Consider the following 72,089-nt stretch of genomic DNA (forward strand, 5'->3'; position numbering starts at 1 on the left):
GACACGAAGGAGATAGCGTATAACTCAATCTGGCCACATGCAACCAACACATGTGAGCAAGGAGGTGCAACAACTGCGGTTTGTTGCATGTACACTCACAAGTGCTTTTTTGCTTGTGAGTGTACATGCAACAAACCGCAGTGTGCTTTTTTGCTTTCTTTATCTTCTGAGCCATGTACTCCATGACACGGCTACAATAAGGTGTGTTCTGATTAGCTGCAATATGCTTCTTTGCTAACTCGTGCCTTTCTCTGAAATATCTCAAAGTCCCATGGAATACACCCTCCATAATAGCTGTCAGTGGCAATGCTCTATTCCCTCTGAGTACAAAGTTATAGACCTGTGCAAGATTGGTTGTCATGTGGCCATACCTGGTTCCATGGGTGTCATGCAGCAAAGACCAATTCACTGGAGGCTCTTTCTCTATCCACTTAGAAAAAATCTTTATTGCCCTGCCCTTATTTCTCTTCGTATTAGGAGGTTCAACTGCTGGCAAGTCGCAAAGACCTACTGGCTCCTCTAGCTCCATGTTGAGTGCTGTTAATTTAACCTGGTATTTTTCCATTTTCTTCCTAGAAAGGACCTTCTTCTTAGTAAACTCATCTAGTTTTGACCAAATAAATTCGTATTTGCGTTGCTGGTTCTGCTTGCATAACTTTTTGAACAAGTTCATCAACCGTTTGTTCTTGAACTGTGAGAAAACTTTTGCACCCAAATGGCGCATGCACCACCGGCTTTGCAAGTCCTTCCAAGGTGTTGGCTCGTCAGCTCTTAGATTACTTAGTGTCTTCGCGGCCTTTAATACACCAAGATGTCTATCATGAATGACACACATGTTTGGTCGGTCCTTCACGATCGCAATTTTAACTTACCGGAAGAACCATACCCAGCTCAGAAAGTTCTCACCCTCCACAAATGCCATGGCTAGTGGGATGATTTGGTTGTTCCCGTCCACACCAATAGCAGTCGGGATTTGCCCTTTGTACTGATCAGTCAGGAATGTACCATCCACAAACATCACAGGAGGACAATGCCGGAAAGCTTCGATGCACAAACCGAAAGAGAAGAATACTCGTTTCAACACCTTGTAATCTGGTAAAATCTCCAACCTCGTGTGTTGTATGTTAATATAAGTGCCGGGATTCCTCTTCTTTAGTATGTCAAGGAGACTGACAACATTATCATATGAGTCAAAGAACGTCCCAAACCTTTCCTCCATAGCCTTCTGCTTAGCCCTCCAAGCCTTCCCATATGGAATATCATAATTCCATCTGACCTTCACTGCTTTCTGGATATGTTTTCTTCCATACCTTTCCTCTCAACTATCTTAGTATACATGAGTTGTGCTATGAGAATTGAAGTCATGTTTGGATGATGAACCAACATGTCTTTCCTCACACAATTATGTGGGACCACATTGGTGACAACCCAGTGGATGATATACTTCGGCATGTGCCCGTGCACCTTCGCAGGACAACCTGTTTCAACACACTTCACGGTATATTTTGTTGGACTCGATATGTGTGTCCAGAAAACCCTCTGCATAGACATAGCCCACTTTATCACCGCATACTTCAATTTTTTCTTTGTGTCATACATAGCCCCGATCTGAACTTGGTTCGGATTATATTGCCATGGAGTCTCATGGCCATCGTTGACAGTAATGCCGGCGGCTATGTCCTGATCCCATGCAGAAGGAATCGGTACCTCCACTTCATCCTTGGAATTTTCAGAATCGAGATCCTCCGCAAACCCACCCTCGTTCTCTTCCTCCATCACCCTCTGCATTTCATCGCCTTCCTCATCCCCATCAGCAACACCAGAGCCAACTAATAGTATCGACTGAATACTTTGCCGAGTCTCATGACCACTACTAACATTGTGTGGCACATAATATGACTCTTTCTCGGCTTGGCTAGCATCCACATCCGGTGGCTGTGACCCGGATACATAAATCTCGTTAGCCACTTGACTACCCTGTCCTGGTTCATACCCCACGTTGACTTGTACGAAATTCTCCTCCTTCGCCACTAGTTGCACTAGGGCATATGGGTGGATTCTTTGGTCTCTGGAACGACTTAACAGGGAAAACCAATGCCGGCTCCTATCTATCGACATCAACTCCCACTTGACATTTTTACAGGATTTGGTCCATAATGCATGAATACCGACGGAACAGACTTCAGGATCCAGCCCAAAACTAGTAGTCAACCAGTGGTTCAACTGCCTAATGTCCAGTCTGTCCGGGTCTGAAAGTGTCATGACGCCTTTTTTAAACTCGCTAAGATCAACCCCTAACTCATTATATCGAACATTACGAGGGTCGTAATAAACAGTCAAATTTACGAATTCAGACATTTTCACCTGTCAGACATTGCTAGCTTGTCATTCTTCGCAACGAACAAATTTATACAAAAATAAACCTACGTACACTAAATAAACCAACACTAAAAAGAATCTATAGTAAAAAATCGGTATACCTTCGACGCGTGTGTCCCCTTTTACTTCCTCTCCACCACACCACCTCCTCACCATCCACACCTTCACCACCCCACCATGGCTCCTCCAAACAAACAAAAAACTACCCAATGACACAAAATGAGACCGTAGGTAGGCCGATGGAGATGGGTATGATCTATTGTTTCAGCGGATTGAATAGGAAAATGGGTGGAGGATGGAGGAGATCGGAGGGGGAGGGCAAAATGAGGGAAGAAAAATGAGAGAGTGAAGAGGAGTGAGCGACTGAGGAGGAAGAAGGGCTCGGTTGGCCTTATCAGGGGCTCTTCGGCCTCCTCGAGGCCGATGGGTCCTCTTCGGCCAGCCGTGGGCTGACAGCAGGCTCTTCGGCCACCCGCGGGCCGACGGGCCTCTTCGGCCTCCCGCCAACCGACAGGACCCCCTTCGGCCCACCAGAGGCCGATGGGGTGCTATTTTTGATTTTTTTCAATTTAGACATATGCTTTTCGAATTTGGTAGAAAATAGGTAGTACTTTAATTTTTTTTGCCAAGCCTTATAGTAATGTTTTTATACCGAATGTTTGCACACACTTAAAAATTTTGTCACAAGAACTTATTTTTTATTATTTTACTATTCACCGAGCTCATTTAAGCTCAAAAAGGAGAAAGACGCTTTCGTTTAAAAGTGGACTTCTTTCTCTTTTGGATAAAAGGCACAGAAGGCATCCGACTTTAGATTAATAAAGCCAAACAAAGATCAATCCTACAAGAGAGCATATAAATCCTTAGTTTAACCATTAGAGGATGATTACAAAATAAGATAGTGAAACAAACAGCTAGCTAGGAATGAAAGTTCAATTTGCTACACTTCTATTCATTGTGTGGACTTATTTGATCTCCTGGAGCATTAATTTAGAGCATCTACAACCAAACCCTTTATATCTGTCTTAAACGTTCGATCAGGTCATCGAGTCATGAAGTTTTGATCCAGCTGTGCGCCTCAAATGGTTCTTAAATGACTGGCTGACCGACACCATTCATATCCAGCCTAAATATTGGGCGGACATGGGGCACCTGAGTGCGCCCTGGCACGCCACGTTGAACCTGACAGCCCGACCCCGCCACAAATTGCATCAAATTCATCCCACAAAATTGCCGGATTCATTTGTTCTTTCCTCTCTTCTTCCTCCTCTACGTCGTTTGTCCCGAATCTCCACCGTCGTGCGCCCTCCGCAACCATTCTTAACCTCTGCCCCGCCAACTCCGGCACATCAGTCCTCTATCTCGTTCTCGCCGTGGGGGACCTCGTCGCCGGCCCGGAAGCCATCGATGTACATGTTGGGTAACGTAGCATAAATTCAAAAATTTTCCTACGCATATTCAGATATTCCTATGGAGAGACCAGCAACGAGAGAGGGGTGAGTGCATCTTCATACCTTTGAAGATCGCTAAGAGGAAGCGTTACTAGAACACGGTTGATGGAGTCGTACTCGCGGCGATTCAGATTGCGGTGTGATTCCGATCTAGTGCCGAACTACGGCACCTCCGCGTTCAACACACGTGCAACCCGGTGACGTCTCCCGCACCTTGATCCAGCAAGGAGGAGGGAGAGGTTGGGGAAGATCTCCAGCAGCATGACGGCGTGGTGTCGATGGAAAGACGGGGTCTCCCGGCAGGGCTTCGCCAAGCACCGACAAAGAGGAGGAGAAAGAAGAGCAAGGCTGCGCCGAGGGAGAGGGAAAACCGTGTCCCCAAAAGCCCAAAAGTGCCCACTATATATAGGGGGAGGGAGGGGCTGCGCCCCCTTGAGGGTTTCCCTCTCCTGGGAGGGGCGGCTGCCCTAGATGGGGGGAGGTGCGGCGGCCAGGGGGGAGGAGGGGTGGTGCACCCTTCTGGTGGGCCTTAGGCCCACCTGCGCTAGGGTTCCCCCCTCTCCCTTCTTCTTGCGCCATGGGCTGAGTGGGGGGGGGGGGGCGCACTAGCCCACCTAGGGGCTGGTTCCCTCGCGCACTTGGCCCATCTAGCCTCCCGGGGTCGTTGCCCCCTTCCGGTGGACCCCCGGGGCCACCTCCGGTGGTCCCGGTATGTTACCGGTGACGCGCGAAACACTTCCGGTGTCCGAAACCATCCGTCCTATATATCAATCTTTACCTCCGGACCATTCCGGTGCTCCTCGTGACGTCCGAGATCTCATCCAGGACTCTGAACAACTTTCGATAACCTCGTATAACAATTCCCTATAACCCTAGCGTCATCGAACCTTAAGTGTGTAGACCCTACGGGTTCGGGAGACAGGTAGACATGTCTGAGACACCTCTCCGGCCAATAACCATCAGCGGGGTCTGGATACCCATGGTGGCTCCCACTTGCTCCACGATGATCTCATCGGATGAACCACGATGTCAAGGATTCAATCAATCCCGTATACAATTCCCTTTGTGTGTCGGTATAGAACTTGCCTGAGATTCGATTGTCGGTGTACCTATACCTTGTTCAATCTCGTTACTGGTAAGTCTCTTTACTCATTCCGTAGCACGTCATCGTGTGACTAAGTCCTTAGTCACATTGAGCTCATGATGATGTTCTACCGAGTGGGCCGAGAGATACCTCTCCATCACGCGGAGTGACAAAGCCCAATCTCGATTCGTACCAACCCAACAGACACTTTCAGAGGTACCCGTAGTGCACCTTTATAGTCACCCAGTTACGTTGTGACCTTTGATACTCCCAAAGCACGCCTACGGTATCTGGGAGTTGCACAATCTCACGGTCGAAGGAAAAGACACTTGACATTAGAAAAGCTTTAGCATACGAACAATACGATCTAGTGCTACGCTTAGGATTGGGTCTTGTCCATCACATCATTCTCCCAATGATGTGATCCCGTTATCAATGACATCTAATGCCCCATGACCAGGAAACCATGATCATCTATTGACTAACGAGCTAGCCAACTAGAGGCTTGCTAGGGACGCATTGTGATCTATTTATTCACACATGTATTACTGTTTCCTGTTAATACAATTATAGCATGAACAATAAACGATTATCATGAACAAGGAAATATGATAATAACCATTTTATTATTGCCTCTAGGGCATATTTCCAACAGTCTCCCACTTGCACTAGAGTCAATAATCTAGTTACATTGTGATGTATCAAACACCCATAACATTATGGTGTTGATCATGTTTTGCTCGTGGAAGAGGTTTAGTCAACGGGTCTGCAACATTCAGATCCATATATACTTTACAAATCTCTATTACTCCACTCTGGACATGGTCCTGGATGGAGTTGTAGCGGCGTTTAATGTGCTTCGTCTTCCGGTGAAACCTGGGCTCCTTGGCTATGGCAATGGCCCCATTGTTATCATAGAAGAGTGTCATTGGACCCGACGCGCTTGGAACCACTCCAAGGTCGGTGATGAGCTCCTTCATCCAAATTCCTTCATGAGCCGCTTCTGAAGCAGCTATGTACTCCGCTTCACATGTAGATGCTGCCACGACTTCTTGCTTGCTGCTGCACCAGCTCACTACCCCACCATTCAAAACATATACGTATCCGGTCTGTGACTTAGAGTCATCCGGATCTGTTTCGAAGCTAGCGTCGACGTAACCCTTTACGATGAGCTCTTCGTCACCTCCATAAACGAGAAACATTTCCTTAGTCCTTTTCAGGTACTTAAGGATTTTCTTGACCGCTGTCCAGTGTTCCATACCGGGATCACTTTGGTACCTCCCTACCAAACTTATGGCAAGGTTTATATCAGGTCTGGTACACAGCATGGCATACATAAGAGAGCCTACGGCTGAAGCGTAGGGGACATAACTCATCTTCTCTCTATCTGCTGCCATGGTCGGCGACTAAGTCTTACTCAATCTCATACCTTGCAAAACTGGCAAGAACCCTTTCTTTGAGTTTTCCATATTGAACTTCTTCAATATCTTGTTAAGGTATGTACTTTGCGAAAGACCTATGAGGCGTCTCGATCTATCTCTATAGATCTTGATGCCTAATATGTATGCAGCTTCTCCAAGGTCCTTCATTGAAAAACTCTTGTTCAAATAGGCCTTTATGCTCTCCAACATCTCTATGTTATTCCCCATCAATAATATGTCATCCACATACAATATGAGGAAAGCTACAGAGCTCCCACTCACTTTCTTGTACAGACAGGCTTCTCCGTAAACCTATATGAACCCAAACGCTTTAATCACCTCATTAAAGCGAATGTTCCAACTCCGAGATGCTTGCACCAGCCCATAGATGGAGCGCTGGAGCTTGCACACTTTGTTAGCACCCTTAGGGTCGACAAAACCTTTTGGTTGCATCATATACAACTCTTCCTTAAGGTTCCCGTTAAGGAACGCTGTTTTGACGTCCATTTGCCAAATATCATAATCATAAAAGGCGGCAATTGGTAACATGATTCAGACTAATTTCAGCTTCGCTACGGGAGAGAAAGTCTCTTCATAGTCAATTCCTTGAATTTGTCGAAAACCCTTTGCGACAAGTCGAGCTTTATAAACGGTTACATTACCGTTTGCATCAGTCTTCTTCTTGAAGATCCATTTATTTTCTATGGCTCGCCGGTCATCGGGCAAGTCCACCAAAGTCCATACTTTGTTCTCATACATGGATCCTATCTCAGATTTCATAGCTTCAAGCCATTTGTTGGAATCCGGGCCCGCCATAGCTTCTTCATAGTTGGAAGGTTCACCGTTGTCTAACAACATGATTTCCGTCACAGGGTTGCCGTACCACTCTGGTGCGGAGCGTGCCCTTGTGGACCTTCGCGGTTCAGTAGTAACTTGATCCGAACCTTCATGATCATTATCATTAACTTCCTCTTCAGTTGGTGTAGGTGCCACAGGAACAACTTCCCGTGTTGCGCTACTATCCTGTTCGAGAGGGGGTGTAATTACCTCATCAAGTTCTACCTTCCTCCCACTTACTTCTTTCGAGAGAAACTCTTTCTCTAGAAAGGATCCGTTCTTGGCAACAAAGGTCTTACCTTCGGATCTAAGATAGAAGGTATACCCAATAGTTCCTTAGGGTATCCTATGAATACGCATTTCTCCGCTTTGGGTTCGAGATTTTCTGGTTGAAGTTTCTTCACATAAGCATCGCAACCCCAAACTTTAAGAAATGACAACTTAGGTTTCTTGCCAAACCATAGTTCATACGGTGTCGTCTCAAAGGATTTAGACGGTGCCCAATTTAAAGTGAATGCTGCACTTTCTAATTCGTATCCCCAAAATGATAGCGGTAAGTCGGTAAGAGACATCATAGATCATACCATATCTAATAAAGTGCGATTACGACGTTCAGACACTCCATTGCGTTGCGGTGTGCCAGGCGGTGTCAGTTGGGAAACGATTCCACACTTCCTTAGGTGTGTGCCAAACTCGTGACTCCAATATTCTCCTCCACGATCAGATCGTAGACACTTAATTTTTCTGTCACGTTGATTCTCGACCTCACTCTGAAATTCCTTGAACTTTTCAAATGTCTCAGATTTGTGCTTCATCAAGTAGATATACCCATACATACTCAAATCATCGGTGAGAGTGAGAACATAACGATAGCCACCGCGAGCTTCAACGTTCATTGGACCACACACATCAGTATGTATTATTTCCAATAAGTCGGTCGCTCTCTCCATTATTCCTGAGAATGGAGTCTTAGTCATCTTGCCATGAGGCACGGTTCGCACGTGTCAAATGATTCAAAGTCAAGAGACTCTAATAGTCCATCGGTATGGAGCTTCTTCATGCGCTTAACACCGATATGACCAAGGCGGCAGTGCCACAAGTATGTGGGACTATCATTATCAACTTTACATCTTTTGGTACTCACACTATGAATATGCATAACATCACGATCGAGATTCATCAAGAATAAACCATTCACTAGCGGAGCATGACCATAAAAAATATCACTCATATAAATAGAACAACCATTATTCTCTGACTTAAATGAGTAGCCGTCTCGCATTAAGCAAGACCTTGATACAATATTCATTCTCAAAGCTGGTACTAAATAACAATTATTGAGGTTTAAAACTAATCCCGACGGTAGATGTAGAGGTAGCGTGCCGACGGCGATCACATCGACCTTGGAGCCATTCCCGACGCGCATCGTCACCTCGTCCTTGGCGAGTCTCCGCTTATTCCGTAGTTCCTGCTTTGAGTTGCAAATGTGAGCAACAACACCGGTATCAAATACCCAGGAGCTACTACGAGCGCTGGTAAGGTACACATCAATAACATGTATATCACATATACCTTTAACATTGCCGGCCTTCTTGTCCGCTAAGTATTTGGGGCAGTTCAGCTTCCAGTGACCCTTTCCCTTGCAATAGAAGGACTCAATCTCAGGCTTGGGTCCATTCTTTTTCTTCTTCCCGGCATCTGGCTTACCGGGCGCGGCAACGGCTTTGCCGTATTTCTTGAAGTTCTTCTTACCCTTGCCCTTCTTGAAACTAGTGGTCTTGTTGACCATCAACACTTGATGCTCTTTCTTGATTTCTACTTCTGCAGACTTGAGCATCAAGTACAACTCGAGAATGGTCTTCTCCATCCCTTGCATGTTGTAGTTCAGCACAAAACCTTTGTAGCTTGGTGGGAGAGACTGGAGGATTCTGTCAATTATAGCATCATCCGGAAGTTTGACTCCAAGTGAAGTCAGACGATCGTGTAACCCAGACATTTTGAGTATGTGCTCACTGACAGAACTGTTCTCCTCCATCTTACAGCTAAAGAACTTGTCGGAGACTTCTTATCTCTCGACACGGGCATGAGCTTGAAAAACTAGCTTTAGCTCTTGGAACATCTCATATGCACCGTGTTGCTCAAAACGCCTTTGGAGCCCCATTTCTAAACTGTATAACATGCCGCACCTAACCAGAGAGTAGTCATCACTCTGCGTTTGCCACACGTTTAGAATGTCCTGGGCTACTGCGGGAGCGGGAGGGTCACCTAGCGGCGCATCAAGGACATAAGCCTTTTTAGCTGCTTCAAGGATGAGCTTCAAGTTGCGATCCCAATCCGCATAGTTGCTACCATTATCTTTCAGCTTGTTTTTCTCTAGGAATGCGTCAAAATTGAGGTTGACGTTGGCCATCTACAATATTTATGAAGACAACTTTTAGACTAAGTTCATGACAATTAAGTTCATTTAATCAAATTAAGTATGAACTCCCACTTAAATCGACATCCCTCTAGTCATCTAAGTGATACATGATCCATGTTGACTAACCCGTGTCCGATCATCACGTGAGACAGACTAGTCACCATGGTGAGCAACTTCATGCTGATCGTATTCAACCATATGACTCATGTTCGACCTTTCGGTCTCTTGTATTCGAGGTCATGTCTGTACATGGTAATCTCGTCGAGTCAACCTAGGTGTTTTGCGTGTGTAAATCTAGCTTACACCCGTTGTATGCGAACGTTAGAATCTATCACACCCGATCATCACGTGGTGCTTCGAGACAACGATCCTTCACAACGGTGCACACTTAGGGGAATACGTTCTCGAAATTTTAAGAGGGATCATCTTATTATGCTACCGTCATACTAAGCAATAAGATGAAAAACATGATAAACATCATAATGCAATCATATAGTGACATGATATGGCCATTATCATCTTTGCTCTTTCGATCTCCATCTTTAGGCATCGCATGATCATCATCGTCACCGGCGTGACACCATGATCTCCATCATCATGATCTCCATCATCATGTCTCCGTGAAGTCGTCACGCTAACTACTACTATAGCTAACCGTTAGCAATGAAGTAAAAGTAGTAAGCACATGGCGTTGCATCTCATACAATAAATTAAGACAACTCCTATGGCTCTTGCCGGTTGTCATACTCATCGACATGCAAGTCGTGAAACCTATTAAGATAACATGATCATCTCATACATCATACATGCAACATCACAACTTTGGCCATATCACATCACATGTCAAACCCTGCAAAAACAAGTTAGACGTCCTCTAATTGTTGTTGCAAGTTTTACGTGGCTGATTTGGGTTTCTAGCAAGAACGCCTTCTTACCTACGTGACAACCACAACAATCATATGCCAAAGCTATTTACCCTTTGTAAGGACCCTTTTCATCAAATCCAATCCGACTAGAGTGGGAGAGACAGACACCCGCTAGCCACCTTTATGCACGGTGTGCATGTCTGTCGGTGGAACCAGTCTCATGTAAGTGTACGTGTAAGGTCGGTCCGGGCCGCTTCATCCCACAATACCGCCGAAAAAGAATAAGACTAGTAGCGGCAAGCAATTGACAAATCACCGCCCACAACCTTTTGTGTTCTACTCGTGCATAGAATCTACACATGGAAAACCTGGCTCGGATGCCACTGTTGGGTAACGACGCATAAATTAAAAAAATTTCCTACGCATATTCAGATCTTCCTATGGAGAGACCAGCAACGAGAGAGGGGAGAGTGCATCTTCATATCTTTGAAGATCGCTAAGCGGAAGCATTACTAGAACGCGGTTTATGGAGTCGTACTCGCGGCGATTCAGATCACGGTGTGATTCCGATCTAGTGCCGAACTACGACACCTCCGCGTTCAACACACGTGCAACCCGCTGACGTCTCCCGCACCTTGATCCATCAAGGAGGAGGGAGAGGTTGGGGAAGATCTCCAGCAGCACGACGGCGTGGTGTCGATGGAGAGACGAGGTCTCCCGGTAGGGCTTCGCCAAGCACCGGCAGAGAGGAGGAGAAAGAAGAGCAGGGCTGCGCCGAGGGGGAGGGAAAACCGTGTCCCCAAAAGCCCCAAAGTGCCCACTATATATAGGGGGAGGGAGCGGTTGCGTCCCCTTGAGGGTTTCCCTCTCCTGGGAGCGGCGGCAGCCCTAGATGGGGGGAGGTGCGGCGGCCAAGGGGGGGGAGGAGGGGTGGCGCACCCTTCTGGTGGGCCTTAGGCCCACCTGCGCTAGGGTTCCCCCCCTCTCCCTTCTTCCTGCGCCATGGGCTGAGTGGGGGGGCTGGCGCACTAGCCCACCTAGGGGCTGGTTCCCTCGCACACTTGGCCCACCTAGCCTCCCGGGGTCATTGCCCCCTTCCGGTGGACCCCCGGGGCCACCTCCGGTGGTCCCGGTGGTCCTCGTACGTTACCGGTGACGCCCGAAACACTTCCGGTGTCCGAAACCATCCGTCCTATATATCAATCTTTACCTCCGGACCATTCTGGAGCTCTTCGTGACATCCGAGATCTCATCTGGTACTCCGCACAATTTTTGATAACCTCGTATAACAATTCCCTATAACCCTATCGTCATCGAACCTTAAGTGTGTATACCCTACGGGTTCGGGAGACAGGTAGACATGACCGAGACACCTCTCCGGCCAATAACCATCAGCGGGGTCTGGATACCCATGGTGGCTCCCACTTGCTCCACGATGATCTCATCGGATGAACCACGATGTCAAGGATTCAATCAATCCCGTATACAATTCCCTTTGTGTGTCGGTATAGAACTTGCCCGAGATTCGATCGTCGGTATACCTATACCTTGTTCAATCTCGTTACTGGTAAGTCTCTTTACTCGTTTCGTAGCACGTCATCGTGTGACTAACTCCTTAGTCACATTGAGCTCATGAGGATGTTCTACCGAGTGGGCCCAGAGATACCTCTCCGTCACCCGGAGTGACAAATCCCGATCTCGATTCGTACCAACCCAACAACCACTTTTAGAGGTACCCGTAGTGCACCTTTATAGCCACCCAGTTATGTTGTGATGTTTGATGCACCCAAAGCACTCCTACAGTATCCGGGAGTTGCACAATCTCACGGTCGAAGGAAAAGACACTTGACATTAGAAAAGCTTTAGCATACGAACAATACGAACTAGTGCTACGTTAGGATTGGGTCTTGTCCATCACATCATTCTCCCAATGATGTGATCCCGTTATCAATGACATCTAATGCCCCATGACCAGGAAACCATGATCATCTAACGAGCTAGCAAACAGAGGCTTGCTAGGGACACATTATGATCTATTTATTCACACATGTATTACTGTTTCCTGTTAATACAATTATAGCATGAACAATAGACGATTATCATGAACAAGGAAATATGATAATAACCATTTTATTATTGACTCTAGGGCATATTTCCAACAGTACATAAGACAACTCTCTAGCTCCGTCTTGCACTAGATGTGTTCGACACATTGTTTGACCGGATTTTTTGTGTTTTTAGAGAAAACGGTGGATTCCAATGCTTCGTCCGACAAGGAGTATGGACCGATGGAGCTTGATCAAATGATTTAAGACCAGTTCTTTGATTTGTCGGATTCAGATAAAAAAAGTGGACATGAGATTTGGATTCGTTGGATTCAGATTCGGACAAAGGAGTGTGATTGACGTACATAATTTTGCATGGATATTTGAATCCGGATATGAAATATGTGTATGCGGGGAGCAAAATATAAAAGGCCATCAAGATGCGTCCGTGGACGTGGTTAGACATGTCTATAAATGTATAGGGGGCATATTTGTCCAACCCAAATGTAGATGCTATTATCAGCATTTGAATCAAGCCCTCTTCCCAAAAGAGCTCCACTGCTGCAAGAAGACGAACTATTCGAAAGCATAGTCCATAGGGTGTTTTGGTATTTACTTTTCTAATGTAAGTTTGTTGCGGCTGGTCCACAATGTCCATACCATGGCCGCAAAAACTCAACACACAAGACGGTGTTGTTGTCCTTTCGTTGAGGATAGTTGTAAAAAAAGTCTTCACACGAGTGCGGGTCTTAACTACAAGCCCGTTTGATTTATGACTAATTTTATCACAACTAAGCTTAGATAAAGTATGGCTGCCATAAAAAGTATGGTTATGGCTGGTTGTAATGGGGAGTATCTTATATTAATACAATTCCTATGATACTAATATATGATACTACATCCATAATGCATAATATTATATGTTGGTATTATAAGATAGTTCATTTATTGTCATGCATGACACATTGTAGCACATCATTTAATATGATACAATATCATGATATGATACTCAATCATTTCTTTCTTCATTTAATTCTATGCCGCCTCATTAAAATTGACTAGTTGGCATGCATGATACTATTTATGACACTCTCATTACAAACAGTCTAACAAAATAACCATCACAAGTATGATAAGATTTGACAAAAAATTGAATCTATGACATGTGGATCATGTAACTGGAAAAGTGTGGCAAGAAACAAGTGTGACAATGAATCAAACACTTGCCTAAAATATTGTGGCACGACTAAGCTTAGATGTGGCAACCTTAGGCTACAAATCAGACATGCCCTACATCCAAAACTTTGACGAACACAACTCCAAAGAAGAACCACTGAAGACTTCTTTGTTAAACGAGAGAAACCCATATGACAAACTTAAAGTACCATCAAAGTTTAAAACATAACCTTGAACTACGAAGCCGTTTAATTTTCAATTCTCTACTTTCAAAACCGGACAAAAAATAACCCTGGGGGTGGTTTTTGACAAACCAACACTCTGGTGAATGCCAACTCATCTGCGACGTCATCTCTCTGACCGGTTTTGGGTCAAATTTTGGCTAAGAAAAGTTTCCTTTTTTTAAAAAACTAAAATTTTCACACAACACTTATATTCATCAATCTCGGAAAGTTTCAACAAGTTTTGCCAAGTAGAAAAAATAGAGCAAACATTCAAATTCACACCCATTTTGGTTCAAATTTTAGCGAAAAACAAAAGTTTCTAGAAATTTATGGGGAAAAATCATAATAACCTACACAACCTTTATATTCAATCTGGGAATGTTTCAAAAAGTTTTGAAACTATAAATAAAATTAGAGCAAAAACAAATTTAGAGCCCCATTGAAAGGACGTGGATGTCGCCTACAAGGAGGATGAATAGGCGCTTTAAAATAATTACGGTTTAGGCTTGAACAAATGCAGAATAAAATTAATGTTTAATTAGTCAAGCACAAAATATAAACAACTAGGATCACCTAAGTGCACCAAAAACTTATGCTAATCAAGATAAACAACTAAGTGATAGCAAGATATATGACATGGAACAATACGGCTATCACAAAGTACAATGCATAAGTAAAGGGATCGTGTAAGAGATAATCGAGGCTGCGGATGCTAATCTTCGTTTGGAGCGGTGTGGAGGCACAATGCTCCCCAAGAAGCCACTAGGGCCACCGTAATCTCCTCATGCCCTCGCACAATGCAAGATGTCGTGATTCCACTAAGGAACCCTTGAGGGCGGTCACCGAACCCGTATAAATAAGGCTGGGGCAATCTCCACAACTTATTTGGAGGCCCCCAACAACACCAGAAGCTTCACCATAATGGATTGTGGCTCTGAGGTGACCTCAGTTGCTCGGGGCAATCTCCATAACCTAATTGGAGACCTCGACGATTGCTCGGAGCTTTACAACACAATGATTGAGCTCCGAGGCACCATAAATCGTCTAGGGTGCCAAAGCACCCAAGAGGCACACGCTCTAGGGTGCCCAAACACCCAAGAGTAATAAGCTTCACAAAGTTCACTTCCACGTATCACCGTGGAGAACTCAAACCTATGCACAAAATGCAATGGAAAGGGCACACAGAGTGCCCAAGTCCTTCTCTCTCAAATCCCACCACAACAACTAATGTTATGGAGGAAAATGAGAGGAAGAACAAAGAAGAACACGAAGAACTCCAAGATATCGATCCAAGGGGTTCCCCTCACAAAGAGGAGAAAGTGATTGGTGAAAATGTGGATCTAGACCTTCTCTCTCTTCCCTCAAGAACTAGCAAGAATCATTGGAGGAATTGATAGTTAGTAAGCTTGAAGAAGGTTACCAATGAGGGGGGGGGGACGAGCTCAAAGGATTGGGGACCAATAGGGATGAAGACCCTCTTTTATAGGTCCCCACGAATCTGCCTATTATGTGCAGAATAACACATGAGCGGTACAACCGCTAAGTGAACCGGTACAACCGGAAAACACGGGTACCCTACACAAAATGTACTGAGCGGTACAACCAGTGGCGCGGGCGGCAATATCGGTTGAAATGAGTAACCCGAACAACCGCACCACCACCGCTCAAAAACCGCACCAAAACAAAGACGTGCCCCGAGGTAGGGCGATATAGGGCCGGTACAACCGCCTGAAGGTACTCTCCATGGTTGGCCTGATCATAAGCGGTACAACCACCTGGAGCCAACGGTACAACCGTTGGCATCAACCAAAGAGCAACAACTCCAGGGAATCACCCTTGGGGTGGTAGTTACACCGGACGTACTAGCCAAGCGATACAACCGCATCAAGAAAACAGGTAAGACCAGAACTGCCATAACTTCTACAAATGAGCTCCACATTGAGCAAACTCAAGCTTGTTGGATTCGGGATGGCAAGAGATATCCAATAGGTAAGACAAGAGCTGCCATAACTTATACAAATGAGCTCCGAATTGAGCAAACTCAAGTTTGTTGGATTCATGATGACAAGAGTTATCTTAAGAAGAGGCAATTATGAAAATGCAAATGATATAGAGATGTAAAACCTCCATGAATGAAGAACCGGCAAAAACTCCAACATCGAAAACATCATAGAAGAAGCATTGTTGGAAATATGCCCTAGAGGAAATAATAAAATAGTTATTATTATATTTCTTTGTTCAAGATAATCATTTATTATCCATGCTAGAATTGTATTGAATGGAAAGTAAGATACATGTGTGGATACATAGACAACACACTGTCCCTAGTAAGTGATACGTCCCAAACGTATCTATAATTTCTGTTGGTTCCATGATCTTTTGGGTGATATTGTTATATGTTTTGCTACACTTTTATATCATTTTACACATATTTGGACTAACCTACTAACTCAGTGCACCCAGTGCAAGTTTCTGTCTTCTCATGTCTATTTTGCAGGGGCTTTTACCCAATTTTCCGAAGCCCAAAAAATTCCAAGAAAAATATATAAAAATCAGCGAAACAGAAGCTTCCGGATCACCGAAGATGGGCCAGAGGGGGGCCAAGGGCTGCGCAGGCGACCTGCTGGCGCGGCCAGGCCCTAGGCCGCGCTAGGAGGCCGCTTCGGTGGGCACCACCTCCTCTGGTGCCCTCCTTTGGCATATATTTAGAGTCCCGAGAGGAAACCCTTGCACAACTTCCAGAATCACAAATTTCTCCATTGTTCCGCTGCTGCAACGCTTCCGAGATTGGGAGCGTTAGGAGACCTCTTCTCGGCACCGTACTGGAGGGAGGATTGACCTCCGGGAGCTCCTCCACGGCCATGGACGCTTCCCGGACATTCCGTGAGTAGTCCTCCTTGGACTATGGGTCCATGACCAGTAGCTATGTGATGTCTTCTCTTCAATCTTGTGCTTCAATGGTTAGTCCTTGTGAGCTGCCCTACATGATCAAGGCATCTATGTAATTCTCTTGCTATTGCTATGCTCAGTTTGTTGGGATCCGATGGATTATGAGATTATGTTCAGATTGTTATGAGTTATGTATTTGATTATCCTTTTATATAATGTTCCTTAGTGATTCATGCATGTTCTCCCTTGCTATTTATTGCTTTGGCCGAATAGTAGATTGTAACTCCAAGAGGGAGCGTTATGCATGATTGCGGGTTCATGCCCCTTGATGTCTAGCTTGAGTGACAGAAACATGAGACTAGGGGATGTGCTGTTGCCACCAGGGAGAAAACAACGGTGCTTGTGACCACGGTTGCAAGGATTGTTTACCTTACGCATAGTTCGTTAATGCAGTTGTCCATTGCTTTGAGTTTACACTTTGGGTGGGGCTCGCAACTTAATACCGGAGAGATGTTCTGGATAGATATCTCAAGGTGGATGATTAGTAAGTAGATGCTGATGAATAAACGGTCTACTTGTCTTGGCGTACTGCCCATTACTATTGAACCTCTAACTATCAAGTAGCATAATTAGCATTGCAGTGCGTTCATAATTCTGTCAATTGCCCAACTGTGATTTGTTTACCCAAGCATAGTTGTTTATCGTCTTTTGGGAGAGAGACATCACTAGTGAACATCATGTGACTCCAGTCCATATCACCATCATTGTTTACATCTCCATCATTTACCGCTTTCATTTACTTTTCTGTTGCAATCACTATTACTTTCCCGCTTGTGTTTTGATCCTTTGCAAACTACAAGGCCGAAGAGATTGAAAACCTCTCTGTACTCGTTGGGAGAAAAGTTATTTGTTGTGTGTGCAGGTCCACGTCTTCTGCTAGACAGGGGCAGCAAACACCTACTTGTTGATCCTAGGAGTCCTACTGGTTCGATAAACCTTACAATTTCCGTGTGAGGGAAAATTTGCTGCTGACTACATCTCAACCTTCCACTTGGGGTAACCAACAAGGTGCGAGAAGTATATACATCATCTCGTCATGAGTAAGTCTCTAGTAGACTAGCTTGTTGATCAAATATGGTCAAGGTTTCCTAGCCATAGACAAGTGTTGTCACTTGATAACATGATCACATCATTAGGAAAATGATGTGATGGACAAAACCCAAACTATGGACATAGCATATGATCGTGTCATTTTATTGCTACTGTTTTTCTACATGTCAAGTATATGTTCCTATGACCATGAGATCATGTAAATCACTAACACCGGAAGAATACCTTGTGTGTATCAAACGTCACAACATAGCTGGGTGACAATAAAGATGCTCTACATGTATCTCCGAAGGTGTTCGTTGAGTTAGCATGGATCAAGAATGTGATTTGTCGCTCCGTATGACGGAGAGGTATCTCGGGGCCCACTCGGTAATACAACATCACAACAAGCCTTGCAAGCAATGTGACTAAAGAGTTAGCCACTGGATTTTTTATTATGGAACGAGTAAAGAAACCTGTCAGTAACGAGATTCAAATAGGTATAGAGATATCGACGATAAAATCTCGGGAAGTAACATACCGAAGGACAAAGGGAATGTTATACGGGATTAACTGAATCCTATACGGGATTAAGTGAATCCTTGACATAGAGGTTCAACCGATGAAGATCTTTGTAGAATATACGGGATTAAGTGAATCCTTGACATAGAGGTTCAACCGATTAAGTGAATCCTATTATTGAGTTATGTATTTTGGTGACCGAAAGTTGTTCGGAGTCCCTGATGAGATCTCGGACATCACGAGGAGCCCCGGAATGGTATGTATGTAAAGATTACTATATAGGAAGTTACATTTGGCTTTCCGAAAGATTTCGGGCATTACCGGTAAAGTATCGGGAATGACGAATGGGTTCCGAGGTTTTACCGGGAGGGGCCACCCACCCGGGAGAGGACCTAGTAGGCCTAAAGGTGGCACACCAGCCCCTAGTGGGCTGGTGCGGCCAGCCCAATAAGCCTATTTCGGCCAAGGTGGAAAAAGAAAGAAAAAGGAAAAAAAGGAAGGAGGAAACCAACTAGGAAGGGAGTCCTCCACCAAACCGAGTTGGAGGAGGACTCTCCTCCCTAGCTTCGGCCGAACTTCTCCTCCTTGGAGGAGGAGGCAAGGCAGACCTCCCTCCTATTCCTCCTATATATAGTGGAGGTTTTCAGGGCAAACTTCACCAGAAAATATACACGTGCTGCCCTCTCCTTCATAGATCATCTCCCTCGTCTAGATTAGTCCAACATAGTTTGCCGAAGCCCTGCCGGATTAGTTCACCACCACCACCACCACACCGTTGTGCTGTCGGAGAACTCATCTACGTCTTTTCTTTTCTTGCTGGATCAAGAAGGCGGAGATCGTCATCGAGTTGTACGTGTGCTGAATGCGGAGGTGCCGTCCGAACGGAGTTCGTGGGATGGATCGTGATTGGATCGCAAAGACGTTCGACTACATCGACCGTGTTTCTTAACACTTCCCGCTTAGTGATCTACAAGGGTATGTGGATCCGATCTCTACTCTTGTAGATGGTCATCACCTTGGATAGATCTTATGTGTGTGTATGGATTTTTTTGTTTCCCATGCAACGTTCCCCAACAGTGGCATCATGAGCTAGGTCTATGCGTAGATGACATCTCGAGTAGAACACAAAGGAGTTTGTGGGTGTTGATATTCAGATTGTTGCCCTACTTAGTCTTTTCTTTATTCGACGGTATTGTTGGATGAAGCGGCCGGGACCAACATTACTCGTACGCTTACGAGAGACCGGTTTCGTCGACTAACATGCAACTTGTTGCATAAATATGACTGGCGGGCGTCTGTTTCTCCAATTCTAGTTGAATCGGATTTGACAAAGGCGGTCCTTGGAGAAGGTTAAATAGCAACTTGTATATCACAGTTGTGGTTTTGCGTAAGTAAGATGCGATCATACTAGATACCAATAGGAGACACGTAAAACAAGCAACAACAAATTAGAGGACGACTAACTTGTTTTTCCACGGGATGTTCTGATATGATATGGCCAAAGACATGATATGATATATTGGATGTATGAGATGATCATGTTGTAATAGTTAAATATCGACTTGCACGTCGATGCTACGACAACCGGCAGGAGCCACAGGGTTGTCTTTAACTATTTTGCGCCTGGTGATGCTTTGATTTATCGCTAGTTCAGTAGCTTTAGTAGTAACAACATAGTTGGCGCATCAACCTCGATGGCAGCACAATGATGGAGATCATGGTGTGGCGCCGGTGACGATGGAGATCAGGCCGGTGCTTTGGTGATGGAGATCAAGAAACACAAGTTCATAGCCATATCATGTCACTTATAACTTGCATGTGATGTTAATCCTTTTATGCACCTTATTTTTCTTAGGACGGTGATAACATTATAAGGTGATCCCTCACTAAAATTTCAAGATAAAATTGTGTTCTCCCTGAGTGTGCATCGTTACGACAGTTCGTCATTTCGAGGCACCACATGATGATCGGGTGTGATAAACTCTACGTTCACATACAACGGGTGCAAGACAATTTTGTGCACGCAGAACACTCGGGTTAAACTTGACAAGCCTAGCACGTACAAACATGGCCTCGGAACACAAGAGACCGAAAGGTCGAAAATGAGTCATATAGTAGATATGATCAACATAGATATGTTCACAATTGAAGCTAACTCAACTCACGTGATGATTGGACTTTAGTTAGGGAATTTGGATCATGTGTCACTCAAATAACTAGAGGGATGTCAATTTGAGTGGGAGTTTTTAGTAATACGATTAACTAAACTCATTATCTTGAACAACAGTCTAGGTAATCTTTGCAAATTTATGTTGTAGATCAATGCCTCGCACAGTAGCACTGATACGTCCATTTTGCACCTTGCTTTTATGTTGATATTTATTGCTTTATGGGCTGTTATTACACATTACGGTACAATACTTATGCCTTTTCTCTCTTATTTTATAAGGTTTACATGAAGAGGGAGAATGCCGGCAGCTGGAATTCTGGGCTGAAAAAGGAGCAAGTTTGAGATACCTATTCTACACAACTCCAAAAGCCATGAAAATCAACGAGGAATTAATTTGGATTTTATAAAAAATACTGGGCGAAAGAAGTATTGGAGGGGAGCCACTAGGAGGCCACAAGCCTGCCAGGCGCGACCTACCCCCCTAACCACGCCTAGGTGGCTTGTGGGCCCCCTGTTACCCCTCCGGCTCCCATCTTTGCTATAAGAAGGGTTTCATTCCAGAAAAAATCAGGAGAAGGCTTTCGGGAAGAATCGCCGCGGCCACGAGGCGGAACTTGAGCAGAACAAATCTAGAGCTCCGGCAAGGCCGTCCTGCCAAGGAAACTTCCCTCCCGGAGGGGGAAATCGTCGCCATCGTCATCACCAACACTCCTATCATCGGAGGGGACTCATCTCCATCAACATCTTCATCATCACCATCTCATCTCCAAACCCTAGTTCATCTCTTGTAACCAATCTCCGTCTTGCGACTTCGATTGGTACTTGTATGGTTGCTAGTAGTGTTAATTACTCCTTGTAGTTGATGCTAATTGGATTACTTGGTGGAAGATCATATGTTTGGATCCTTAATGCTATTCAATACCTCTGTGATCATGAACATAATTATGCTTTGTGAGTAGTCACTTTTGTTCCTGAGGACATGGGATAAGTCTTGCTATAAGTAGTCATGTGAATTTGGTATTCGTTCGATATTTTGATGCGTTGTATGTTGTCTTTCCTCTAGTGGTGTTATGTGAACGTCGACTACATGAGACTTCACCATTATTTGGGCCTAGAGGAAGGCATTGGGAAGTAATAAGTAGATGATGGGTTGCTAGAGTGACAGAAGCTTAAACCCTAGTTTATACGTTGCTTCGTAAGGGGCTGATTTGGATCCACCAGTTTAATGCTATGGTTAGACTTAGTATTAATTATTCGTTCGTAGTTGCGGATGCTTGCGAGAGGGGTTACTCATAAGTGGGATGTTTGTCCAAGTAAGGACGGCACCCAAGCACCGGTCCACCCACATATCAAACTACCAAAGTAGCAAACGCGAATCATATGAACGTGATGAAAACTAGCTTGACAGAAATTCCCATTTGTCCTCGGGGGCACTTTACCTCATATAAGAGTTTGTCCAGGCTTGTCCCTTTCTACAAAAAGGATTGGGCCATCTTGCTGCACCTTTGTTACTATTGTTACTTGCTACTCGCTACGAATTATCTGATCGCACAACTATCTGTTACCGATAATTTCAGTGCCTGCAATGAATACCTTGCTGAAAACCACTTGTCAGTTCCTTCTGCTCCTCGTTGGGTTCGACACTGTTACTTATCGAAAGGACTACGATAGATGCCCTACACTTGTGGGTCATCAAGCACCCCTGAATTTTAATGCGTTCCTAGAGAAAGCTAAGTTGAAATATGATGGGAGTAACTTTGTGGACTGGGCCCGTAATGTGAGACTTGTTCTCATGGTTTCCCGGAAGAATTATGTCCTTGATGCGCCGCTAGGTGACATGCCACCCCAACCGGTGACCCAAGATGATATGAACATCTTCCAAGCTCGTCTAGATAACTACCCAGTAGTTCAATGTGCAATTTTGTATGGCTTAGAACCGGGAGTTCAAAGACGTTTTGAACGTCAGGGAGCATATGATATGTTCGAGGAGTTGAAGTTTATCTTTTGAGAAGAACGCTCGGATCGAGAGGTATGAAACCTCCAATAGGTTCTATGCTTCCAAAATGGAGGAGAACGGGTCTGTCAGTGAACACATATTCAGAATGTTTGGGTACTCTAACCGTCTAGTTGTGTTGGTAATTGTTCTCCCGTGAAAGGCAATCACTGAGAGAGTTATTCAATCATTGCCACCTAGCTATAAAGGCTTTGTGTTGAACTACATTATGCAACGGATGAATAAGTCAATCACCGAGCTATTTGCGATGCATAAAGTTGCTGAGTCGGAAATCCAGAAAGAACATCAAGTATTGGTGGTCAATAAAACCACTAGTTTCAAGAAAAAAACGGCAAGGGAAGAAGGCTAACTCCAAGAAGAGTGGAAAAGTAGTTGCTCCTTCGACGAAGAAACCCAAGGCTGGACCCAAGTCAGAAACTGAGTGCTTTCATTGCAAGGGGATTGGTCAATAGAAGCGAAACTGCCCCAAGTATGTGGCCGATAAGGAGGCGGCCAACACCAAACAAGGTATATTTGATATACATGTTATTGATGTGTACCTCACCATCTCTCATAGTATTGCCTCAGTATTTGATACCGGTTCTGTTGCTCACATTTGCAAGTCAAAGCAGGAACCACAGAATAAACGAAGGCTGGCAAAGGATGAAGTGACGATGCACGTGGGAAATGGTTCCAAGGTTGATGCGATCGCCGTCGGCACGCTCTCACTTCAGTTACCATCGGGATTAGTGATGAACCTAAATAATTGTTATTTAGTGCCTGTGTTAAACATGAACATTATATCTGGATCTTGTTTATTGCGAGACGGTTACTCATTTAACTCAGAGAATAATGGTTGTTCCATTTATATGAGTAATATCTTTTATGGTCATGCACCCAGTGTGAGGGGTTTGTTCATATTGAATCTCGATAATGATGATACACATATACATAACATTGATGCCAAAAGATGTAGAGTTGATAATGATAGCACAACTTTCTTGTGGCACTGCCGCTTAGGTCATATTGGTATAAAACACATGAAGAAACTCCATGTTGATGGACTTTTGGAGTTACTTGATTTTGAATCACTTGAAACACGTGAACCATGCCTCATGGGCAAGATGACTAAGACTCCGTTCTCCAGAACAATGGAGCATGCAAGTGACTTGTTGGATATCATACATACTGATGTGTGCGGACCAATGAGCATAGAGGCGCGCAATGGTTATCATTATTTTCTCACCTTCACAGATGATTTGAGTAGATATGGTTATATTTACTTAATGAAACACAAGTCTGAAACGTTTGAAAAGTTCAAGCAATTCCAGAGTGAAGTTGAGAATCGTCGTAACAAGAAGATCAAGTTCCGACGATTTGATCGAGGAGGTGAGTATCTGAGTTATGAGTTTGGCACTCACTTAAGACAATGTGGAATTGTTTCACAGTTGACGCCGCCTGGAACACCACAGCGTAATGGTGTGTCCGAACATCGTAAACGCACTTTATTAGATATGGTGCGTTCTATGATGTCTCTTATCGATCTGTCGTTATCGTTTTGGGGTTATGCATTAGAGACAGTTGCATTCACTTTAAATAGGGCACCATCAAAATCTGTTGAGACGACACCATATGAACTGTGGTTTGGCAAGAAGCCGAAGTTGTCGTTTCTTAAAGTTTGGGGATGTGATGCTTATGTCAAAAAGCTTCAGCCTGAAAAGCTCGAACCCAAAGCGGAAAAGTTCGTCTTCATAGGATACCCAGAACAGACAGTTGGGTATACCTTTTATCTCAGATCCGAGGGCATAGTGTTTGTCGCTAAGAACAAAGCTTTTCTTGAGAAAGAGTTTCTCTCGAAAGAATTGAGTGGGAGGAAGATAGAACTTGATGAGGTTATAGAACCTTTACTTTAACCAGATGGTGGCGCGGGATAGAAAGATGTTTCAGTCGAAGCTACATCAGTTGAAGAGGAAGCTAATGATGATGATCATGAAACTTGAGATAAGGTTGCTATCGAACCTCGTAGGTCGACAAGGGCACGTACTACTCGTGAGTGGTACGACAACCCTGTCTTATCAATCATGTTGTTAGAAAACGATGAACCTACGAGCTATGGAGAAGCAATGGTGGGCCCGAATTCCAACAAATTGTTAGAAGCCATGAAATCCGAGATAGGATCTATGTATGTAAACAAAGTATGGACTTTGGAAGTATTACCTGAAGGGGGAAAGGCCATTGAGAACAAATGGATCTTTAAGAAGAATACGGATGCAGACGGTAATGTCACCGTCTATAAAGCTTGACTTGCGGCAAAGGGTTTTTCACAAGTTCAAGGAGTTGACTATGATGAGACTTTTTATCACCCGTAGCGATGCTTAAGTCCGTCAGAATCATGTTAGCAATAGCTGCATTTTTTGATTATGAAATTTGCCAGATGGATGTCAAAACAGCATTCCTTAACGGTTTTATTAAGGACGAGTTGTATATGATGCAACAGCAAGGTTTTGTCGATCCAGAGAATGCTGACAAAGTATGCAAGCTCCAGCGATCCATTTATGGACCGGTGCAAGCATCTCGGAGTTGGAATCAACGCATTGTTGAGGTGATCAAGGCGTTCAGGTTTATACAAGTTTATGGAGAAGCTTGTATTTACAAGAAAGTGAGTGGGAGATCTATAGTGTTTCTATTATTATATGTGGATGATGTGCATGACATATTGCTGATTGGAAACAATATAGAACTTTTGGGAAACGTAAATGATTATTTGAATAAAAGTTTTAAATGAAGGACCTAGGAGAAGCTGCTTACATATTAGGCATTAAGATCTATAGAGATAGATCAAGAAGCTTAATAGGACTTTCACAGAGCACATACCTTGACAAAGTTTTGAAGAAGTTCAAAATGGAACAGTCCAAGAATGGGTTCTTGCCTGTCCTACAAGGTGTGAAGTTGAGTAAGACTCAACACCTAGTAACTACAGATGATAGAGAAAAGATGAGTGTCGTCCCCTATGCTTCATCCATAGGCTCTATCATGTATGCAATGTTGTGAAATAGATCAGATGTGAGCCTTGGCATAACTATGGCGGGAAGGTTTCAAAGTAATCCAGGAATGGAGCACTGGACAACGGTCAAGAATATTCTGAAGTATCTGAAAAGTACTAATGGAATGTTTCTCGTTTATGGAGGTGACAAAGAGCTCATCGAAAAGGATTTTACCGGGAGGGGCCACCCACCCGGCAGAGGACCTAGTAGGCCTAAAGGTGTCTCACCATCCCCTAGTGGGCTGGTGTGGTCATCCCAATAAGCCTATTTAGGCCAAGGCGCAAAAAGAAAGAAAAAGAAAAAAAGGAAGGAGGAAACCAACTAGGAAGGGAGTCCTCCACCAAACTGAATTGGAGGAGGACTCTCCTCCCTAGCTCCGTCGAAACCTCTCCTCCTTGGAGGAGGAGGCAAGGCATCCCTCCCTCCTATTCCTCCTATATACAGTGGAGGTTTTGAGGGCAAACTTCACCAGAAAATAGACACGTGCTGCTGTAACATCCCAAAATTATAAATTTTGGAATTTTAATATAATAATTATTAGTTGTTTGTTTGTTTGCTTGTGTGATTGAAACTTGAGTGGAAATTTGAAACTTTTCAAAAACTTTTGAATGAGAGGGAATAAAATGACTTTCCCCTTCTTCGGTGAATTCAAATTCAAACTTTTAAAAGCAAAGAGAGAAGATGACATGACTTCTTCAACTATAGAGAATTTGAACGGAGATATTTGCATTGAATTCTTTTGCATTTCCATTCGTTTTCTTCGTGCAAGAAATGCCGGGAAATACATTCTAGAGAGGAGGAACATGACCCTCGAACCCACGGGCATTTTGAAAGTTATTTGAACCCTCAAACTTGGAGGGTCATTTGAAAATTATTTGCAAAAGAAAATAAACTTTTTAGGCAATTTGTGAAAATATTTTTTTCTGAAGTTTTTATTTTTGCCGTGGAAAAATGCCCATCATCTATATTTTATTTTTCTGATAATTTTAGTATATAAAAACTCTTTATTCCGAATTGATTTGATTTCCTTTTTATCGTTTAGTTTCCTAGTTTTAAAAATAGGAAAGAAATCGTTTCTATTAGGAATAGGAGCTGGCCCATTTAAGACACTTTCCTATTCTGGCCCAGGAAGATCATCTTCTTCCTCTATTCTCTCCCTCACATGACAGAACCTTCCCTCCATGGACAGAGGATCCTCACCTCCGGGATTCGCGAAGCACATTCCTTCCCAGAGCCTCCCGTCGCCTATATAAGAACCCCCTGCGCCTCCTCATTCCATTCCCGTTGAAAACTTCCCCTCTCCTCGCCTCTAGCTCGCGCACCCCTCGCCGGAGTCGGCACCAAAGAGCTTCACCCCAGGAGCTCCTCCATCGCCCCCCCTACACCCTTTCCCCCTACCGAGCCCACCTCACCCCGCCACCACCTCCCCACCACTCGGCCCCCTCCTCCACCACCCCTCCACCCCGCTGCTGCTCCTCCCCATCACCACGACCAGGAAGCCAGGAGCTTCCCCGTCGGCTCCCCCCACCTGCAGGCTACCTCCTCCCCTTCGGCCCTCCCCCCCAGGAGTCTCCACCGGCCCCTTCCCCAACCCTCGCCGGCCCCTACCCCACCCCACCGGAGCTCACCCCGTGCACCCCCCTTCCCACCTCGGCCACCATAGCCAGCCACGGGAGCAACTCCACCACGGTAAGGCCCCTCCCTCCTTTCTTTTTTTTTACTTGTTTTTTTTTAGTTTTAGCCCTTAGATCTATTTCCAACGGTATAGATTACATAGGTACTTACCCCTTCGGTCTTTTAGATAAAACCAATCGGTTTTTCTTTCACTTAAGTTTAGCCGAAGCGAATTCGTTAAATAGCGGCCGTTTGTTAGTTATCCCCACAGCACTCACCCCCTTAGCCAATTAGAAAATGCCACGTGGACCCCTGTCCACAAATCAGTTTTTCCCTCTTTTCTGTTTTAATTCCAAAACAGAGAGAGTTTCAATTTTCTTTTGATCATAACTTTTGATCCCGAAGTCCAATGATAGTGATCCTTTTTCCAGTAGCTCACAAATTGCCTGTAGTTTTTAAAAACATATAATTTGTCTATGTTTGAAATTTTCAAATATAAGTTAGATCAGATTTAGTTTAAACCTTGTTTTGCTTATTGCAGGAGTTTAAAAATAGCTTTTAATTTGATTCTTTTGGTACTGATCACTAGTGATCTTATATCAGTGGCGAAAATTTCAGATTTGTTTGAGTATTTTAGCTCACTGTTTCTTGTGAAACAATTTCTGTTTCACCTCTTTTAGGATTTCGGCTAATTCCTTTTCTACTTCTGTTTTAAAATATTTTCTTTATTATTTCAGAAACATTATTGTTTTGTTTATGTTAGTTAAACAGTTGTTTTGCAACAAGTTATTATTTTATTTTTATTTGTTTCCATGAAATCAATTCTAGTTCCTTAGTAACTTGCAATTGGTTTCCGCATTGTTTCAAATCCCGTTTGGGAATACTTTCAAATAGTTTTGTGAAAAATACTTTATTTTATCTTAGTTAAACTTATATCTTAGTTCCTTGTTATTATTTTCTGTTAGACAAAAACTATTTAGTGTTTGACGTAGTAGAAGACTCCCTAGTCTTGTTTGAAGTTTCTTTCGGATTCTTATTCGCTCTCTTCTTCGTTTTGATTGCTAGAATGATTGCTAGTATGAGTGCTTAGGTGAATGCTATGTTTGTTATATAGATTCCATCGGAGAGTGACGAGTAGTCTATCAAGTTATTTTCTCGAGAAGTTCTTCTTCGTCAACATCACAGGCAAGTCACTTTGATCATACTATCACCTATGTTTTATGCATCGTAGTTCTACCATCCTATGCCCAATTGCATGCTGCTTAGGTACTTGGAAATTTTAGTATAGATTGTAGTATCATGTGGTAGGCACACAACAACCCCGATACTTGGCCCGGGACGACAAATTTCATATTGCTATGCTTGAGTAGACGGGATTTCGGTTGAGTGCATAACACGAGTGATGCGAGGTTGATTAAATAATCAAGACCGGTTAAGACAAGATTTTCAAGACCTCGGACGCAATGCAACTCTGGGTGAAGGACGGTTGATCGGCTCCCTGGAGAACCCAGTGGATGACCTGGGATGCTGGAGAGGCCATGACATCCTGCGGAAAGCTTCACCCAGGCTCAAAGAGACGGACGGATATTTTCAAGACCCAAGGCTTACCTGCACAGCCACAAGTCATTATGGGCTCTGGCTTGGTTGGAAAACGCGGCGACTCTAGACAGGCGGTGCTAGCAGATGTAGAAGAACGGTAAGATTGGATGGGCACCGACAGGGATTCAAAGGGACCCGTTGAAAGACCATGTTTTCATCATCCGGTCTTCAAATACCCTGAAGTGCGAGGACATACACGGAGGCGATCAAATCTTGTGGGGAACGTGTGCAAAACTCTGCAGAGTACTCAAACCTAATCGATTAGCCGTGTCCACGGTCATGGACAACTTGAGCCAAAGGAACTGAAGTTATCTGGATTTCTCAACACCATTATATATATTTTATGAGGGTAATTATTGACAACTCGGGTACGAGAACTGGTTGGCGGAACCATCTCGTTAACAACCAACTTTTGTAGTAATATTTTGCTTTTAGCCCCTCTTGTTGTAGGATAAAATTGGCTTTATGCAAAACTTATAGCGCCACCTGCCAAATATGCATGTAGAGATAGATGATATTTTACCCCTCTCATATGTGACTTGCCGGCATATTCAATATGCTGACCTACACGGCTGCAATGTCTTATGTTGCAGATATTTTTCTTCGACGAGTAAGAGTACGATTCAGGGTTACGGTCTACACTCAACTTGCCGTTGGTGTTTATTGGGACTCCACTCCCTTGACTGCTTCCGCTGAGATATTTAAGGTATATATCAGTTTTACGCTATTTACATGTGATTGCACTTTGATATATACATTGATGTACTGTGTGTGCCAGCATACTGATCCAGGGATGGCACAGATACACAGAGGCTTGACTCGTTTTAAGTCGGGTCGCTACAGAAATGGTATCAGAGCACATGTTGACTGTAGGACGTGACCCTAGAAACTGGAAATCCCTTAGGGAAGAATCTCTCAAAAAAATTATTTTCAAGAACATCCTTTACTTCTCATCCCTTCTGATTTAATCAAACGTTCCCTCTCACCTCAAATAGTTAGACAATACCCTTACCCCTTTGACCACATGAAGGATCAACTGAGTCCCACTTTAAATTAAAGAGGATTTCATCATGCATTGAAGAATTGAAGCTGCACCAATTGAAGACTCCCAAGACCCGAAGAATTCGAAGACCCTGAAGTGTTTGAATAATTATATGACCATTAGAAGTCCAAGCCCCTTTTATATACTCACGTTAGATACGATGATTTGTGAGCCGTCATTGGTGTGTGTTTTCCACGGCCACAACTAAAACCTATTCTCAAAAATATTGTTTGTATTGTGTGTATCTCCCTCCCTCTCTTACCCGTCTCATCCCCAAAACCTCAACCCTACCAGATGGAGTATGAAGCTGGACTTGTAGTCTCTGGACCAATGACCCAGCTGGAGGCTGAAATATGGATTCAGAACATGGAGAACCACTTCGGGAGCAACTTGATCTCAAGGAAGTATGAAGTGGAACACGCTCTTCAGTACTTTACACAAAGTGCTGCAATCTGGTGGAAAATGCATCATGCCATACAAGGATTTAGTGGAGCAGAAACCTGGGACGAATTCAAGAAGACTTTGTTAAGATCTCGTCTTATTCGGAAGTGCTATGATAATCCGAAGGAGAAGACTTGTGCATGCAAGATCTATGGAGAAATAGGACACACCCAGGAAGAACACAAGGATGGATGCACTCATTGTGAAGAAAATCACCCAGCTGAGGAGTGCCCAAGTAGTCAGGTGACTTGTTTCCTTTGTGAAGGAACCACCCACTACCCAGCTCAGTGTCACATTTACCCCAAGGTACAACAAGTTGTCAAGCAGCAGAAAGATGCAGTGAAGGAAACACTCAAGAAGAAGATTCTAGAAGAGCCAGTGATGAACGAAAATATTGAAGACCCCGATGGACAAGGTCTGACCAGATTTTTCTCCAATGCATGCTACTCATGTGGAGAAGAAGGACATTATTCACAGGATTGCACGAAGAGAAGCCAAGAGTATCTGGGAAACTTCCCGACGGAAGAAGTGGAGTTTGATCCACTTGAAATAGAAGAACTGGCCAAAATGAAGGAGTCCAGAAAGAAGAAAAAGTACCCTCGGAAGAGCCAAATCTCTGCAGACATAGACCTGAGTCATGTCAGATGTTACAAGTGTATGAAATTTGGCCACCACAAATACATGTGCTCAGGAAGGAAGCCGGGAACCCAAGGAGCAAAGGCAACCACTAAGACGCCTCGAGACTTGTCAGAAATCATTTGCTTTTGTTGCAAGGAAGCATGACATTTTGCCAGCGATTGTCCGCAAAGGAAGAAAGCTAGAATGGAGTAGTTAAGTTTTATTCTCATTGCACAAGATATTATTCAGTAGGATCTTAGCTTGTTCTATAGTTCGTTCCCTAAAAACACAACCAGCACAACTATCTACGTGGTCTCTAGAAGCATCGGTAAGTCCATTATAGAAGATATCAAGTATTTCATTCTACTCAAGAGGGTGATCAGGCAAAGCATTCAACAGCTGGATGAGCCTCCCCCAAGCTTGTGGGAGACTCTCTTCTTCAACTTGTGCAAAGTTGTATATTTCCTGCAAGGCAGCTTGCTTCTTATGGGCAGGGAAATATTTTTCAGAGAAGTAGTAGACCATATCCTGGGGGCTACGCACACAACCAGGAGCAAGAGAAGTGAACCAGGTCTTAGCATTATCCTTTAGCGAGAAAGGAAACAACTTGAGGATATAGTAGTGGCAGATCTTTTCCTCACTCGTGAATAGGGTGGCTATATCGTGCAGTTTGGTAAGATGGGCTATAACCGTTTCAGATTCATAACCGTGAAAAGGATCAGATTCGACGAGAGTGATTAACTTAGGGTCGATAGAGAATTCATAATTCTTATCGGTCACAAAGATAGGCGAAGTAGCAAACTCCGGGTCGTATTTCATCCTAGCGTTCAGAGATTTTTCTTTCCACCCGAGGAGTAATTTCTCAACATCATAGCTATCCTTACACGCAAGTAAATCCTCAGCTATCTCTCCCTCCATAACATAATGCCCAGGCATATCAGGCAATTCATGTCTAGGAGAGCTAGTTCTAGCAGGCAAAATAGCAGGTTCTACTTCAATAGTATCAGTAGTTTCAGAAGTATCATCACATCTAGCAGCAACTCTAGCAATTTGTGCATCAAGGGCACCTAGTGGCAAAGCAGTATCAAGCATAGCATCATCATAAGCATCATGGGCAGCAGAAGTAGCATCATCAAGCACATGCGACATATCAAGATTTCTAGCAGGATGTGGTGTCGCAAACTTACTCATAACTGAAGGTGAATCAAGTGCAAAGCTAGATGGCAGTTCCTTACCTGTCCTCGTAGTTGAGGGCAAGACTTTAGTTCTTGGATCTATCAGATTCCTCATAGTGACCAACAGACGTAAATCACAAGTGACTCAAAGAATATAGCTGTGCCTCCCCCGACAACGGCGCCAGAAAATAGTCTTGATAACCCACAAGTATAGGGGATCGCAACAATTTTCGAGGGTAGAGTATTCAACCCAAATTTATTAATTCGACTCAAGGGGAAGCCAAAGAATATTCTGAAGTATTAGAAGTTGAGTTGTCAATTCAACCACACCTGAAAGATTTAGTATCTGCAGCAAAGTATCAGTAACAAGGTAGTATGATAGCAACAGTAGCAACAGTAACTAGTAGCAGCAAAGTAACAACAGTAGCAACAGAGTAATAGTAGCAGCAGTGACATCAGTAGCAGCAAAGTAACGTAGCAAGGACCAGTAGGAAAAGACTCGTAGGAATTGGATCGGTGATGGATGATTATGTCGGATGCTATTCATCATGCAACAGTTATAACACGGAGAGATAAGTAACTAGCTCCAGTTTGGTAATGTAATGTAGGCATGTATTCCGTATGTAGTCATACATGCGTAGGGAAAAGAACTTGCATGGAATCTATTGTCCATCCCTCCCGTGGCAGCGGGGTCCTAATGGAAACTACGGGATATTAAGGTTTTCCTTCTAATAAAGAACCGGACCAACGCATTAACACTTGGTGAATACATGAACTCCTCATACTATGGTCATCTCCGGGAGTGGTTCCGGCTATTGTCACTCCGGGGTTGCCGGGTCATAACACATAGTAGGTGACTACAACTTGCAAGATAGGATCAAGAACACACATATATTGGTGACAACATAATAGGTTCATATCTGAAATCATGGCACTCGGGCCCTAGTGACAAGCATTAAGCATGGCAAAGTAGTAGCAACATCAATCTCAAAACGTAGTGGATACTATGGATCAATCCCCGTCAAAACTAACTCGATTACATGATAGATCTCATCTAACCCATCATCGTCTAGCAAGCCTACGATGAGATTACTCACAAACAGTGAAGAGCATCATGGAATTGGCGATGAAGGAAGGTTGGTGATGATGATGGCGACGTTCTCCCCTCTCCGGAGCCTAGAACAGACTCCAGATGTCCCCTCTAGAGGAAGAATATGAGGTGGCGGAGCCTCCGTCTCATACAACGCGATGAACTCTTTTCCTTGATTTTTTCCGGGAGAAACGGACTAAATAGAGCTGGATTTGGAGGCGATGGAGTTTTGTGGGGCCCACAAGCCTGCCAGGCGCGGCCAGGGGGGGGGGGGGGGGGCGCCTGGTGGGATTGTGGGCTCCACGCTCCACTTCCTCCACTGATTCTTGCGCCAGTATTTTTTATATATTCCACAAAAATTCTCCGTAAATTTTCAGGTCATTCCGAGAACTTTTATTTCTGCGCAAAAACAACACCATGGCAATTCTGCTGAAAACAACGTTAGTCCGGGTTAGTTCCATTCAAATCATGCAAATTAGAGTCCAAAACAAGGGCAAAAGAGTTTGGAAAAGTAGATACGATGGAGACGTATCATACATCAACCGCGTTTCTTAATGCTTCCCACTTAGCAATCTACAAGGGTATGTGGCTCCTATCTCTCCTCTCGTAGATGGTCATCACCATGGATAGGTCTTATGTGTGCGTAGGAATATTTTTGTTTCCCATGCAACATTCCCCAACATCCATATGGACTCCGCTTTCGATGACCTCGAGCTTGTCATGAAGATGATTATAAGCTCTACAACTCACAGAGAGAACCACCAAACAAGAAGCAAGAAAGATGATGCAAGCATGCAAATGGTTTGAGATGTCAACGAACGATATGATCAAGCTACTCACTTGAGAGCCCCCTTTGATAGTACGATAATCGATCCTATAACCTCGTCTCCCAACTACTACCATGAGACCGGTAAAATAGAAAACCTATCAAGGGCAAACCTATAGCTTGCACATAGTCCACTTGAGATAGACGATGACAATCTTGACTTCCTCAAGATGGAGCACCTTTCTTGACTGTGTTGGATCAACAAATACTAGTTGATTGCTCCCCCATACTCCACTATGGGCGAGCCACTCTTCAGAACATCTTCATAAGTCCATTGTCACCAGAATGGACGACAAGCTTCAAGCATGATCTCTTCATGATGCTCCACTTGAACTTGCACACCGCAATCTTGATGACGATCACCGCTTGATGTCATCCTCCATGGGTTGAATGAGATATTCCTCTTGACGCAAGCCCATGGAAACATACGTAACCCCGCACAAAACTCTCATGTAGACCATTGTACACAAAGCGTAATGGACAATGTTTACCATACCATGGGACCACTTGATCCCACTCGGTACATCTTGTATGCTTTGTGTGTTGATCAATTTGATTCACTCTTTGACTTAGTCTTGATCAACCTTGTGTCTTCATTACCAATCTTTGGATAAAACCTTGAATACCACGTTGGTCATCATATAAACTCCTCGAAACCAACAGATGGACTTCAAGAAGTGCCTATGGGCAAATCCTTCGAATATTACTCAAGGCAACCATTAGTACATAAGGATTGTCATGAATTACCAAAACCATATATGGAGAAATATGATCTAACACCCATTTTAGGTCATGGCAAAAATTCCAAATATTTTTTTACAGATTCTCAAAAATCCATATTAACCTTATATTCAATTTGGGAAAGTGTCAAAAAGTTTTTTCCAATGGACAAAAATATATATAGGCATAACTAAAATTCAGGAGCATGGTGACATGGTAGATGAGTTGGCGTTGGCCGGAGTTGACTTGTCAAAATCGGTCTAAAACCACCCATGTTTCTTGTCCGATTTTGTAAGTTGAGTACTGTAAACTAGACAGTTTCATAGTTAAGGGTTGTGTTTTAGACTTTGGCGGTAGTTTGGTGTTGTAATGTGGACTTCTCTCTTGTTAAATTGGAGATGTGGAGAGACAAAGATAGTGATTTAAAGAAGAAGTAAAAGTGTAAACACCAGCCTGAATTGTTTTCTTGGTAATATGTATCTCATTTATAGCATATATCATAAATATCACAGTACACGCCATGTAAACACCAACCTGGCAAAATTAAAAACACAAAGGAACAATAGCCAATAAATAAAACCACAATCAAGATCAAAGAATCCTTCGAGCTTGACACTGATAACCCACAAGTATAGGGGATCAATTGTAGCCTTTCTCGACAAGTAAGAGTGTCGAATCCAAGGAGGAGCTAAAGGTAGAACAAATATTCCCTAAAGTTCTATCGACCACCGATACAACTCTACGCACGCTTAACGTTCGCTTTACCTAGAACAAGTATGGAACTAGAAGTACTTTGTAGGCATGATAGGATAGCTTTGCAAGAAAATAAAGAACACGCAAATAAAAACTAGGGGCAGGAAAATAAAGAAACAACTAAGTTGGTCTTAGTAGAGATCTTTTTGTCACAAGAAGGTTATTTGTCCCTAGGCAATCGGTAACTAGACCGGTAATAATTATTGCAATTTTATATGAGGGAGAGGCATAAGCTAACATACTTTCTCTACTTGGATCATATGCACTTATGATTGGAACTCTAGCAAGCATCCACAACTACTAAAGATCATTAAGGTAAAACCCAACCATAGCATTATAAGGTATCAAGTCCTCTTTTACTCTCATATGCAACAACCCACCTACTCGGGTTTAGGCTTCTCTCACTCAAGCAACCCACCATAAGAAAATCATGAACACATTGCAACACCCTACAACGGGGATCCCTCATGCTTGCGCGACACGGAGAGCACCATAGGAAAATACCAGTAATTAAACATGCAACTCAAACCAATCATGATCATCAATCAACCCATAGGACAAAACGAATCTACTCAAACATCATAGGATATCCATACATCACTGGGAAATAATATACAACATTGAGAACCATGTTTAAGTAGAGATTATAGCGGGGAGAAGGGGTGTTACACCGCTGCATAGAGGGGGGAGGAGTTGGTGATGACGGCGGCGAAGTTGTTGGTGTAGATCGTCGTCACGATGATGGCCCCAGCGGCGTTCCGATGCCATCGGGAGAGAGGGGGAGAGAGCCCCCCTCCTCCTTCTTGTTCCTTGGCCTCCCACCTTAGATGGGAGGAGGATTTCCCCTCTGGTCCTTGGCCTCCATGGTGGCGGAGGGGCGAGAGTGCCTCCGAGATTGGATCTCTCTCTGTGTTTCCTTCGGTTTCTACGTTCCAGATTCTGGCGTTTCATCGTTTCTTATATTCCCGGAGATCCGTAACTCCGATCGTCCTGAAATTTTAACACGATTTTTATCAGGATATTAGCTTTCTTGCGGCAAAAGAAGGGCACTAACCGCCTTATGGGGTGGCCACAAGACAGCCTGATGCGCCCTACCCCCAGGTCGCGCCCCTCTGGCTTGTGGGCCCCTCGGGCACCGCCTTCTATTGATTCCACTTTCCAAAATTCACATATATTCCAAATAAACCTCCGTAAGTTTTTACCCCATTTGGACCTCGTTTGATATGGATTTTCTACAAAAAAAATGCAACAAAGAGGAACTGACACTAGGCACTGGATCAATATGTTAGTCCCAAAAATAATATAAAAACTTTCCAAAAGTATATGAAAGTTGTAGATTATTGACATGAAACAATCAAAAATTGTAGATACGACGGAGACGTATCAACATCGCCAAGCTTAATTCCTGCTCGTCCTCGAGTAGGTAAATGATAAAAAAGATAATTTTTGATGTGGAATGCTACCTTGCATAATCTTGATCATATAATCTAATCATGGCATGAATATTAAGACACGAGTGATTCAAAGCAATAGTCTATCATTTGACATTAAGACAATAATACTTCAAGCATACTAATAAAGAAATCACGTCTTCTCAAAATATCATGGCTAAAAGAAAGTTATCCCTACAAAATCATATAGTCTGGCTATGCTCCATCTTCATCACACAAAGTATTAAATCTTGCACAACCTCGGTTTTAGCCAAGCAATTGTTTCATACTTTAGTATTCTCAAACTTTTTCATCTTTCACGCAATACATGAGCGTGAGCCATGGGTATAGCACTATAGGTGGAATAGAATATGGTGGAGGTTGTGGAGAAGACAAAAAGAAGGAGATAGTCTCACATCAACTAGGCGTATCAACGAGCTATTGAGATGCCCATCAATAGATACCAATGTGAGTGAGTAGGGATTGCCATGCAACGGATGCACTAGAGCTATAAGTGTATGAAAGCTCAAAAAGAAACTAAGTGGGTGTGGATCCAACTCGCTTGCTCACGAAGACCTATTGCAATTTGAGGAAGCCCATCATTGGAATATACAAGCCAAGTTCTATAATGAAAAATTCCCACTAGTATATGAACGTGACAATATAGGAGTCTCTCTATCATGAAGATCATGGTGCTACTTTGAAGCACAAGTGCGGAAAAAGGAATAGTAGCATTGTCCCTGCTCTCTTTTCTCTCATTTTTTTCTTTTTGTTTTTGTTTTTTTCTCCTTTTTTTGGTGGGCTTCTTTGGCCTCTTTTTTTATTTGGGCTTCTTTCTCCTCTTTTATTTTTCATAAAGTCCAGAGACTCATCCCAATGTGAGGGAATCATAGCTTCCATCATCCTTTCCTCACATGGGACAATGCTCTAATAATGATGATCATCACACTTTTATTTACTTACAACTCCAGAATTACAACTTGATACTAGAACAAAAGATGACTCTATATGAATGCCTCCGGCAGTGTACCGGGATGTGCAATGATCTAGCGTAGCAATGACATCAAAAACATGAAAACATCATGCTAGCTATCTTACAATCATGCAAAGCAATATCCAATGATGGTGCGTGTCATAATAAACGAAACAATGGGAGTTGCATGACAATATATCTCGGAATGGCTATGGAAATGCCATAATAGGTAGGTATGGTGGCTGTTTTGAGGAAGGTGGGTTTAATGCACTGACGAAAGTTGCGTGGTACTAGAGAGGCTAGCAAATGTGGAAGGGTGAGAGTGCGTATAATCCATGGACTCAACATTAATCATGAAGAACTCACATACTTATTGCAAAAAATTATTAGTCATCTAAACAAGGTACTACACGCATGCTCCTAGGGTAAGGGTTGGTAGGAGTTGACCATCATGCGATCCCGACCTCCACACAAAGGATGACAATCAATAAATAAATCATGCTCCGACTTCTTCACATAACGGTTCACCATACATGCATGCTACGAGAATCACAAACTTTATCAGAAATATTTCTACCAATCCAGAATTACTCACTAGCATGACTCTAATATCACCATCTTTGTATCGCAAAACTATTGAAAGGAATCAAACATATTATATTCAGTGATCTACAAGTTTTATGTAGGATTTTATGACTAACCATGTGAATGACCAACTCATGTTAACTCTCTAAATAGATATAAGTGAAGCATGAGAGTTTAATTGTTTCTACAAAAGATATGCCCATGCTCTAACAAATATAAGTGAAGAAAAAGAGCATTCTACAAATGGCGGTTTTCTATGTGTAGAGAAACAGGCAATCCAAACTTCAAATGATATAAGTGAAGCACATGAAGCATTCTATAAAGCCATACTCAAAAGATATAAGTGATGTGCAAAGAGCCTTCTATAAATCAACCAAGGACTTTCTCATACCAGCATGGTGCATTATTAAAATAAAAATAAAAAGCACACGGCGCTCCAAGATTTACGCATATCGTGTGACGAAAAAATATAGCTCCAAGTAAATTACCGATGGTTGTTAGAAGAAAGAGGGGATGCCTTCCGGGGCATCCCCAAACTTAGTTGCTTGGGAGTCCTTCAATATTACCTTGGGGTGACATAGGCATCCCCAAGCTTAGTCTCTTTCTACCCCTTATTCCTTCATCCATCGTGATCTCGCCCAAAACTTGAAAACTTCAATCACACAAAACTTAACAACACCCTCATGAGATCCGTTAGTAATAATAAATAAAATTACAACTTTAAGTACCATTGCAAAAAAATTCATATTTTGTTTTTGCATTGTAACTACTTTAATATAACTTTTCCAAGGCTTATACCACCGATACAATCGATAGTTTCATCAAAACGAGCAAAACAATGCATCAAAAATAGAATCTGTCAAAAACAGGACAGTCTGTAGTAATTTGTACATTCACCATACTTGTGTAACTCTAATTTTTTTGAATAATTAGGAAGAAATAAAAAAATTTCATGGCAGTACTTTTTAAAAATTTCACAAACTTTTGACATTCTAGTAAAAATGTAAATTCACGCACTACAACCAAAGTTTCTGTTTTTGCACTGCACACACCAAACAAGCAATCTAATCATCCTAAAGGAAAATCTTGGCACATTATTTTTATAATATAATGGATTTATACAAGGGGATAATTATTTTTGTTTAAAAGTTTCTGTAATTAAGATTCACAAGGTTTCCATGGGCATGAACAAAGTTCAAGGCATGCTCCCATTTTAACAATGTTCGTCTCTCTCACTTTCACTTTTCTTTTTGAAAAAGTTTTAGGTTCCCATCTTTATTTTTTCTGTTTTTTAAACTAAATAAAACCACACAACAGAATAAAATGACTCTCTAAAACTTCTGGGTTGTCTCCCTGGCAGCGCTTTCTTTAAAGCCATTAAGCTAGGCATAAAGTGCTCAAGTAATTGATCCACCCGAATCCCAAGGTATATCAAAGCCAATTTTAATTAACAATGATTTGTAATTTAGTAGTGAGCACAAAGTAACATAAATCACACAACAACGAAGTCTAATTCTGTGCCTATGCATCGGCATTTCATAAAAGAACAATTCGTGCACACAAAGTAAAGGCCAATGCATAGTATAAACAATTCTTGCAATTTTATCGTATTAGAAACATAGAGAGGCGGAGATGTAGTTCCTCTCTCATAATAATTGCAAGTCGGAGCATCAAGAACATGCATATTATATCTATCAAAATCATCATGTGTAATATTAAAAGGCAACCCATCTATATAATCCTTAATAAGTGCAAACTTCTCCAATATAGTGTAGTTGGGAGAATTCAAAAAGATAATAGGATTATCATGTGTGGGTACAATAACGACAATTTCATTCTTAACATAAGGAACTATAGCTAGTTCATCTCCATAATCATCATTCATATTGGCATCATGGCCACAAGCATAGCAAGCATCAAGTTCATCAAAAAGGTAAATTTCAAATGAATCCAAGGGATCATAGCATTCATCCTTCGGTACGCATGAAGGGAAATTAAACAATGTATGAGTTGAAGAGTTGCTCTCATTAGAATGTGGGCACGGGTAGCTAATCCGCTCTTCCTCCTTTTGTTCTTTGCTCTCCTCCTCATCTTTTTCATCCAATGAGCTCACAGTGTCATCAATTTCTTCTTCCATAGATTCCTGCAAAATATTAGTCTCCTCTTGGATAGCGTAGGAGTCCTCAATATATGGCTTAACATAAGCATTAGAAGCATACTTTTCATAGCAATATTGAAGTATGGCAAAACTTTCAGATTTGTAAAGAGTAGCATCATACTTTTCAATCAAAGAAGCAATTTCATAGGCACCCTTAAAAGCAACAAATTCTTCAATTTGCTCCATATCATAGTAATTATAAACACCCTTGGCATAAGAAGATACGCTTCCATTATCCTTAAACTCACATTGATAGGGAAGGTGTTTTTTAGGGTCTTCGGAACAACAAGTAAAACCATAAATTTCGCATAAATTCCAATCATAGCATTGCAAAGTATTAATATGATGCCATAAAAGTTTCCCTTTTTGAGATAAGCGGTCTCGCACATTATAAGCATGCTTATTTAATGATTTGCACATAATAATTAATTATGAATTAGAAAAAATACTTGTGTTAAAGCTTGTGATTCCCGTAGCATGCATGTATGGTGAACCGTTATGTGATGAAGTCGGAGCATGATTTGTTTAATGGTTGTCAACCTTTGTATGGAGGTCGGGATCGCGGGATGGTTAACTCCTACCAACCCTTCCGCTAGGATCATGCGTCTAATACTTTGCTTCAATAACTAATAGGCCCTTGCAATAAGTATGTGAGTTCTTTATGACTAATGTTGAGTTCATGGATTATACACACTCTCACCCTTCCACCTTTGCTAGCTTCTCTAGTACCGCACAACTTTCGTCGGTACAACAAAGTCACCATATATTTTCCTCAAAACAGCCACCATATATTTTCTCAAAACATCCACCATACCTACTTATTATGGCATTTTCATAGCCATTCCGAGATATATTGCCATGCAACACCACCGTCCCGTTTTTATGACATGCACCATCACTTACATATTGCTTATATAGTCATACTTTATCCTAGATATCAAGTTGTAATCTATTCAGTTGTAAGTAAATAAAAATGTGATGATTTGCATTATTAGAGCATTGTCTTGTGTGAGAAAAGGATGATGGAAGCTATGATTCCCTCGCAAGTTGGGATGAGTCTCTGGACTTTACAAAAAAAAGAGGGGAGCGAAGCCCAAAAAAATAAAAGAGGCCAAAGAAGCCCACCAAAAAAAGAAAAAAAATAAAAAATGAGAGAAAGAGAGAAGGGACGATGGTACCATCTTTTTCCAGACTTGTGCTTCAAAGTAGCACCATGTTCTTCATAGAGAGTCTCCTATTTTGTCACTTTCATTTAACAAGTGGAATTACATCTTTTGCACAACCACTTAGTTTTCTTTTTGAGCTTTGATACACTTATATCTCTAGTGCATTTGTTGCATGGCAATCCCTACTCACCCACATTAATATCTATTGATGGGCATCTCCATATCCCGTTGATATGCCTAGTTGATGTGAGACTATCTTCTCCTCTTTTTGCAACCTCCACCACACTCTATACCACCTATAGTGCTATATCCATGGCTCACGCTCATGTATTGCGTGAGACTTGAAAAGATTTGATAACATAAAAAGTGTGAAACAATTTCTTGATTTTCATCAGGGTTGTGCATGATTTAGATACTTTGTGTGGTGAAGATGGAGCATAGCCACACCATATGATTTTGTAGGGATAACTTTCTAAGACCATGTTATTTCGGAAGGAAGCAATTACCTTATTAGTATGCTAGAAGTATTATTGTTTTTATGTCAATATTATACTTTTGTTTTGAATCTTATGGATCTAAATATTCATGCCACAATAGAGAATATTACATGGATAAATATGTTAGTTAGCATTCCACATCAAAAATTCCATTTTCATCATTTACCTACTCGAGGACGAGCATGAATTAAGCTTGGGGATGCTTGATACGTTGATGACCAACAAGTGTAGGGGATCTACTGTAGTCCTTTCGATAAGTAAGAGTGTAAAACCCAACGAGGAGCAGAAGGAACTGACAAGTGGTTTTCAGCAAGGTATTCTCTGCAAGCACTGAAATTATCGGTAACAGATAGTTGTGTGGTAAGTAGATTCGTAGCAAGTAGCAAGTAACAATAGTAACAAGGGTGCAGCAAGATGGCCCAATCCCTTTTGTATCAAGGGACAAGCCTAGACAAACTCTTATAGGAAGTAAAGCGCTCCCGAGGACACATGGGAATTGTTGTGAAGCTAGTTTTCATCATGTTCATATGATTCGCGTTCGCTACTTTGATAGTTTGATATGTGGGTGGACCGGTGCTTGGGTGATGCCCTTACTTGGACAAACCTCCCACTTACGATTAACCCCTCTCACAAGCATCTGCAACTATGAAAGAAGAATTAAGACAAAGTCTAACCATATCATTAAACTACTGGATCCAAATCAGCCCCTTACGAAGCAACACATAAACTAGGGTTTAAGCTTCTATCACTCTAGCAACCCATCATCTACTTATTACTTACCAATGCCTTCCTCTAGGCCCAAATAATGGTGAAGTGTCATGTAGTCGACGTTCATATAACACCACTAGAGGAAAAACAACATACAACACATCAAAATATCGAACGAATACCAAATTCACATGACTACTTATAGCAAGACTTATCCCATGTCCTCAGGAACAAAAGTGACTACTCACAAAGCATGATTATGTTCACGACCAGAGAGGTAATGAATAGCATCAAGGATCTGAACATATAATCTTCCATCGAGTAATCCAACTAGCATCAACTAAAAAGAGTAATTAACACTACTACCAACCTTACAAGTACCAATAGGAGTCGCGACACGGAGATTGGTTACAAGAGATGAACTAGGGTTTGGAGATGAGATGGTGCTGATGAATATGTTGATGGTGATGAGTCCCCTCCGATGAGAGGAGTGTTGGTGATGACGATGGCGACGATTTCCCCCTCCGGGAGGGAAGTTTCCCCGGCAGGACGACCCTGCCGGAGCTCTAGATTGGTTCTGCTCAAGTTTTGCCTCGTGGCGGCGGTGACTCCTCCCGAAAGCTTCCTCTTGTTTTTTTTCTGGAACGGAACCCTCCTTATAGCAAAAGATGGGAGCCAGAGGGGCACCAGGGGGCCCACAAGCCACCTAGGCGCGGCTAGGGGGGCAGGCCGCGCCTGGCATGCTTGTGGCCTCCTGGTGGCTCCCCTGTGGTACTGCTTCCGTCCAGTATTTTTTTATAAATTCCAAAATAATTCCTAGTTGATTTTCACGGATTTTGGAGTTGCGCAGAGTAGGTATCTCAAACTTGCTCCTTTTTCACACCAGAATTTCATATGCCGACATTCTCACTCTTCATGTAAACCTTATAAAATAAGAGAGAAAAGGCATAAGTATTGTACCGTGAAGTGTAATAACAGCCCAAACAACGATAAATATCAACATGATAGCATGATGCAAAATGGACGTATGAACTCCACCAAGCTTAGACCTCTCTTTTCCTTAAGCGAAAACCGAGATCAATAAATATGCCCACATGTTTAGAGATAGAGGTGTCGACAAAACAAGATATGGATATGCAAGCATCATTATCATAATTAGAACAACAATAACATCATAGAATCTCTCATGCAAAAGTGATAATTCCTTCACAAAGTAAAGTATGGATCAAGAACCTTATTGAGAATTAACAACCAATAACCTTTAGTCATTTAAGCAATTGCAATTTATCATAACGTCGGAAAGAGTCAAATAAGAGCTTGTAAAGCAAATCCACATACTCAATCATCCTTTCGTCTTCTACAATTGCTAAAACTCACGTGGTACTCATGAGATCAAAGTTTCAGTTGGACACAGAGAAAGATAGGGGCTTATAGTTTTGCCTCCCAACTACTTACCTCAAGGGTAATGTCAACAATAATAATTCATGAATAATTACTTCCAAGTTGACTTATGAATATATATCATTCGCTAGCACATGACGTTAGCCAAGATAAAGGCGAAATAAGGAATTGGTGTCGATCACCATGACACTTTTGAGGACAAAAAGTAAAGGTACAAGATAGGCCCTTCGCAGAGGGAGGCAGAGGTTGTCATGCGCTTTTGAGGTTTGGATGTGTGACCTCTTAGTGTGAAGGAACGCCACTTTATATTGCCTCCTGTGACAAAGAACTTTATTATGCAGTCCGTCGCTTTTATGTCTTTCTCATCACAAGTTCGTACAAAGCTTATTTTCCATACACTAATAGATTATACATATTTAGGGAGCAACTTTTATTGCTTGCACCGATGACAACTTACTTGTGGGATCTTCTTCAATCCATAGGTAGGTATGGTGGACTCTCATGGCAAAACTGGGTTGACGGTTTATGGATGCACAAGTAGTATCTCTACTTAGTGCGTAAGTTTTGGCTGATAAGAGGTGGAAGCAATCGTCACATGCTAAGGGATCTCTAGTCATATAACATTGTTCGGAACCAAGCAAGCATAATTCATTATGTTGTCTTCCTTGTCCAACATCTACTTCTAAGCATGTAATAGTTTAGTGAGTGTTCACAATCATAGACGGTATCAAAGATGATATATTTATATGTGAACCTCTCCTTCTTTATTACTTCCTATTAATTGCAACAATGACCAAGGTCTACGTTTGTCCACCCACAACAAGTCTCAATCGACATTCTTTTTTATATGTGAGGCCATCACTTCCCATAAGATCATTACATGATCTTTCATGCTTTTGTTCTTTATTATTCTTTTCTATAGATCATGGTATGAAGCAAGGCCCTCAACTAAAACACTCTTTATTATATGACTCACGAGCTCGAATACATTGGGGGTGACACAAAGCAAAGCTCAAACCTAGAACAAACGAAAAACTTTATTCTACTAGAGAAAGATAAAACCAAAAAGGAACGAACTAAGAAAAAGGTAAAGGCAAAAGATGTGATGGTGATACGATACCGGGGCAACTCTCCCAAGCTTGGCACAATCCAAGGGGATTGCCCATACCCGTGATTAGTTGTCTTCCTTCGAAGGTGATGGTGGTGGAGTTGTTGCAGAGGTCTTGAACTTGTTTAATTTCCTCTTGAGCACAAAATTCTGCTCCTTCAGATCGTTAATTTCCTCTTCAAGCCTCAACACCCTTTGGCATAATTCTTGCTTACTCTCCTGCAAAATATGAGAAGGGATAAACAAAATCTTAGGCTTCTTCCTTGAGTCAGAGAGGCTTGACTTCTTGAACTCCACATGTGTGTTTCTAGATTGGGGTAGAGGAGACTCCTCTTCATCGGAACTTGTTCCTTCCTTCCCCTTGGGATCATAATCTTCTTCCTCATGAGTGGTCCAACCATAATGATCCAAGTCCCCATAAACCTTGGGGTTAGCAAGGTAATCGGCCACATAGCTCTCCCCCTTTGAATCTTGAGAAGACATCTTGCTCTAAATCTGCGGCAGAAACAAGCTCGAAACGAAAACAGAGGATATTTGTGTGATACGAGGGTCAGACCTTCCGGGAGAATATATAATGAATTTTTCCCGACCAAAAGGAGTACTCCGCAAGAAAACAGAGTCCGGGAGGCACACGAGGTGCCCACAAGCCACCGTGGCGCGACCAGGGGGGTAGGCCGCGCCTGGCAGGCTTGTTGCCTCCTCGTGCGCTTTCCGGACTACTTTAATTTTTTCTATTTTTCTAAAAAATCCAAAATGGAGAAAAATTGCTATAGGAACAGTTTTGGAGTCGGTTTACTTACCGCATCACATACCTCTTTGTTTTTGGAGTCTGAAACAGGCTAATAAATATCCCTTAGGTACTCTTCCGGAATTATGGTATTGATAATATTGCTTTCAACATTTATGGCAGTACCTGAGATATAATGCTTGATTGTTTGCCCATTTACCACTCTCAGAAAATTACCTTCCATGTTGTTGATCTCGATGGAACCAGAATGATATACTTCCTCAACAATGTAAGGACCTTCCCATTTAGAGAGAAGCTTGCCTGCAAAAAATCTTAAACGAGAATTATACAACAAGACATAATCACCTACACTGAACTCACATTTCTGTATCCTTTTATCATGCCACCTCTTAACCTTTTCTTTGAACAACTTGGCATTTTCATACGCCTGAGCTCTCCATTCATCAAGTGAGCTAATATCAAATAACCTATTCTCACCAGCAAATTTGAAATCAAAGTTGAGCTCTTTGATTGCCCAATAAGCCTTATGCTCTAGCTCAAGAGGTAAATGACATGTTTTGCCGTAAACCATTATGTACGGAGACATGCCCATGGGATTCTTATAAGCAGTTTTATAAGCCCACAGTGCATCAGCAAGCTTCTTAGACCAATTCTTGCTAGACCTATTAACAGTCTTTTGCAGAATTAGATTAATCTCTCTATTACTTAGCTCTACTTGACCACTGGACTGAGGATGATAGGGAGATGCAATTCTATGATTGACATCGTACTTAGGAAGCGTCTTACGGAAGCACCATGAATGAAATGTGAACCACCATCAGTCATTATATATCTAGGGACTCCAAATCTAGGGAAAATAACTTCTTTAAGCATCCTAATAAAGGTGTTGTAGTCAACACTACTAGTTGGGATAGCTTCTACCCAGTTAGTAGCGTAATCAACAACAACTAGGATATGAGTATACCCATTGGACTTTGGAAAAGGTCCCATATAATCAAAACCCCAAAGATCAAATGGTTCGATGACAAGTGAATAATTCATAGGCATTTCCTGACGTTTACTGATATTACCTATTCTTTGACATTCGTCACAAGACAAGGCAAACTTATGGGCATCCTTGAAGAGAGTGGGCCAATAGAAACCTGATTGCAATACCTTGTGTGCAGTTCTATCTCCCGCATGGTGTCCTCCGTAAGCCTCGGAGTGACACTTCTGTAGGATCTCTCCTTGTTCATGCTCAGGTATAGAACGTCTAATAACACCATCTACTCCTTCTTTATAAAGGTGAGGATCATCCCAAAAGTAATGTCTCAAATCAAAGAAGAATTTCTTCTTTTGCTGGTATGTGAAACTAGGTGGTATATATTTGGAAATGATATAATTTGCATAATCAGCATACCACGGTGTACTACGTGAAGCATTGAGGACATTCAATTGGTCATGAGGAAAGCTATCATCAATAGGTTGTGGGTCATCAAGAACATTCTCCGACCTAGACAAGTTATCTGCTACGGGGTTCTCAGCACCCTTCCTATCAACAACATGCAAATCAAACTCTTGTAGCAAGAGAACCCATCTGATAAGTCAAGATTTAGCATCTTTCTTTTCCATGAGGTACTTAATAGCAGCATGATCAGTGTGAATAGTAACCTTGGAATCAACAATGTAAGATCTGAACTTTTCACATGCAAACACGACTCCTAAAAATTCCTTCTCCGTAGTAGCATAGTTTCTTTGGGCACTGTCTAGAGTTTTGCTAGCATAGTGAATAACATTCAACTTGTTATCAACCCTTTGTCCTAGGACAGCACCCATAGCATAATCACTACCATCACACATAATTTCAAAAGGTAAGTTCCAATCAGGTGGTTGAACAATAGGTGCAGTTATCAAGGCCTTCTTAAGTATTTCGAAGGCTTCCTCACAATCATCGTCAAAAACAAAAGGAATATACTTTTGCAAGAGATTGGTAAGAGGCCTAGAAATCTTAGAAAAGTCCTTAATGAACCTTCTATAGAAACCAACATGACCAAGAAAACTTCTTATACCTTTAATGTCTGTAGGGCATGGCATTTTCTCGATCGCATCAACCTTAGCCTTATCGACTTCAATACCTCTTCCACAGATTTTATGTCCTAAGACAATGCCTTCATTAACCATAAAGTGGCGCTTCTCCCAATTCAAGACAAGGTTGGTATTTTTACATCTCTGCAAAACTCGATCAAGGTTGCTGAGGCAATCATCAAAAGAAGACCCATAAATGGAGAAGTCATCCATGAAAACCTCAACAATATTTTCACAAAAGTCAGAGAATATAGCCATCATACATCTTTGAAAGGTAGCAGGTGCATTACATAAGCCAAAAGGCATATGTCTATAAGCAAAGGAACCGAAAGGGCAGGTAAAAGTGGTTTTCTTCTGATCAGATTGTGCAACAGGTATTTGGGAGAAACCAGAATAACCATCTAGAAAGTAGAAGTGTGTTAGGTTAGACAATATTTCTAGCATTTGGTCAATAAAGGGCAAGGGGTAATGATCTTTCCTGGTGGCTTTATTCAATTTCCTAAAATAATCACCATCCTATAGCCAATAATAATCCTGTGTGGGATCAATTCATCCTTATCGTTAGGGACAACGGTAATACCTCCCTTCTTAGGGATGCAATGCACCGGACTTACCCAATCACCATGAGCAACATGATAGATAATACCTGCTTCCAGGAGCTTTAGTATTTCTTTTCTTACTACCTCTTTCATCTTAGGATTTAATCTCCGTTGATGATCGACAACTGGTTTGGAATCAGGATCGGTTTTAATTTTGTGCTCGCATAGAGTGGGACTAATGCCCTTAAGATCATCAAGAATATATCCAATAGTAGCACGGTGCTTCCTCAGAGTTTTTAATAACTTCTTTTCTTCATGCTCTGAAAGGCTAGCACTAATAATAACAAGATATATCTCTTTTTCATCAAGATAAGCATACAGAAGAGTATCAAGTAGCTATTTAAGCTCGAACACAGGATCACCCTTTGGTGGGGGTGGATCACCAAGCAGTTCAACATGCAAATTATTCTTAAGGATAGGATGTTGTTCAAAGATAACTCTATCTATCTCATTCCTTTCATCCATATGCATATCATTTTCATGCTCAAGCAAGTATTGCTCTAAAGAATCAATAGGAGGCACAACAATAGAAGCTAGAGCAATAATTTCATATGTACTAGACAACTCTTTTTCATGAGGTTGTCTACCAAACTTGGAGAAATTGAACTCATGTGACACACCTTCAAAGCCAACAGTGACAGTTTGCTTCTCACAGTCATAATGAGAATTGACAGTATTGAGAAAAGGTCTGCCAAATATGATGGGACAAAAGCTATCTTGTGTGGTATCATGAACGAGAAAATTAGCAGGATACTTAGTTTTACCACACAAGACTTCAACGTCTCTAACAATTCCCAAAGGGCAGATAGTATCTCTATTGGCAAGCGGAATGGTGACATCAATAGGTTCCAGCTCGACAGGTGCAATCTCGTCTTTAATTTCATCATATAAAGATTGAGGTATTGCACTAACACTAGCATCCATGTCACATAAACCGTGATAACAATGATCTCCTATCTTAACAGAAACAACAGGCGTGCCAACAACAGGCCTATGTTTGTCTCTAGCATGAGGTTTAGTAATTCTAGCAGCATCTTCACAGAAGTGAATATCATGGCCATCAACATTGTCGGATAGGAGATCTTTGATAATAGTAATGCTAGGTTCAACTCTAATTTGCTCAGGGGGTGTAGGTGTTGTAATGTAGCCCCTACGTATCACAGTTGAAGCTTTAGAATGATCCTTTATTCTAACAGGGAAGGGTGGTTTCGCAATGTAAACACTAGGAACAATAGGATCATTATAAGGAATGACTTTCTCTTCAACTGGATTGGGTTTAACTACATTGACTTCTAAGGGAGGATGATATTTAAACCACTTCTCTTTAGGGAGATCAATATGAGCAGCAAATGATTCACACAATGAAGCTACTATCTCAGAGTCAAGTCCATGTTTAGCGCTAAAATCACAAAAAGTATTCGTTTCAACAAAGGATTTAACGCAATCGAACTTAAGATTCATACCTGACTCCTTACCCTCCTCAAACTCCCAATCTTCAGAGTTGCATTTAATTATTTCCAATAAATTCCATTTGAAGTCAATATCTCTCTTCATAAAAGAACCGGTACAAGAAGTGTCAAGCATGATATGATTATCATGAGAAAGCCGAGCATAAAAGTTCTGAATAATAATTTCTCTCGAGAGCTCATGGTTGCGGCATGAATATAACATTGACTTAAGCCTCCCCCAAGCTTGAGCCATACTTTCTCTATCACGAGGCCAAAAATTATAAATATAATTCCGATCACGATGTACCAGATGCATAGGATAAAACTTTTGATGAAATTCTAATTTCAATCGGTTGTAGTTCCATGATCCAGTATCATCACATAGCCTATACCATGTCAATGCTTTATCCCTCAAAGATAAGGGAAAGACCTTCTTCTTGACCTCATCCTCGGGCAAACTTGCAAGCTTAAATAAACCACGAACTTCATCTACATAAATTAGATGCAAGTCGGGATGTGATGTTCCATCTCCTGTAAAAGGATTAGCCAACAGTTTCTCTAGCATACCCGAAGGGATTTCATAACAAATATTTTCAGTAGTTGCAGCAGTTTGAGGAGCAACTCCTTGTGCTTCTGTTAGAGGTGAAGATACCCCTAACAAGCTCCTCAAAGGATTAGTTTCCATAGTGACAAGTGACAATAAATTTCAGCACACTATATAAATGTTTCCTTACCAAATTCCACTTACCAAAGGCGCTTCACTCCCTGGCAACAGCGCCAGAAAAGAGTCTTGATGACCCACAAGTGTAGGGGATCTATCGTAGTCCTTTCGATAAGTAAGAGTGTCGAACCCAACGAGGAGCAGAAGGAACTGACAAGTGGTTTTCAGCAAGGTATTCTCTGCAAGCACTGAAATTATTGGTAACAGATAGTTGTGTGGTAAGATGATTCGTAGCAAGTAGCAAGTAACAATAGTAAAAAAGGTGCAGCAAGATGGCCCAATCCCTTTTGTAGCAAGGGACAAGCCTGGACAAACTCTTATAGGAAGTAAAGCGCTCCCGAGGACACATGGGAATTTCTGTCAAGCTAGTTTTCATCATGTTCATATGATTCACGTTCGCTACTTTGATAGTTTGACATGTGGGTGGACCAGTGCTTGGGTGCTGCCCTTACTTGGAAAAACCTCCCACTTATGATTAAACCCTCTCGCAAGCATTCGCAACTACGAAAGAAGAATTAAGACAAAGTCTAACCATAGCATTAAACTAGTGGATCCAAATCAGCCCCTTATGAAGCAACACATAAACTAGGGTTTAAGCTTCTGTCACTCTAGCAACCCATCATCTACTTATTACTTCCCAATGCCTCCTATAGGCCCAAGTAATGGTGAAGTGTCATGTAGTCGATGTTCACATAACACCACTAGAGGAAAAACAACATACAACGCATCAAAATATTGAACGAATACCAAATTCACATGACTACTTATAGCAAGACTTATCCCATGTCCTCAGGAACAAAAGTGACTACTCACAAAGCATGATTATGTTCATGACCAGAGAGGTAATGAATATCATCAAGGATCTGAACATATAATCTTCCACCGAGTAATCCAACTAGCATCAACTACAAAGAGTAATTAACACTACTAGCAACCTTACAAGTACCAATCGGAGCCGCGAGACGGAGATTGGTTACAAGAGATGAACTAGGGTTTGGAGATGAGATGGTGCTGATGAAGATGTTGATGGTGATGAGTCCCCTACGATGAGAGGAGTGTTGGTGATGACGATGGTGACGATTTCCCCCTCCGGGAGGGAAGTTTCCCCGGCAGGACGACCATGCCGGAGCTCTAGATTGGTTCTGCTCAAGTTCCGCCTCGTGGCGGCGGTGACTCCTCCCGAAAGCCTCCTCTTGATTTTTTCTGGAACAAAACCCTCCTTATAGCAAAAGATGGGAGCCAGAGGGGCACCAGGGGGCCCACAAGCCAGCTAGGCGCGACCAGGGGGGTAGGCCGCGCCTCGCAGGCTTGTGGCCTCCTGGTGGCTCCCCTCTGGTACTTCTTCCGTCCAGTATTTTTATAAATTCCAAAATAATTCCTCATTGATTTTCACGGCTTTTGGAGTTGCGTAGAGTAGGTATCTCAAACTATCTCCTTTTTCAGACCAGAATTCCAGCTGCCGGCATTCTCCCTCTTCATGTAAACCTTATAAAATAAGAGAGAAAAGGCATAAGTATTGTACCGTGAAGTGTAATAACAACCCAAAAAGAGATAAATATCAACATGAAAGCATGATGCAAAATGGACGTATCATACGTCTCCAACGTATCTATAATTTTTGGTTGTTCCATTCTATTATATTATCTATTTTGCATGTTTTATATGCATTTATATGTTGTTTTATATTATTTTTGGGACTAACCTATTAATCTAGAGCCTAGTGACAGTTTCTGTTTTTTCCACGTTTTTGAGTATTGTAGGTAAATAATATTAAAGGGAGTCCAAACAAAACAAAATCTCCGGAAAGATTTTTCTTGGACCAGAAGACACGCATCACACTTGGTGTGGGGAGGGGGGGGCATCTGCCGGGAGGCCAAAAGCCTGCAGGGCGCGCCCTAGGGGGGTGGCTGCGCCCCTGGCTTGTGGGCCCCCTGCAGGTCTCCTAACCCTATTGTTTGGCCTATAAATTCCCAAATATTTTCGTATAGCCAAAAAGAGCCACGAAAATACTTTCACGCCGGCGGGAGCCTCTGTTCCCGAGAGAGCCAATCTGGGAGCCTTTTCCGGTAATCTGCCGGAGACAGAATTTATCGTAGAGGGCATCTGCATCAACTCCATTGCCCCTCCGATGATGTGTGAGTAGTTCACCATATACCTACGAGTCCATAGCTAGTATCCATATGGCTTCTTCTCTCTCTTTGATGTTCAATAACATGTTCTTCGTGATCTTCATGTAGATCTATCCGATGTAATACTCTTTTGCGGTGTGTTAGTCAAGATCCGATGAATTGTGAGTTTATGGTCAGATTATTTATGAATATTATTTGAGTCTCTTCTGAATTCTTATATGCATGATTTCATATCTTGGCAAGTCTCTTCGAATTATTGGTTTGGTTTGGCCAACTAGATTGGTAATTCTTGTAATGGGAGAAGTGCTTAGTTTTGGGTTCAATCTTGCGGTGTCCTCACCCAGTGACATAGTAGGGGTAGTGAGGCATGTATTGTATTGATGCCATCGAGGATAAAAAGATGGGGTTTTCATCATATTGCTTGAGTTTATCCCTCTACTTTGTGTCATCTTACTTAATGCGTTACTCTGTTCTTCATGAACTTAATACTCTAGATGCAGGCAGGAGTCGGTCGATGTGTGGAGTAATAGTAGTAGATGCAGAATCGTTTTGGTCTACTTGACACAGATGTGATGCCTATATGTATAATCATTGCCTTGGATATCTTCATAATTATTCGCTTTTCTATCAATTGCTCGACAATAATTTGTTCACCCATCGTATTATTTTCCTTTATGAGAGAATCCTCTAGTGAGACCTATGGCCCCCGGGTCTATTTTCCATATTATATTTTCATATCTATAAAGCAAAAATACCAGAGACACTTTGCTGCAATTTATTTAGTTTTGTTTCCGCAATATTTTATACCTATCTCTATTAGATCTCATACTTGCAAATAACTCTGAAGGGATTGACGAACCCTTTATAGCATTGGGTGCAAGTGTTTGATTATTTGTGTAGGTACTAATATTGGGGCCTTGCTTGTTCCTCCTACTGGATAGATACCTTGGTTCTCAACAAACTAAGGGAAATACTTATCTACTTTGCTGCATCACCCTTTCCTCTTCAAGGGAAAACCAACGCAAGCTCAAGAGGTAGCAAGAAGGATTTCTGGCGCCGTTGCTGGGGAGGATACATAGCAAGATCAAGCCAACCGAGTACCCATCACAAACTCATCTCTTGCATTTCCATTATTTGCTTCTCGTTTTCCTCTCCCCCACTTCACCAATTTGCCGTTTTATTCGCCTTTTTCCCCCAGATCTCTTTTTGTCTACTTGTGTTATGATGTCCCACAAGCGTATGGGATCGCAACAATTTTCGAGGGTAGAGTATTCAACCCAAATTTGTTGGTTCTCACGACGGGAAGCGAAAGAATATTCTCAAGTATTAGCACCTAAATGCGTCAAATTCAACCACACCTGAAAGATTAGTGTCTGCAAGCAAAGTATCAGTAGCAAGGTAGTATGATAGCAACGGTGCCAGAAACGATCTGGTGACAAGGCAGACTATTCCTAACTGTTGTATCAATGGCGCCAGCACGTTGACGGGGGATTATTCTTAAGAAGAATGCTTCCCCGGCTACGGATCCAATAAAGTCTTGCAACAAGTAACATCGAAGTGGCAAGGAACATCAGTAGCAGCAGTAGCAAAGTAGCAAGTAACAGCAACAGCAAAGTGGCCCAATCCCTTTGTAGCAAGGGACAAGCCTAGGCAAAGTAACATAGCGAGAACTAGTAGTAAAAGACTCGTAGGCAGTGGAGCGGTGATGGATGAGTATGACGGATGTGATTCATCATGTAACAGCTATAACACGGAGAGATATGTGACTTGCTCCCGTTCGTCAATCTAATGTAGGCATGTATTCCGTATGTAGTCATACGTGCTTAGGGAAAAGACCTTGCATGGCATCTATTGTCCACCCCTCCCGTGGCCGTGGGGACCTAATGGAAACTATGGGATATTAGGGTTCTCCTTTTAATAAAGAACCGGAACAACGCATTATCACGCGGTGAATACATGAATTCCTCATACTATGGTCATCTCCGGGAGTGGTTCCGGCTATTGTCACTCCGAGGTTGCCGGGTCATAACACATAGTAGGTGACTACAACTTGCAAGATAGGATCTAAAACACACATATATTGGCGACAACATAATAGGTCCAGATCTGAAATCATGGCACTCGGGCCCTAGTGACAAGCATTAAGCATAGCCAAGTAGTAGCAACATCAATCTAGAACATAGTGGATACTAGGGATCAATCCCCGTCAAGAACTAACTCGATTACATGATAGATCTCATCCAACTCATCCCCGTCCAGCAAGCCTATGATGAGATTACTCACGAACGATGAAGAGCATCATGGAATTGTCGATGGAGAAAGGTTGATGATGACGATGGCGACGATTTCCCATCTCCGGAGCCCAAAACAGACTCGAGATCTGCCCTCCAGATGAAGAACATGATGTGGCGGCGCCTCCGTATGGCAAAACACGATGAAACCTTCTCTCTGATTTTTTTCCAGGCGAAACGGAAGATATAGAACTGAGTTTGGGGGCGATGGTTCCACATGGGCCCCACAAGCCTGCACGGCGCGACCATAGGGGGTGGCCGCGGCCTGTGGGCTTGTGGCCCACTGGCACGCCCCCTCCGGTGGATCTTTGCGCAGGTATTTTTCTTTTATTCCAGAAAAAATCTCCGTAAATATTTAGGACATTCTGATAACTTTTATTTCTGCACAAAAACAACACCATGGCAAATCTGCTGAAAACAACATCAGTCCGGGTTAGTTCCATTCAAATCATGCAAATTAGAGTCCAAAACAAGGGCAAAAGAGTTCGAAAAAGTAGATACGACGGAGACGTATCAACTCCCCCAAGCTTAAAGCCTTGCTTGTCCTTAAGCAACTCAGTTGACAAACTGAGAGAGACGAAAGAAAAACTTTGACGAACTCTGTTTGATCTTGTTGTTTCAACTATGTCTAACTCATAACCAGAATTTCGGCAACATCACAAGCAAACCACATAAGCAAATGATATCTAGGTCTCACGGTAAACTCATATCAATGGCATAACCAACTAGCAAGCAAATAATAATAAGCCTCAAGTGTCAACACTTCAATCAAAACAACATGAAGCAGTACGAATAGATGGTATCTCGCTAGCTCTTTCTGAGACCGCAAAACATAAATGCAGAGAACCTTCAAAGACCAAGGGCTAACTAAACATTGTAATTCATGGCAATGAAGATCCAGTCGTAGTCATACTCAACACAGTTAAAAGGAAAGCATAAAAATGATAGAGGTGCTCTCTAATTGGTGCTTTTGTAAAGGAGGATGACTCAACAGGAATATAAATAGACAGGCCCTTCGCAGAGGGAAGCATTGATTTGCAGAGGTGCCAGAGCTCAAGCTTTGAAAACAGAGATAATAATTTTGGGTGGCATGCTTTAATTGTCAACGCAATGACTAAGAGTTCTCAACATCTTCCATGCTACACATGCTATAGGCGGTTCCCAAACAAAAAAGTAAATTTTAGACTCCCCCACCACCAATCAATCACACTCCACGGCTAGCCGAATCCTCGGGCACCGTCCATACCAACATCAATCCTGGGGGAGTTTTGTTTGCAATTATGTTTTCGATTTGAGCATGGAACTGGAATTCCAATTACCGGCCCCTTTCTCGTGAGTGATAGTGCATAAACACATATCGAGGATAACACGCCTAGCATGGAAGATACCAATAGCCCCCTGTCACCACATGAGCGGTTCGGGCATGCAAAACAGATTATTTCTTGAAGGTTTAGAGAGTGGCACATGCAAATTTACTTGGAACGGCAGGTAGATACCGCACATAGGTAGGTATGGTGGACTCATAAGGCACAACTTTGGGTTTATGGAGGTGGATGCACAAGCAGTATTCCCGCTTAGTACAAGTGAAGGCTAGCAAAAGACTGGGAAGCGACCAACTAGAGAGCGACAACAGTCATCAAAATGCATTGAGAGTAACTAACATTGAGTGCAAGCATGAGTAGGACATAAATCACCATGAACATGAACATCATAGAGGCTATGTTGATGTTGTTTCAACTACATGCGTGAACATGCGCCAAGTCAAGCCACTTGAATCATTCAAAAGAGGATACCATCCTATCATACTACATCATAGTCATCTCAACATTCATGTGGGCATCCAAGACAAACCATTATAAGCTCCTAGCTAATTAAGCATGGCATAAGCAACTATGATCTCTAAGTTGTCATTGCAAACATGTTTCTCTCACAACAAAGCTGAACTAGGAATAGTGAGCTAGTCATATTTACAAAAACAAAATAGATCGAGTTCATACCAGCTTTTCCACGCTCAGTCACTTCATCATATATCATCATTATTGCCTTTCACTTGCACGACCGAATGATGTGAAAAATAATAAGAGTGCCCGTGCATTGGACTAAAGCTGGAATCTGCAGGCGAACACAAAGGCGAAGACAAAGTAATACAGCTCTTTGAAAGCTAAACAGGTATGCATGCAAGAGCCACTAAACGTTGTAACCATTATCTTCTACCTTGACCCAAAGAAAAAGAAAACTATCTACAAAGGAAAGCTCCCAACAAGCAAAAGAAGAAAAAGAAAATCTTTTGAGTTTTCTCAAACTAGACAGACACACGAAAAGAAAACGAGAAAAAGAAAATAAACTAGCATGGATGATACAGTGGCAAAGTGTGAGCACCGGCTAACAAAGTGAAAGCATAAGCAAGAATGTAAAGTCGGTGAGAACACGTACTCCCCCAAGCTTAGGCTTTTGGCCTAAGTTGGTCTAATCCCATGGAGGGAAATAACCAGCTTCGGGGTACTCCGGAGTGGACTGAGGATGCCACTTCTGTGTGAGCTCCTATGGCTCCCACTTATAAACTGGCGTCTGGTACTCGACTGGAGGATCGGGCACGGGTACCTATGGTTGGGCCAAGCCCCAATATGCGTAGATGTCCGAGGGCATAATAGTGTACCTGCCGGCATGAAGATTGAACAAAGAAGGAGCAGGCAAAGTAATAGTCTCATGAGTACCCTGACTAAACACCAGGTTATAAATCATCCTTCTACTTGCATCTCTATCAAGAAAGTCATGGCGAACCATGCTATCGTAATCTAGATATCTCTCGGAAGAAGAATCTCTTCTTCCTCCTCCAATCTAATAGGTATCTCAAAGTGTCTAGCAAGACGAGTAGCGTAGATACCTCCATAGACAACACGCTTAGAACGGTTCAGGTTCAACCGTTGAGCTACTATAACGCCTAAGCTATAAGTTTTATCGTTATAAAGGGCTTCGCGCAAGACCGCAAGATCTGGGGAACTAAGTGACCCAGCTTTCCCACGGCCAATCAAACATTTTCCCACAAATAATGAGAAGTACCGAAGCACGGGAAAATGAATGCTAGCAGCTCTAGCGCAAGACACTCCTCTCTCCTCTCCTACAGCAATAGTACCGATGAAAGCTTCCAAGTCCCGTGGATGAGGTTCATGAATATCCCCAACAAAAGGCAATTTGCAAACATTGCAAAAATCCTAGAGTGACATGCGCTGGGGGATATCATAAAGTTTGAACTCAACCATAGGAGGATTCTTCCTCGAATAGAAGATAAAGCTTTGTACGAAGATATTAGTGAGGAGGAGGTATTGCGGACACTTATCTTCAATGAAGGCGGTAAGGCCTGCGTTCTCCACCAAGTGATAAAAGTCCTCATAAATTCCAGCGGCGCGTAAGAACACGTCGCTTGGCCACTCGCACGCTCGAACTTCTGCGACTCGAGGGAGCAAATACTTGGGCTTCTTCTTACTCCCATCATCCTTGGGGTCACGGCTTGACGAGCCTCTTAAGAACCTCCTCATCTTTCCATTTTCTATCTCTGCAATTTTCTGAAATTTTTAGTGATTCTAAGGAAAAGTGAATAAGGCTCAACGAAACTTGTAGCAACTACTCCAACAAGTGCCTAGAGACCATATTACGCATCAAAACTACTTGGGACCAGCTAGAATCAGCATGGAAAGCTCAAGAACATGGTCACCAAGGCAGCAAAAATACGCGGAGTATAAGGCACTAGAGAAAAAACTAATTGGACCAATGGAGGAGTCACTTACCAAGGAGTAATTTCCCCAAAACGGTTCGGAGAACGGTGATATGAGCAAAGAGATCGAAAATCCCAGCAAGAGGAGCAAGAACACGGGTTTGAGCTGCGAAACAATTTTTTCTGGAGGTAGAAGAACTAGATGAGAGCAAGAATGAGTGGAGGGGGTGCCTGTGGGCCCCATAAGCCTAGGTGACGCGGCCAGGGGGTGCCCGCGCCCCTAGGACTTGTGGCCCCCCAGACAGACTCTTTGTCCCAGAATTTTTCAAAATATCCAAAAAATCAAACTTGATTTTCACAACGTTCGGAGAACTTTGATTTTTGGGTACTTTTCTACCGGACGCTAAAACAGAAGACAGGGAAAACTAAACTAAATCTATCATTTTTCTTCTAAGCAACCTAAAGTGAAAGCTTGGAACAGAGGTTTGTGACTCCTTGATTCATCCATCTTATGGTCATGGAAAGAAATCCGTCAATGGGGTTGATCAAATCCCCTCGACAAAACTTTCTCAAATCGCAAAAGAAGACGGAGAATTTTCGAATAGTCACAAGGTCACCTCAATGGGGATGTGAATCTCCCCAACAAGCAAGTACTTCATCTTGACACGAGGAATAGGGCATTCAAAGCTCCCAATAAGAATCGATGAAGTCTTTTCGTTAGCATTGATGCAATGTACTCAATATTGTTTTTTCGGGAAGTGCACCGTGTGCTCATTACCGTTGACATGGAAAGTGACATTGCCTTTGTTGCAATCAATAACAACCCCTGCAGTGTTTAAAAAGGGTCTTCCGAGGATGACAGCCATGGCATCGTCCTCGGGAATATCCAAGATACCAAAGTTTGTTAAGATAGTGGTGTTAGCAACCACAACAGGCACATCCTCGCAAATGCCGATAGGAAAAGTAGTTGATTTGTTGGCCATTTGCAGAGAGATTTCAGTGGGTGTCAACTTATCCAGTTCAAGTCAACGATAAAGATAAAGAGGCATAACACTAACACCGGCTCCAATGTCGCACAACGCAGTTCTAACGTAGTTGCCTTTAATGGAGCAAGGTATAGTGGGCACTGCAACTTCTCAAACAACAGCGCCAGAAATTGACTCGTTGACGGAGATTGGGCTTGCGTTGGTTTTTCCCTTGAAGAGGAAAGGGTAATGCAGCACAGGAGCAGTAAGTATTTCCCTCAGTTTGAGAACCAAGGTATCGATCCAAAAGGAGGGTCTCGTCAAGTCCAGAGTACCTGCGCAAACACAAACAAGCTTGCACCCAACGCTTCAAAGGGGTTGTCAATCCCTTCAAGATTGTTTGCAAAGTGAGATTTGAAGGCGGAGAGTGCAACGAAGTAAAAAGTGTAAGGCTGAAAATATGCTGTGGAGTAGACCCTGGAGGCCATAGTGTTCACTAGAGGCTTCTCTCAAAATAGCAAGTATTACGGTGGGTGAACAAATTACTGTCGAGCAATTGATAGAACCGCGCATAGTCATGACAACATCTAAGGCAATGATCTAGCATATAGGCATCACGTCCGAGACAAGTAGACCGATACTTTCTACATCTACTACTATTACTCCACACATCGACCGCTATCCAGCATGCATCTAGTGTATTGAGTTCATGACGAACAGAGTAATGCTTTAAGCAAGATGACATGATGTAGAGGGATAATCTCAAACCAATGATGAAAACCCCATCTTTATACCCTTGATGGCAACAATACGATACGTGCCTCGCTACCCCTTCTGTCAGTGGGTGAGGTCACCGCATGGTATGAACCCAAAACCAAGCACTTCTCCCATGGCAAGAATCATAGATCTAGTTGGTCAGACAAAACCCACAACTCAAAGAGAATTACAAGGATACGAAATCATGCATAAGAGAGATCAGAAGAAACTCAATTAAGATTCATAGATAATCTGATCATAAATCCACAATTCATCAGATCTCGACAAACACAGCGCAAAAGAAGATTACATCGGATAGATCTCCATGAAGATCATGGAGAACTTTGTATTTATGATCCAAGAGAGAGAAGAAGCCATCTAGTTACTAGCTATGGACCCGTAGGTCTATGGTGAACTACTCACGCATCATCGGAGAGGTCATGGTGTTGATGAAGAAGCCTTCCGTGTCCGAATCCCCCTCCGACAGGGCACCAGGACGTGCCCAGATGGGATCTTGCGAAGACAGAAGCTTGCGGCGGCGGAAAAGTGATTACGATGCTCCCCTGATTTTTTTGGGAATATTTGGGAATTTATAGGCGCAAGATCTAGGCCAGGGGACCTCCAGGGGGCCCACAAGCCTACATGGCACGCCCCCTGGCCGCGGGGTGGTGGCTTGTGGGGCCCCTGGGGCTCTTCTGGCTTGGCCCCCAAGCTCTCCAATCTTCTTCCGTTCCAGAAAAAATATTTTTGGGTATTTTCTTCCGTTTGGACTCCGTTTCAAAATCTCCTCTGAAAGGGGTCAAAAACATGGAAAAAATAGGAACCGGCACTTGGCATTGGATTAATAAGTTAGTCCCAAAAAATAAATAAAAGGCATGCAAAACATCCAAAGTTTGACAAGATAATAGCATGAAACCATCAAAAATTATAGATACGTTGGAGACGTATCAAGCATCCCCAAGCTTAGCTCCTGCTCGTCCTCGAGTAGGGAAGTGATAAAGAATGAATTTTTGATGTGGAATTCTACCTAGCATAGTTGTCCTTTGCAACTTCTTTCACGTGGTATGAATGTTCAGATCCATACGATTCAAAACAATACTTTGCTATTGACATGAAAACAGTAATACTTCAAGCAAACTAGCAAAGTAATCATGAACTTTCAAAATAACAAGGCCAAAGAAAGTTACCCCTACAAAATCATATAGTCTGGCTATGCTCCATCATCCTCACTCAACTAATGTAAATCATGCACAACCCTGGAATTGGCCAAGTAATTGTTTTTGCACTCTTACTTTCTCAAACCTTTTATAACTATCACGCAATACATGAGCGCGAGCCATGGATATAGCACTATAGGTGGAATAGAGTGTGGTGGTGGTTGTGAGACAAAAAGGAGGAGATGGTCACATTGACTCGGCGTATCAATAGGTATGGAGATGCCCATTCATAGATATCAATGTGAATGAGTAGGGATTGCCATACAAGAGATGCACTAGAGATATAAGTGTATGAAAGCTCAAAAGGAAAACTACTGGGTGTGCATCCAACTTGCTTGCTCACGAAGACCTAGGGCAATTTTGTGGAAGCCCATCATTGGAATATGCAAGACAAGTTATATAAAAGATTCCCACTAGCATATGGTAGTGACAAAGCAAGAAGCTCTCAATCATGAAGAACATGGTGCTAATATGAAGCACAAGTGTGGAAAAAGATAGTAGCATTGTCCCTTCTCTCTTTTTTATCTCATTTCTCTTTTTTTTTTATTTGGGTTCTTAGGCCTCTTTTTTTTCTTTTCTCTCCTTTTTTTGGGTGGCTCTTTGGCCTCTTTTTTTTATTTCCTCATATGGTACAATGCTCTAATAATGATGATAATCACACTTTTAGTTACTCAAAGCTCAAAGATCACAATGATGATGACTCCATAGGAAATGCCTCCGGCAGTGTACCGGGATGTGCAACGATCTAGTATGATCATGCAATGGCAACATGAGAGTGACGATACAAGTCATGAGACGGAGAAGTGGTAGTTGCATGGCAATATATCTTGGAATGGCTATGAAAATGCCATAGTAGGTAGGTATAGTGGCTGTTTTGAGGAAGGAATTTGGTGGGTTTGTGCACCGGTGAGAATTGCACGGCACTAGAGAGGCTAGCAATGGTGGAAGGTGAAATTGCATATATACCATGGAATCAACATTAGTCATAAAGAACTCACATACTTGTTGCGAAAGTTTTTATTAGTAATCAAAACAAAGTGCTAAATGCATACTCCGAGGGGAAGGGTTGGTAGGTGTAAACTATCGCGCGATCCTGACCTCAACACAAAGGATGACAATCAATAGATCAATTATGCTCTGACTTCCTAACATAGTGGTTCACCATACGTGCATGCTACGGGAATCACTAACTTCAACACAAGTATTTCTAGATTCACAACACCCTACTAACATAGCTTTTAATATTCCCGCATCCATGTCTCAAAACTAATTGAGAGGAATCGAAACTTTTCTTTCTACTCAATGCACATGAAGATGGAGGTTTTTGCATCCTCTTTGTGTACCTAGCACATGGGACTACTTTCATAGCATAACCCAACTACCAAATCACACACCGCCGTGCTCTAAAGATATAAGTGAAGCACAAGAGCAAAAGTATCTAGCTCAAAAAGATATAAGTGAAGCACTAGAGCAAAAGTATCTAGCTCAAAAGATATAAGTGAAGCACTATGAGCATTCTAGCAAAATCACGATGAGTGCATGTATGTCTCTCTCAAAAAGGTGTGCAGCAAGGATGATTGTGACACAACAAAAATAAAAGACTCCTAAGATACAAGACATTCTAAGCAAAACACATATCATGTGGTGAATAAAAATATAGCCCCAAGTAATGTTACCGATGGATTGAAGACGAAAGAGGGGATGCCTTCCCTGGGCATCCCCAAGCTTAGGCTTTTTGGTGTCCTTGAATTTGGCTTGGGGTGCCTTGAGCATCCCCAAGCTTGATATCTTTCCACTACTTATCTCTTTGTCCATGAGAACATCACCCAAAACTTGAAAACTTCACAACACAAAACTTAAACAGAAACTTGTGATAACATTAGTACAAGAAAACAAACTACCACTTCTTTTGGTACTGTGGCAAACTTGAATTCCATCTATATTGATGATGGGCTACTGTATTCTCACTTTTCCATGGCTAATACCCCCTGATACTAACCATAGTTTCATCAAAACAAGCAACCAACTCAACAAAAACAGAATCTGTCAAAAACAGACCAGTTTGTAGCAATCTGTATACTTCGTATACTTATGGTACCTCAAAAAATCTAAAAAATTACAAAGGGCTGGGAAAAAATCATATCAATCAGAAAAAAAAGAATTAACTCAAAAGATCTTTCTGAATAAAAATTAAAAATCATCGCGTGAGCGAAAAGTTTCTGTCTTTTTCCAGCAGGATCAAACAACCATTACCAACACTGATCATAAAGGCTTTGCTTGGCTCAAACACAAAAAGAAACAAAAAAACACAATCACAACAGAATTATGAAAGTGTGTACGCAACAAAACAGAAAAAAAAGATAAATTCATTGGGTTGCCTCCCAACAAGCGCTATTGTTTAACGCCTTTAGCTAGGCATAGAAGCGATAGAATCACGTATCGTCGTCTTTTGTGCTCAAACCATAAGTAGCGTGATCACTTATTATCTTGAGGTTCTCATCTTTCTTACTAGATGATTCACCACTACTTTTAGGAACAAAGACAGATTTGGTGATTTTATTGTGGGCAAGATTTGGAGTATTCTGCACAGCGGCAAAAGCGGAACCCAAGTTGGTTATAACATCCTCTACTTTGCCAATCCTAGTAGAATCATGACCTAGCTTTTCGTTAACTGTGGGTTCCTTCTCCTTTAAATTTTTCAAAACCATTTCCACCTTGGATCCGTACTGAGTGATTTGATTGTGGAACTTTTTATCCAAATTCTCAATGATCTCAATCGTAGCAACTTTATTATCAATAGCGTCCAACCTACGCATCACATGTTCCAGAGTTAAGGTAGTTCCATTAACCATTAGTGGGGGTGAGCCTACCAAATTTACCACAACACTGTAAGAATCAACAGTATGGCTACCCAAGAAATGTCCACCTACGATGGTGTCAAGAATATACCTATTCCAAAGGAGAAATAGCCACATAAAAACTGCAAAGCAAGACGGTAGTGGATTGCTTATGAGTAGATCTACTCTGAGCATTGCAAATCCTATACCAAGCGTCCTTTAAGTTTTCTCCCTCAATTTGTTTGAAATTGAGAACTTCGCTCTCGGGAGTATCGTTCGAAGTGGTGGATCTAGCCATCAGGATAGACTATCCCACACATATGAACAGAAAGCAAGCGAGAGAAAAGGGCGAACGAAAAAGGCGAACGAAAAAGGCGAATTGGTGAAGTGGGGGAGAGGAAAACGAGAGGCAACTGGCAAACAAAGTAAATGCAAGAGATGAGTTTGCGGCACTTACTTGGATGAGTTCTTGACTTGATCTTCCTCCCCAGCAATGGCGCCAGAAATCCTTCTGCTAATTCTCAAACAACAGCGCCAAAAATTGACACGTTGACGGAGATTGGGCTTGCGTTGGTTTTTCCCTTGAAGAGGAAAGGGTGATGCAGCACAGGAGCAGTAAGTATTCCCTCAGTTTGAGAACCAAAGTATCGATCCAGAAGGAGGGTCTTGTCAAGTCCATAGTACCTGCGCAAACACAAACAAGCTTGCACCCAATGCTTCAAAGGGGTTGTCAATCCCTTCAAGATTGTTTGCAAAGTGAGATCTGAAGGCGGAAAGTGCAACGAAGTAAAAAGTGTAAGGCTGAAAATATGGTGTGGAGTAGACCCTGGGGGCCATAGTGTTCACTAGAGGCTTCTCTCAAAATAGCAAGTATTACGGTGGGTGAACAAATTACTGTCGAGCAATTGATAGAACCGCGCAAAGTCATGATGATATCTAAGGCAATGATCTATTCCGTCCGTTCCTAAATATAAGACCTTTTAGAGATTGCACTATAAACTACATACGGATGTACTTAGACATACTTTAGAGTGTAGATTCTTTCATTTTGTTCCGTATGTAGTCTCCTAGTAAAATCTCTAAAAGGTCTTATATTTTGAAACGGAGGGAGTAGCATATAGGCATCACGTCTGAGACAAGTAGACCGATACTTTCTGCATCTACTACTATTACTCCACACATCGACCGCTATCCAGCATGCATCTAGTGTATTGAGTTCATGACGAATAGAGTAACGCTTTAAGCAAGATGACATGATGTAGAGGGATAATCTCAAACCAATGATGAAAACCCCATCTTTTTACCCTTGATGGCAACAACACGATACGTGCCTCGCTACCCCTTGTGTCACTGGGTGAGGTCACCGCACGGTATGAACCCAAAACCAAGCACTTCTCCCACTGCAAGAATCATAGATCTAGTTGACCAGACAAAACCCACAACTCGAAGAGAATTACAAGGATATGAAATCATGCATAAGAGAGATCAGAAGAAACTCAAATAAGATTCATAGATAATCTGATCATAAATCCACAATTCTTTGGATCTTGACAAACACACCACAAAAGAAGATTACATCGGATAGATCTCTATGAAGATCATGCAGAACTTTGTATTGAAGATCCAAGAGAGAGAAGAAGCCATCTAGTTACTAGCTATGGACCCATAGGTCTATGGTGAACTACTCACGCATCATCGGAGAGGTCATGGTGTTGACGAAGAAGCCTTCCCTGTCTGAATCCCCCTCAGGTAGGGCACCAGGACGTGCCCCAGATGGGATCTTGCGGAGACAGAAGCTTGCGGCGGCGGAAAAGTGATTACGATGCTCCCCTGATATTTTTGGGATTATTTTGGAATTTATAAGCGCAAGATCTAGGTCAGGGGACCTCCAGGGGGGCCACAAGCCTGCATGGCGCGGCCCCCTGGCCGCGGGTGGGCGCTTGTGGGGCCCCTGGGGCTCTTCTGGCATGGCCTCCAAGCTCTCCGATCTTCTTCCGTTCCAGAAAAAATCTTTTCGGGGATTTTCTTCCATTTGGACTTCATTTCAAAATCTCCTCTGAAAGGGGTCAAAAACATGGAAAAAAAGGAACTGGCACTTGGCACTGGATTAATAAGTTAGTCCCAAAAAATAAATAAAAGGCATGCAAAACATCCAAAGTTTGACAAGATAATAGCATGAAACCATCAAAAATTATAGATACGTTGGAGACGTATCAGGCACACCGGGATCACCTGGTTTCTTCGGAGTTCCACCCTTGAAAGTGTAATTAGCGAGCATGGCAGATATCTCAAGATTAGGTATCCTCCTCTTATTAGTTACAATATCTTTCATGTACTTAGCATACACAGACGTCTTGAGCATATCAGTCAAACGCATATGCAAAAAGACAGGTCTGATCATTTCAACGAATCGCTCATAATCCTCATCATCCTTTTTCTTGGATGGTTTGGGAGGAAAGGGCATGGGTTTCAGAACCCATGGTTCCCTTTCTTTACCATGCTTCCTAGCAGCGAAGTCATTCTTATCGTATCTCTTAGTCTTAGGCTGTGGGTTATTGTAACATCCCAATTTTCTTAAATTCGGATGTTAATAGATCATTCATATGCATCTCATATTTTATGCATATTTGTGTTCTTCTGAAAATTCTAATCGTTATGTGACTACGGGAAATTTATTGGAGTGGAGATAATATGACTTCTCCCCTGTGAGTTAAAGTCACCAATTTGGTTTTGCAAATTTTCTAAACTCCGAAGTATTATTTTTAGTTGAGTTTTTCAATCTCGTTGTGTGACCTATTGCATAAAACTATTTTTTTAAAGTGGCATTAGGTGGAACTAGGGTTCCTATATATATTATATATATATTAGTTGTATATATTTCTGTTTTGTTTTTCTCCTAAGTATTCTAGTGTATATATATATTAGTACCTATTTTTTTGTAGTATTTGTTAGCTAGGATATATATTTTACTTTATTTTACTTTTTACTGCTGTTTGTTTTAAAAAAAAAAGGAAACCTGCCAGGCCGAGCCAAAGGGGCTCAGCCCAGCCGCCCCCAGGAGCCCCATGCACCAAGGCATGCACGCACGTAACCTGCATGCATCCAGCAGCCATGCACGCATGCAGCCCCACCGAACCCCACGTCCCAATCCTCTCTCTCTCCCCCACGTAATCTCTCTCCTCTCCTCTCCTCTCTTTCTTTACCAGGGACCGAACCGAGCTCTTCTTCTCCCGTGATCTCCTTCCCCAGTTCCCTCTCCTCCTTCCTTCTTTCTTCTCCCTCTCCTTCCTCCCACTACTCTCTCTCTCCTCCCTTATCTCTCCTACAGCCCCCTCCTCCCTTAACTCCCCCACCGCCTCCCTCTCTCTGCTGCACCCTACCCAAGCCCCGCGATTTCTTCCTTCCTCTCTACCTCTCCTCTCTTTCCTTCCCTACAGAGACCGAGACCAACCTCTCCTCCCTCTCTTCTCTCCCGCGATCTCCTTCCCGCGAGCTCCCTCCCCTTCCATAGCCACCCCTCCCCAAGGGCTATATAACCCCCCCCTTCCCACCGCCACCCCTCCCCAACCCTAGCCACCACCGCCACCTCACCCCGCCGCCGCCCTAGACGCCGTCGCGAGCAGCAGCAGCAGCCCGAAGGCTGCCACTTCGCTTCGCCAGGAGGAGCCTTCCCGAGCTCTCGCTCACCACTGCCGCCTTCCCCCGCGGAGGAGGAACCCCGCCGCCTCCCCCCGAAGCCCTCCACCGCCGGAGCCAACCCTCCCCCGCCGGCCAACTTCCCCTCGCCGGTGCAACACCCTCCAGCAGCAGGTAGCTACCTCCCTCCCTCTCTCTCTCTATTTGCATGCAACCCCTCCTAGCCATTAGATCCCATGCAATCCCATGCAATGGCTAGGATTAAAACACCAGTACCCCTTCGGTTTATTCTAGAAAACCATTAGGTTCTTTTAGTCACTTATGAATTAACCGGCGACTTTGCTAGCCTTAGGCCGTTTGCCCGAAGCGTAGAAACAAACACCACCGCAGCTTGCCACGTGTTAGTACTAGTAGCATCAGTTTTTCCGTTTTGATAGCAAAAACAGAAACTTTCAATCTTGTTTTGGCCACAACTTTTTATCCCGAAGTCCAATGACTTTGATTCTTTTTCCAGTAGCTCACAAATTTCCTGTAGTGTTTAAAAATATATAATTTGTCTATGTTTGAAGTTTTTAAATATAAGTTAGAACAGATTTAGTTTAAACACTGTTTTGCTTATTCCAGGAGTTTGAAAAATGATATTGAGTTGATTCTTTTTGCTACTGTTTTCGAGTGATAAAATCTTACTGTGGTAGACTTTTCAGAATTTTTAAAGTATTTTTACTGGTGTTCTCAACAGAAACAAGTTTCTGCCTTACCGGCGCGCGATAAATTCTTTTGCGTAGTCTTTTGCAAATCATTGCATGTGATGTTATTTTTACTCGTGGCATGATTGAATTGCTTATGGTGTGCTTTGTGTTTGTATCGGTAGATCATCCGGAGTGCGAAGCGTGTTACTTAGAGACGCTCGAGCAGGACAACTATCATCAAGGCAAGTCATCTTTGATCATGTTATTTTTACCTATGTTTTCAATGCATAGTAGATCACCTTCTTTGCCCAATTTGCATGCTGCCTAGGTACTTGGAAACTTTAGTCATAGTTGTAGTATCATGTGGTAGGAACACCAACACCCCGATACTTGGCCCCGGGACGACACTGTTATAGTTGCTATGCTTAAGTAGACGGGTTCTCGGTTGAGTGTATTCCACGAGTGATGCGAGGTTGATATAATAACCAAGACCGGACTAAGACAAGATTTTCAAGACCTCGGACGCAATGCAACACTGGGTGAAGGACGGTTGATCGGCTCCCTGGAAAACCCAGTGGATGCCCGGGATGCTGGAGAGGCCATGTCATCCTGCGGAAAGCTTCACCCAGGCTCAAACGGACGGACGGAGACTTCAAGACCCAAGGCTTACCTGCACAGCCACAAGTCATTATGGGCTCTGGCTTGGTTGGACAACGCGGCGACTTTGGACAGGCGGTGCTAGCAGGTGTAGAAGAACGGTAGGATTGGATGGGCACCGACAGTGATTCAGAGGGACCCGTTGAAAGACCATGTTTTGATCATCCGGTCTTCAAACACCCTGAAGTGCGAGGACATACACGGAGGCGATCAAATCTTGTGGGGAACGTGTGCAAAAATCTGCAGAGTACTCAAACCTAATCGATTAGCCGTGTCCACGGTCATGGACAACTTGAGCCGAAGGCATTGAATTTCCCCTGAACTCTCGACACAAATAATGATATGGGTGTTAACAACTATTCGGGTACGAGAACTGGTTGGCGGAACCATCTCGTTAACAACAAACATGTAGTAATATTTTGCTTTCGACCCCTTTTGTTGTAGGATAAAACTGGCTTTATGCAAAACTTAACTCCACCGGCCAAATATGCATGTAGAGATAGTTGATTATTATTTTACTCCCTCTCTTGATGATTTGCCAGCATATTCAATATGCTGACCTACACGGCTGCAACGTATCATGTTGCAGAGTACTTTTCCGACCAGGAGTGAGGCTACGATTCTACGCTCAGCGACATGCCCTTGGAGTCGGATGGACTCGTCTACCTGATGCTTCCGCTTAGTCTTCGTTAGATAATCTCATGAGTTGGCCTTAAGCCACTTTATTGTACTCCTTTATTGTAATAAAGTACTCTTTATGAGATTTCGATTAATAAAGCTGTGTGATTGCACTCTTGAATATATAGATTATGTACTGTGTGTGTACCAGCATGATCTTGGGATGGTACGGAAACACCAGAGGCTTGACTCGTTGAGTCGGGTCGCTACAGTTATCAAGATCCACACTAGGTTCAATCTCCACATCGTTTTCATTGCTAGGCTGAGCATCTTCATGAACATCACTATTGATATTATCATTCGACTCATGTTCATCACCAGATTGTGTTTCAGCATCAGAAACAGAGGCATCGTTTGGACTCTCAAGTGTAGCAGCAACAGGGTTGCTAGCATGCAAGTTCCTATCATCTTTCTTCTTCTTTCTAGGATGACTAGGTGCATCAGTGCTAACTCCTTGAGAATCTTGTTCAACTCTCTTCGGATGACCCTCGGGATACAAAGGTTCCTGGGTCATTCTACCGCCTCTAGTAATGACTCTGACATAATTGTCTTTCAACTCATTGAGCAAGTCATTCTGAGCTTTAAGTACTTGTTCTACCTGAGTAGTAACCATAGAGGCATGTTTACTCAGAAGTTTAAGATCATTGACGTTTCGATCCACACAAGCACTCAATTGACTTAGCATACGAGCATTCTTTTCCAATTGTCTGCTAACATAATCATTGAAACTCTGTTGTTTGGCAACGAAGTTATCAAATTCATCCATGCATAAGCTAGCATGTTTATCAAAAGGAATATCACTCTCATCAAACCTACGGAGAGAATTTACTTCTACTACTTGTATCGGGTTATTGAGACCATGGATCTCTTCGCTAGGTGGTAGATTTTTGACATCTTCAGATTTAATGCCTTTCTCTCGCATAGATTTCTTGGCTTCTTGCATATCTTCAGGACTGAGGAATGGAATACCTCTTTTCTTCAGAGTTGGCTTAGGAGGTGGTTCGGGAATAGTCCAATCATTCTCATTGCACAAGATGTTATTCAACAGAATCTCAGCTTGTTCTACGGTCTGTTCCCTAAAAACACTACCGGCACAACTATCTAAGTGGTCTTTGGAAGCATCGGTAAGTCCATTATAGAAGATCTCAAGTATTTCATTCTTCTCAAGAGGGTGATCAGGCAAAGCATTCAGTAGCTGGATGAGCCTCCCGCAAGCTTGTGGGAGACTCTCTTCCTCAGCTTGAGCAAAGTTGTATATTTCCTGCAAGGCAGCTTGTTTCTTATGGACAGGGAAATACTTTTCAGAGAAGTAGTAGACCATATCCTGGGGGCTACACACACAACCAGGAGCAAGAGAAGTGAACCAAGTATTAGCATCATCCTTCAGCGAGAAAGGAAACAACTTGAGCATATAGTAGTGGCAGATCTT

This window comes from Hordeum vulgare, chromosome 4H (genome assembly GCF_904849725.1).
Source record: "Hordeum vulgare subsp. vulgare chromosome 4H, MorexV3_pseudomolecules_assembly, whole genome shotgun sequence".
In the NCBI taxonomy this organism is placed as follows: Eukaryota; Viridiplantae; Streptophyta; class Magnoliopsida; order Poales; family Poaceae; genus Hordeum; species Hordeum vulgare.